The sequence below is a fragment of the Zingiber officinale genome, chromosome 3B, assembly GCF_018446385.1.
Source record: "Zingiber officinale cultivar Zhangliang chromosome 3B, Zo_v1.1, whole genome shotgun sequence".
NCBI lineage: Eukaryota > Viridiplantae > Streptophyta > Magnoliopsida > Zingiberales > Zingiberaceae > Zingiber > Zingiber officinale.
Window position 1 is genome coordinate 132,743,876 of NC_055991.1, and position 70,217 is coordinate 132,814,092.

Below are 70,217 nucleotides of genomic sequence, written 5' to 3' on the forward strand. Positions count from 1 at the left end.
CTCCCTGATCGGTCCCCACGACCAATCAGGACAATCCCTGACCGATCAGGACATTCCCTGATCGGTCAGGATTTCACTGATCGGACAGCCGTCCGATCATTTCATCAACTGTATACCCATCAGTAACCATTAAAACCTCCTGATTTCTTCTTTTCCTCTTTCACGCGGAACCCTAGCCGACTCCTTCCCTAACCTCACTCTCTTCTCGTTGCACGGCGAACCCTAGACGAAGCTCCAGCCCTCGGAAGCCCTAGCCTAAAGTTAAATGGCACCAAGGTAACTCTCTACCTCTCTAGACCTTTGGCGTTTCGGTTTTATTTCTCACCGTATATGTTTTTTTTGTGCTGGTGGCTCCGGTGCTCACTCATTGCCCCATTTTACCACATTGTTGACCCTTAGAAAGAAAGTAGTGGGTGACGGGAGCTCTAAATCTAAGTCACCTGAGAAATCAAAGTCCCAAGCACCCACCCGACCTCAACCTTCCTCCTCTTCAAGGTTCCCGAACCGCCATTTTGAGCAAGCATTTCAACAGCGGACATTCAAGCTGCTTCCATGTCGATCTGTGGATCGAAAGTATATGGATGAATTTTGTCCTTCTGTGTCCGAAACCCTAGCCTATTTTAAACTTGACTCGGTAGTCTACTTAGAAAGGGACATCAACCTTGACCTAGTTTCTGAGTTTTATAACAATCTTCATCAGAATAGTGATGGTGTTTATAAAACCCGAGTCGCTAAAAGACCTATCGATTTCTCCATCAGAGAATTTTTTGGGTATCTAGGCTGCCGGATGTGTTCGGGGGATCTTTTTTCCATTTATCCTGATTTACCAGAATCATTACGTCCTCCACTTGATGTCTCACCTGACTCCATCTATGAGTACTTCTTCGGTCATCCTAGACCAGATGACCTGGATGAGTTGGATGTTGACTTTCCCACTTTTGCTGCCCTACGACTATCTGCCCCTGACTATATTCTTTTTAAGATAGTCACAAACTGTATTCTTCCAATCACATCCAAACCTCTTGCTGAGATCCGACCCTATCATTGTTTGATGCTTTATGGGTTACGTCGGCGTCTCGACTTTGACATTATGTCCAGCATCTACTCTTCGATCATCTCATATTCTCGGCCCAGCGGCTCCACTATTTATATGCCTTATGGGCATATAATTACAGATTGGCTCGAGACCCTTCAGGTAGATGTGTCTAAGGGTAGGGTAGTCAAAATGGTCAGGCAGGATTGCCGACTTGGGAAACGGGCATTTTCCAAGTCTGGCATCATTGGACAAAATGGGGGTGTTCAGTGGAAGGATGGGAGAGTTTTGGGTGAGTTACCACGGGGACCTCCACGACAGGTTGCTCCTGTTGCTGCTCCTCCTGCTGCTGCTGACGATGGAGAGGACGATCCTGATCTGCGTTGGCAGATCGCCGAGATGGAGAGCCGTTTTGATCGGCATGATGAGATGATATCTGCTGAGCTGGATGGCTTGCGTATTCGGATAGACCAGCGCTATGATGACCTGCGCGGGCATATTGACCAGCGTTTCGATGATATGCGCAGTCATCAGGTGGTGACACAGCAGTTGCTACTCGGATGGATGACACGCTACCCGCCTCCGCAGTCTTACCCAGGCCATCCATCCTCCAGCGTGCCGCCTCAGGATTTCACCCCTCCTGCCGATGATGGTGATGTTTCTCAGTGTGAGGATGTTGATTGATACAGTTTATTTGTTGACTGTCTGTATTTTGGATGTTTTTTGTTAGTCTTTATGACTGACCTGGATGTTTGCACTTCTGATGCTACTCATGTATTTATGGTACTCAGTTTTATATTTGCTTGCTCTTTATTATATTTCATTTTCTATCCGTTATTAGTATGCTGTTCACTTGCATGTCTTGTTTGTCTTTTATTTCCTTATTACTGTCTTATAATACACTTAGAGGGAATTCTCAGTGCTTTAAGAACCAGACAGTAAGGGTTAAGGGGGAGTTCTTTAAGTTATCTTACCTTATTCGCACCTTTTCGGTGTTTGACAAAGGGGGAGAAGATAACTAAGTTTAGATGAATGCAAATGTGAAGACCCTCACATAGTGTTGTATCCATCTTAGGGGGAGGATCTTGATTCCCCTAAAATTATGAAAATTTGAACAATTCTGATCTAAACTTAAATCATGTTGTCAAACAACAAAAAGGGGGAGATTGTTGATACAGTCTGACCTGACTGTTGTTTTGATGTTGACACTGATTTAAGTTTGTATCAGATAGTGTTTAAACTCAGAATGACTACTGATCGAGGTTGATCAGTTGGGAGGGAAAGTCCTGGTGAGTGAAGCCAGGCAAGGGAAATCCAGATGGGTCAAGGTTGAGTCATGCGAAGAGGGCTCGGTAGCTCGTTCTCCAGACTAGGTCAGAGAGGGCTCGGTAGCTCGTTCTCTGGACCGGACGAAGTCGGAGAGGGCTCGGTAGCTCGTTCTCCGGACTAGGTCAGAGAGGGCTCGGTAGCTCGTTCTCTGGACCGGATGAAGTCGGAGAGGGCTCGGTAGCTCGTTCTCCGGATTAAGTCAGAGAGAGACTTAAGTGGACTTTCAATGGCACACTGGATCGGTCGGTAGACCGATCCAGTGACACAAGAATCAGTGGATCGGTCGGCAGACCGATCCAGTGAAACTAAGTTCCACGGATCGGTCTGATGACCGATCAGATGACACTCAGTAGCACACTGAGTGAAATCTGATCGATCTGCAGACCGATCAGAAAACACTCAGTAGCACACTGAGTGCAATCTGATCGGTCGGGGAGACCGATCAGGAGAAGAAAGAGGTGGATCGGTCTACCGACCGATCAGAGAACACTCAGTAGCACACTGAGTGCAATCTGATCGGTCAGGGAGACCGATCAGGAGAAGAGACTGCAAAGAAAGAAAAGAGGTGGATCGGTCTGTGGACCGATCCACACTCAATCTGATCGGTCACTACGACCGATCAGAATGGTCTCAGACCGATCAGGCTTTTGCCTGATCGGTCCAAGGCACTGTGATCGGTCTGGTGACCGATCCACACACTCTGATTTGTTCGTTGTATCAACGATTCCTTCACTGCTTTTGATATATCTCATTCATTTATGTGATGTAATCCTCTGTGCTGTTAGCTTTTGAGTTTGCAGGTTAACAGGTATCGTTCCAAGCTTAATTTCAAATTAAGTTCGTAAGAGGAATGCGACAAATGGTCTTTCTGTTGGTTTCAGCGGCGCATGGTGCATTTCAGGCATCAACGGATACTGCTGTGATCTGGCTGCGATCTGCTTGACTCCTGGGGATTGGTTCGAGCTCAGAAGATGCCAGTGTTGACTGTGATATCATTGGTGTGAGTTCAGAGAATCAGAGAAGGAGGAAAAGGGATTGGCTGCAGCGCTGATTTGCGCAGTTTGGACCAGATTTGTGACAGAAGAGATCAGGTTTTGAGAAGCAGTAAAAACAGCGAGAGGGGAACAAGAACAGAGAAGAAAAGCTTGAAAGAAAAGTCTGTGCTGTTGTGCGAAGTTCTTGAGCTCTCGGGTGAACTGCGATCTCTGTTTTCTGCTACTGATTCTCGCGTGGTTGTAAGCATTTCTATTCTTCTTTGCCACCGAGTTTCTGTAAGTCTCGTGCCTTAACTTAGATATTTCTTGAGACTTTGTGGGAAGGTTACTCCACCTAGAAGGAGGATCTTTAGCCGGAATTCTTCCGGGGTGCGATCTACCGAAGATCAAGGAGTCGTCCACCTTACGGACACGCCGAGGAGTAGGGGCAAGTTATCCCCGAACCTCGTAAATCTGTGTATCAGTGTTTGTGTGTTGTTTTTCATTTTGTTTTAGTTTGCTTATTCCGCTGCGCTAACTAGTTTCTGTGTAGAACTCTCTGCTTAAGTTTTTAAAGAGGCTATTCCCCCCCCCCCCCCCCCTCTAGCCATCTAAGATCCCAACAGACAAAAACCTTGAAAATACCTCCAAGTGTCAACTTTATCAAGGTTGAGTTAACCACCCTACCTATTTAGAGTTAACACTCTCTAAACTCATCTAGGGTGTAGAGAATATGCTCCTAGAAATCTAAAGTATATTTGTGCTCCTTAGATGCTCTTGGTACTCACTAGGGATAACTTTTCTAGATACCTTCCTAATGACCTTTCTAGGCTTCTTAGAAGCCTTGGTCACTTTCTCTAGGTCAACTCTAGGGATATCTTCTCTTGTGACCTTTTTGGTGACTTTCTTTGACTTCTTAGAAGTCTTAGTCACGTTGGTTTTGGCAAAAATACTTCTAGGGATAACTTCCCTTGTATCTTTAACTTGACCCCTAAACTTAGGGTTGATTCCATAGCTATATGGAACTCTATGATAAGAAGTCACATCCTTCTTGGTTTTAGATTTGTATCCCAAACCTCTATGACCATTGGATGACCCTTTTTATCCTAAACCTAGGTTATGATTCTTGGACCCTTGTGTTTCATTTGTGATTTTTCTAAGGGTCCTCTCCATTTTATCAAGTCTTGATATCAAGACTTGATTTTCTTTCCATGGCTCCCCAACCTTAGAGTTTTCACTAAATCCTTGATTTTTCCTTTTCTTAGGCGTATACTTAAAATTCTTAGAATTATTGCCTAATTTGTTATCTATCTTTCTAACCTTAGGTTGAGTGGTTTTAGCATGATAAGCTACATAATTTTCCTTAATTCTATCATGCTTCCTATTTTAATGATAAATAACATTAAAATGATATAAATTATTCTTAGCATGTTTTTTATCATGACTTAAAGGAAGTCTCAATAAATGATACCTTGGGTTTGCTCTTGAGAGCTCCCCCTTGAGTTAAGCTTCCTCCTTCGACTTTGGCCGGTTTCTTTCCCTTAGGACATTGACTCCAGTAATGTCTTCTTTGATTACATAAGAAACACATAATGTGTTCCTTGCTCTCCTTTGTCATGGGGCCGACCTCCTTGGCCTTGGATGTCACTTGACCCTTCTTCTTGACCAATTTAAGACACTTACTCTTGTAGTATCCTTTTCCCTACACTCAAGTCATATAATGTAATTTTTATTATTTAAATTTGAAATAATTATACCTTTGCTTGTAGGAGTGGCACATGATCCTCCATCTGATTTTTCTTGACTTGTGGAGGTGGCATCATCTTCCACTCCATCTGACCCAGAAGAAGAAGTTTCTTCTTTTTCCGGCGTCAATGAATGACGCTCCCCCTTAATCCTAGAGGTGGAGGTCTCTTCATCTTCATCCTCTTGCACATGAAATAAGGAGTATACTCCTTTGCCTCTGTCTTCACGCTCTCTAGAGAATGGACCTTCTTCTTCTTCCGATGTTGAGCACCTCTCAACTTCAAATTCTTCTTCCCCTTGGTCTTGATCCTATGAGTCACCCTCTTTAGATTCTTCTTGGTTTGGTGCAGTGGAGGGGACCTCATGGATTTTATCTAACTTGCTCTAAAGCTCCTTAGTATCTTTGAATCCCCAATCTTGCATAAAATTGTGCTTGGCAATAAACTAACTAATAATTTGGTTACCTTGTCATTTGCCTTGCACCTTTGAATTTTCTCCTTACTCCATTTTTTTTTCTTGAGGATTTTGCCTTTCGAATTCATTGGAGCTTCAAATCCCTCCATTAGAGCAAACCATTGCTCTATCTCCATCATGAAAAAATTTTCAATTCTTAATTTCCAAGAATTGAAGCTTGTCATTGTGAATGATGAAGGCACTCTTGTGTCGTATCCAAGTCCATCTTGGAATTCCATTTGAAGTTGAGATTTTTTGAAGTCTTTGACTTTGTTGAACTTGCTTCAACTTCTTTTCCCTCTAGCTTATTGCCCTTTCCGGCGATGATTTCGGTGAAGAGCAACCTTCCTCTTATACCACTTGTTAGGGTCAATTTGTAGCTAGAGGGGGGGAAGGGGGGGGGGGGGTAAATAGCTCGTCGCGCTACATTTGCTTGCTTCATGATGATGATTTGCAACAAAATATACTTGAAACAAGACTCACAACACTAACACAAGGATTTATTTGGTATCCACCTCAAGAAGAGGTGACTAATCCAAGGATCCACACACGACACGCTCTTCACTATGAAAAACACTCATTCTCAGTAACTACCGAAGGCGGAGAAGTCTTGTACAACCTCTCAATACAACAAGAAGAAAAGAAGAAGTGAATACAAAGAAAATCTTACAAGATTTACACAAATGAAACCCTAACTAGCTTTTTCTTCTTGTGTGGAACGCCTCTTGACATTGGAAGTGTAGTAACACTTTTCTCCAAGAAGTTTCAAGAATTGGCGAGATCACCTGAGAGAATCGTGAGAAGAGGAAGTGGAGAATCGCTAAGGAAGAAAGCTAGCCGTGGCTTTTTTACTATGTGCTTCCTTCACAACGGTCATATCTCAATCGATTGGGAAGACTTGGATCGATCGACTGATCTATTCAGAATGCCTCTGTGCTCTCATTATCGATTGGGTTGCATTCTGTGCTCGCGATAAACACTCACAATCAATTAGCTATTTGATTGGACTGTTGTTTATCGCAGCACTCTCCCAATCGATCTGTTGATCGATTGGGCGTCAATTCAATTGATCGGTTGATCGATTGACCACCCTTGACTTGCTTAACTCAAACTCAAGGGTTCCCAAATCCAATATCCGGTCAACTGTGACATGTTAGAACTCCTCATGCCTAGCATCTGGTCAACTTTGACCTACTGGGACTTTTTCACCAAGTGTCTAGTCAATCCTTTGACCCACTTAGACTTTTCTCCTCGTGCCAAGTGACTGGTCAACCTTGACTCACTTGGACTTACCGTCTCGTGCCTAGTGTCTGGTCCTCCATGACCCACTTGAACTTCCTTCCACCAGATGTTTGGTCGCCCTTAATGCATTTGAAATTTCTTCACCAAGTGTTTGGTCAATCCTTTAACCCACTTGGACTTACCGTCTTATGCCAAGTGTTCGGTCCTCTATGACTCACTTGGACTTCCACGTCCCTGGCTTTACTCACCAGGTCTTTCCATCTGCTTAGCTTCACTCACTAGAATTTTCACCTGGCTTCACTCACCAGGATTTTTCCACTGCTCAGCTTCACTAATTGAGACTTTCACCTGTCTGGCTTCACTCACCAGGACTTTCACGCTGCTCAGCTTCACTCACCGGGACTTTCATCTAACTGACTTCACTCACCAGGACTTTCACCTAGCTTCACTCACTAGGATTTTCACTTGGCTTCACTTACAAGGATTTTCCCACTGCGGGACTTTCACCACCAAGTGTCCGGTCAACACTGACCCACTTGGATTTTCCTTTCTACCAACCTTCCTGTTGGGCTTGCATTTGCCTAACCTCTAGTTAGGACTTTTCTAGTCAAGTAATCGGTCAATCTCGACTTACTTGACTCCTCTTCACATCAAACTAGTCAAATATTGACTAGAGGAAAATTACACCAACAATCTCCTCAATCAGACGATTGCACATGCAATCTCTATATATTGTCAAACATCGAAACCCAAACATCAAGACTCAAATTTGAGTCAACTTAAGCTTAGTCAACCTGGTCAACCTTGACCTACGAGATATTACACCAACACATGTGATTGTTCGATCGGTTCAGATTCCACTGGCCTTGGTGCATCATTTTGGCAACAAGCTTTTTTGTTATGCCCTGCAATACCACAAATGCTACATTTATTGTTCTTTGCTGCCTCCGAATTTCATGATCATTTCGTATGGCCTTCACTTTGCTTTTTCATTTTTTTCTTCACTATTTTAGCAGCTTCATCTCTTTCCATTCTTCTTGCTTGTTTTGGGCTTCCAACAGGTCTTCCAAAATTCGGTGGAAGTGGAGGAATAAACCCTATTGGATGTCATTCACTCCTGCCATTTATTTGCATCACTAAGGGGCATAGACTTGTTTATACGTAGCTAACTTGTAATAGTTTTGCATGTGTTTGTTATGGTTAGAAATGTGAATGGAAAATAAAAAGGGGAAGAATATGACTTCATTATAAATGAGTTTGTAGTTTTATATTGGAAGTTTTATGATCTTGGTATTGGTTTATATTATTGTACATCTGAATAAATGCACGTGGAAAAACTCTCTCTCATATATGAGTACGTGGGGATATAAATCTAAGATTTGGATTGCACTGAATCAAGTTGACTCATATACGAGCATGACCTGCGCCCCTTGATTGTCGGACCAGTTAGGATAAAATTTATCTAAGGAGAATAACCAACATTTTGTTTGCTGCTCAAGAGGATAACGGAAACATTAACTATTGGGCATTGAATGACATTTACTCAGCTTTCAATGAGATGAGGGATGATGCTCCTATAAAAGGAGACCATTGTCTTAAGTAGGAGAAAATGAAGAATCGAAAGTTACAACAAAGAAGAGAATCTCCATCTACTTTATCAGTTTGTCACGAACAACTACTGTTTGGTTGTGTAAGTGGTTCTATCATTGTTTCTTGGGAAAGGGATATCCATCATAACCTTAAAGCAAAGCTGGAGGAGGACGAATCTATTTTAAGGAAACAGCTTAAAAGCATGCCTCGACATCTCCTTTCCTGCATTTAGAGTTGGGAGTCGGGAGTTGAGAGTCTAACTCAGCAATTGAGAGTCTACACTCAGGAGTCTGCGTCGGCATTCAAACTTGGTAGTTGGGAGTCTACACTCGGGAGTCTGCATCAACATTCAAACTCGGCAGTTGAGAGTCAGCACTCGGGAATTGGGAGTCTATACTCGAACTCGACTATTCGGAGTTTGCACTCGGGAGTCGGGAGTCTGCACTCGACTCCGCAGTCAGGAGTCTGCACTCGGGCATACAAGGCAGTCCAGTTTTTTAGCCAACTCAGTCATCCCAAGCATCTTTTTCTTCCCTACTTAACAATTTGAGATTATCAGCTTAGGTCAACTCAACAGATAAATCTAAAAGTTTAGATTTTTTTTCCTCTATTTTTGGTTACCAAATTGTCCAACTGTTATAATCAAATCCCTGGGCTAAAATGGTTGATAATGCATGGTTGCATGGGATTCCACTAAAATTCCATTTCCTACGAGCACATATCCACTCTTCTAAATTTACATTGTATTTATTCCCATCAAAGAATGTAACTTGGTAATGAAAATTATCCGCTTTAATTGGAATGCAATCTCCAACCACAGCTAAGTTTTTCTTAATCAGTTTATCTATTCGGGGGCAAAACATTTCTTCCCAACTTTTTTCAGCCTTATCCCTGCTAACCTGCATCCTTGTCATGAAGTATTCAACTAGTCATTCAAGCATAGACAATATAACCTTCTCCCTCGCATCTAAAATACTGCTATTAAAAGATTCAGAACAATTATTCAATAATGTATCACATTTGAAAATGGTACTAAATATGATCTACTCCAATGCATTGGTGGCTTATCTTTGAACCAATCAGCTGCACGTGCATCAATTTCCTTCTTTTCTATCATAGTACTGCTAAAATCATTCACCGTCATAGCAGTACCACATGCATTTTTAAGTGAAGACCTCTAAACCCGGATGTTTTAAAATTTCCATGCATATGCTGGATGCCTAAGACAAAATCGGTGATCAACCCTTGTGAAAACTTCACTGAATGCATAGATAAACCCTTTCTGTTTGTTGGACATGAAATGTCCATTCATAGTCCTTTGTAATATTTAAATCTAATTTCAATAAGCTGAGAAACCACCCCCATGTCTCACATGACTTATTATTCAAAATGGTAATAGCAATAACAATTGGGAAGTTGCTATTGTTTGGATCAACTCCTGCATCCGACAATAGCACCCCACTATGCGGTCCCTTCAAATGGCATCCATCAACCCCAATAAAAGCCTACATCCAGACAGAAATCCAACTTTCAATGCATACAAACACATATACAACCTATCAAATCTATTCTTGATCGCCAATTGTACCATCAGTGTGAATCACAACAGGGCTCCCATGGTTCATTTTCTTCAAAACAGAAATCCAACTTTCAATGCATACAAACACATATACAACCTATCAAATCTATTATTGATCGCCAATTGTACCATCAGTGTGAATCACAACAGGGCTCCCATGGTTCATTTTCTTCACCTCATTTGCAAAATCCCAAAGTAGTGCATATTGATCATAAGCCAATTACCCTTCAACTAGTTTAACCGCGTTTGCTTTTGCCCTATAGGCTTGGGACTTCCAACATTACATCTAATTGCTTCTATAACATCAATTTTAAAGCCATTCATATTTCTCTTTGGGTCTGATCTAATTTTGCTCAAACACCTCTTAGACAATAAGGTTGATTTCAGATATTTTTTTTGCCTTATAACACACCGCACATTTGTGCTCAGACACGTACTTCTTGATTTGGTAAGTGGATTCCCCACTAAGATTCAATGCATGAAGCTTCCACGACTCTTCAACTTCACACTTAGTGATAATGTGGTTAAAGTGGGCCCTTGAAGCGAGTTAGACTATAGGATAATGATAGGGTGGCCAGAGTTAAAAGGTGGTCAACATTCTTAGCTGAGGTTAATCATCATTCGGATCGAGAGCTCCCTCGACCAGACCCTCTGGTCGGTCAGTCCTCAAGTTCCAACCTTGTGCATAAACGAAGCTTGAAGCTTTGAGCACGCCCCATCGGATCCTTTGGCCAGTTAGGCCTCGAGTTCCAACCTCCTAACATTGAAGAAGCTTAAAGCCAAGTATTAACTAGACCAATCGAGTGCTCCAGCCAATCAGACATTTGGCCCGATCAGACATATTGGATGTTTGTGTTAGGACCAAAAGTAGCTAGGGGGGTGAATAGCTCGTCGCGTTCGCTCGGTGCTCGGCGTTGCTTGTTTCTTCAAAGATATGGCAGCGAAAAATACACAAACAATCACACAACGCTAACACGGTTGGTTTACTTGGTATCCACCTCACAAGAGGTGACTAATCCAAGGATCCACACCAACACACACACCCTCCACTAATAAAACTCTCCTTTATGGTAACTACCAAAGGCGGAGAAGCCCTACAAGACTCAATATAAGAAGAGAGGGAAAGGATACAAGAAATGCAAGCTTACAAGCTTACAATGAGTATAAACCCTAACCCTAGCTTCTCTTCTTGGCTTTGATCCGCCTCTTGACTTGGAGAACTTCCAAGATCCTTCAAGAACTGGCGATCTGAGCTTTGTGAGTGCTGTGGAGGAGCTGACGAGAGATCTGAAGTGAATCAGTGAAGAGGTGCCAAAGGAATCGTGCGCCTGCGGCCTTTATCGACGCTAACGGTCGAATCCCGATCGATTCGAATGTTCCCAATCGATCGAGGAGGCTTTGGATCGATCCACGGATCGATCCAGAGCGCCTCTGTGCTCTGGAGTAACGCCTGGATCGATCCACGGATCGATCCAGCGCTTATCGCGCGAAGCAGCATCGTCCCGATCGATTCACTGATCGATTGGGACATCTGGATCGATCCACGGATCGATCCAGAGGCTCTCTGTTCGCTAGAAAAGGCCTGGATTGATCCACTGATCGATCCAACACTTGGTTTTTGCCAAAAACCAAGTTCCAAGCCTCTCAAACCAACATCCGGTCAACCTTGATCTGTTGGTACATCATGCCTAGCATCTGGTCACTCCTTTGACCTGCTAGGACTTCCCACCAAGTGTCTGGTCAATCCCTTTGACCCACTTGAACTTTTCTATTCATGCCAAGTATCTGGTCACTCCCTTGACCTACTTGGACTTCCACCAGATGTCCGGTCAATCCCTTTGACCTATCTGTATTTCCTCGTGCCAAGTATCCAGTCAATCCTTTGACCTACTTGGACTTCCCAACACCAGATGTCCAATCATCCTTGATCCATCTGGATTTTCCCTTGCCTGGCTTCACTCACCAGGACTTTCACCTAGCTTCACTCACTAAGGTTTTCCATCTGCCTAGCTTCACTCACTAGGGCTTTCACCTGGCTTCACTCACCAGGACTTTCACCTAGCTTCACTCACTAGGGTTTTCAATCTGCCTAGCTTCACTCACTAGGACTTCCCTTCTGCCTGGCTTCACTCACCAGGACTTCCATTCTACCTAACATCCCAGTTAGGACTTCCCAGTCAAGTATCCGGTCAACCTTGACCTACTTGACTCTTCTTCAATCAATTTCTTATTGTCAAACATCTAAACTCAAACCAAGACTCAGCTTGGTCAACCAGGTCAACCTTGACCTGAGGGATGTTGCACCAACAGTTTGGTCCACCCAAGTCCTCCGTTTAAGAGAAAAGGCCGAGCAAAAGGTGAGTCACCAATTGCATTCATAAAAACCAACCAGATAGCTCTTGTGAGTCGAGGTTGGTTGGATTATATCAAGGTCTCAATCGGCTAGTCACAGGAGCCTATTGTGGGCCCCATAGCTCAACGACCTCACATTCCTTTTTGGTATTTTGTGCTACAGAGGATAGAGAATATTTTGTATGAAAGTTGTACATTTGAAGCTTCCACCCTGTCAATCACAGAGATTGTGGACTCATTTTAGAAAAGATGTCATAACCTTTTTATGGTCTATCCTTTTTTCGAAGTGCTTTTAGATTCGCGCACAGACACAAGATGGCATTATAAAAACGGTCTTCATCTACAGGCGCAGGTACACGAAGCTATATAATTTTATATGCTCTTTGCCACTGTTTATTCTCTACTGTTTCATTAACTCAACCTGATCACTGATTGAGCGTCAAAGGGTCAATGCCGGGGATCTTTTCCCTAGCCCGATCACTAATGCACCTAGTCGAGACTAGGCAAAGAAGTCTTAGTGGACACTAGGCCGGTGGAAAGTCCTAGCTGCAGTAGGCAACAAAGTCCTGGTCTGGGGGACTGAGCAAAGTTTGGGTAGGTCAAGGACATCGGACGGAATCCTTGAATCGTGCATGGACACTGGGTGGAAGTCCTGGGAGTCGCGGATACTAGGTGAAAGATTGGACGGGTCGGGAATTGAATGTCCAACAGAAAGTTGTGAGGTCTCGAATGCTGAACAAAAGTCCAAATGGTCTGGAGGACTGGTTTGACAAAAGATAAAATCTCCTGAGAGGAGTAAGTGAGGATGTATTCCCCGTTAAGGGACTAGTAGAAGTCTGTTCGGCCTAGAGTTTCATGAAAAATCTAAAAGTCAGAATCAGACAATCCTTAAATTAATCATATTTTATTATGCTAACTTTGTTTTATAGATTAAATATATTTTTGTTAGACTAACATATTTTTGTAGGATCAAAAATAATGCGCAATTTCAAGTGAACAGTGTCCGAGATGCCTCCTCTGATGCTAAAGGTGCCTCGGATACCCTGGTCAAGTACCCCACATGGAAAGGTGTGGAGGCGCCTTAGAGCTGGGCACAGAGGCACCTTAGAGAGCCTGGAAGGAGCCTTCAGAGGGATACTTAAACAGTGCAGTTCGCACAACTTATCGCAATCGAAGCGCAAGGGATGATTTTTATAGATGGAGGTGGAAAAGAGACTGTTGGAGGCGCCCTCAATGCTTTATAAAAGAACTGGTCAAGCACAAAACAATACACAAGTCAATTTCATGATCTTTCTCTTGCGCGCTGCTTCAAAGACAACTCTACAACTCTGCGGCACAACTCCGATGATCGAAAGCACAACTCTCTGAATCCTTAAGTCATCGATATAATTTTTGTTTATAGCACTTAAATTATAATCTTATTATACTTATCTTTGTACTTATAATTTACGAATTGATAGTGAATTTCCCAACAAAAGTGATCGTTGATCGTGGGGGTTGGAGTAGGAGTCATCAAAGCTTTCGAACCAAGTAATAACAAACTTGTTAGCATTGTTTTGAGTTCCGTTCTTTACTTATTCACTGTGTTTTACTCCGAGTTTTAAAAGAATTAGTGAAAACCCCACGAGCATTATTCATTCCCTCTCTTCTAGCGCTTTCGATCCTACATAATCTTTTCTTTTGATAAATTTTAATTTTTGGTTATATAATTTACATAAAATTTACCAAACATCATTTGATTCTTTGAGAAATCGATTTCATATTGTAGTATACTTTCAGTTTCATATTGTAGTTATAATCGAAAGTATATAACATGGAATATACTTTCGATTTCATGTTGTAGTAGTTAATGTCCAATAGCTGCTACAACATGGAATATACTTTTACTCGATAAGTAGTTGCTACACATTGTAGCAATTAAGTCTTATACGTTACAACATAAATCCTAATAATATATTAGGATTAGAAGGAATTATAACTTAAAATGAAATGGCATACCATCGAATGAATTATGGGAAATAATGTTTGACCAGTTTCCTACAAATTATATAACTAAAAAATGATAAGAAAATATTGTTTGGACTATCCAAGTAGCCACTACACGTTATAGCAGCTAACTTTCTAAGTAACTACTACAATATATAGTAGTTAACTGTTCAAGTAGTTGCTACACGTTATAATAGTTAGGGCTTTTATATTGTAATATAAATTTTAATAATACATTAGAATTAGAGGGAATTACAACTTAAATTGAAATGATTTACCATCCAATCAATTGAATTGCAACTTAAATTGAAATGACTTACCATCCAATCAATTATGTGAAATTGAAATAACTTAAATTAATAAGTTTTCTATAAATTATATATCCAAAAAAATAAATTTTATCAAAAAAAGGTTATTAACATTGTACGATTTTACGTTGTAGGCTTCAAAAGCTCTTTTTGTCTTCTCTTTACTCTCAAAGAATTGGTGTGTAGCACCTTTAAAATGATCAACTTATGTAAATACTTATATTCGGGTGTCATAAACATCCAGCCGACGCCCAATAAAGATAGCACATATTTTTCCAATATTAAATAGATCATTTAGAGTTATTTATAAATAATATATTAGGATTAGAAGAAATTACAACTTAAGATGAAACGATTTACCATTGGTTATGAAATGTAGAAAATGATGTTCGGCAAGTTTCTTACAAATTTTATAACTAAAAAATTTAAAATTTATCATAAAAAAATATTATACTTCATTGTAAAAAAAGGTTTTTTAAACTATCCGAGTAGCTGCTACACGTTGTAACAACTAGGGCTCGTACGCTGTAGCTACTACACGTTGTAGCAGCTAATTGTCTAAGTAGCTACTACACGTTGTAGCAGCAAGAACTTATATGTTGTAACATAAATCTTAATAAAAAAATATTATACAGAGTTGAAAAATGGATAATGAAGTGGAAAGGTTTACAATCGAGAATGTAGAGGGGTGTTAAGCAAAACAACATCGACTTTATTTGTGTTAGCAGTTTGGCAAGCTTCCAATCAGCTCAAGAACAAAATAAGTTGTGCTTAACTTGAAGCGTCTTTGCTTTGCTTATTGGTAGGAACGAGAGCGATGGAAGATGACAGCTAAGGAAGGAGCAAGAGGAATTTAGATTTAGAAAAGTCGAGTAATTAAAACTTTATATATATAATTAAAACTTTATATATATATATATATATATAAAGTTTTAATTACTCGGCTCTTCTAAATCTAAATTTCTCTTGCTCATTACTATGCTAGTTGCTTATCTTTCATTGCGCGCCCGTGCACGACACTGGTATAGGTGTCTGGATTCATTCAATATTTTTTTTTGTTTTGTTTTGGGTATATTATATGTATCTAGGGTTTAAAATTTTATGATTTAAAATTTTAGTTATAATATATTTGAGTAAGTAAGATTTTCCTTTAGGGTTTAAGTTTCTTTTTTGAATTATAATATTCAAAATTAAAAATTTTATATGCTCCTTCAATATATATTATATGTATTTAAAATTTAAAATTTTAAAATTTAGACATTAAATTATAATGAATTTAAACTAATAAAATATTTCTTCTAAAATTTATACTTCCCTCTTAAATTATAATACTTAAAATAAAAAATTTAAATATTCACGGTATAATATTCATCATTCAGAAAATATTAATTTAAAAAAATTTAATCCACGTCTGAATTTCTAAATCTATGTGGCGTGTGCAGGCACACGGCATTTCGTCCGCATCTCAAAATTAAATTGTATATACATTGACTAAGAAAGCTACTCCCTGCCAAGGCTGCCAGTTATCTTCCCCTCGATCCACGATGCATGGCGTGCGCCCATTCTTTCTTTCTTCTTCTTCAAAGAAAGACGGCAGCAGCGGTATTTAGAACGAACCTGATCACGGGTCGGAGGTCGATGCGTTTTCTCTAGTCGATCGGTCGGTCGGTCGTCTTTTGCTTCAACAACATGAAGCCAGCTAGCTATCTACGAACGCAGCTGTACGTAGGTCAACATTGAAGGCCAATTAAGAAGCTGAGTCACTTGCACACACTCCGATCCTGGCGACCAGCTGGTCGAAGGGATTGAAACGCAGTTGAATTGTAACATGACACCGCGCGCCTATATGCGGAATCCAACCGTCAAGATTTTTTTTTTAATTTTTTTTAGTATATTATATATATTTGGTGTTTAAAATTTTAAAATTTAAGAGTTAGTTATAATAAATTTAAGTTAATAAATCTTTTTTATTATAGTGTTTAAAATTAAAAATTTTAAATATTCATATAATATATTATATGTATTTATAATTTATAATTTATATATTATATGTATTTAGGATTTTTTTAATATGAATATATGAAAAAAAATTAATTTGTATTAAAAAACAACGGTAAGTATATTGGACAATAATATTTGAAGGGTAAAATGGATATATAGTACCTGATTTGATCATTTTAAAAGTGAAGTGGCGGATGGGGATATATAGAAAATTTAGATACGAGGTTCGATTAAAAAACACTGAAGAAGATATGAGGTTCGTAGACAAAACAGGAAGCGACTTTACAAAAAAAAAAAAAAAATGAGTACTTGATAGTTGATAGTTGATACGAATAATTATTTTTTTAATATGCATGACCCGTATAACTATTACGTACGCATTCATCTCTAGCAAGTCATTCCCGAGCAAACCAATTAAAACTTGACACAAATTATTCAGCGAAGGATGTGAAACGGCATTGACAAAGAATTACATCGAACAAACCTCAGGACTTGGAATTTTTTATCAGTCCATAATAGACAAATTCTGTTTCATACGACCATCACCGCTCTACAGAAACAGAATTCTGCTGCTTTAATTTCGTCTGTCTTCATTCAAGGTAAAACTAATTTACTACGTACGTGAAATCCCGACACACACATTTTATTCATCACTACAAAATATAAACAACATTTTCCTTAATTCAGACGAAAACAATTTGATTTAACTTAATTGCCTAATTAAAAACTAACTTTTAACACTAAGAGTCTTTCAATCTTTCAAAATAAAATAAAATTTTAATCAAACAGCTGGCATTACGTACGAAATTAAACCATCATATTCAGAAATGAAAAATAAATAAATAAATGGAAATGAAATTAATTAATACTGAATTGCACCTCTGACCATTTTGAATTAACGTCCTCAATACAATTTTCATGCAAGTTTTACTGACGACTTGTTGAATAAAACTTTCAAATTTTGTGTGGACGTTGGATAAGTAATACTTGGTCTATAGTTCGCACCCAATTAGCTACAAAATCTAATTTCATAGTTTTTTATTTATCATTTTCAATCTATATTACTACAAGATATAAAATTTAATGCGTAAAATAGTTGACTAGATATTAATTTACTGAATTGCACCTCTGGCCATTTTGAATTAGTCCTCCGTACAATTTTCATGCAAGTTTTACTGACGACTGGTTGAATAAACCTTTCAAATTTTGTGTACACGTTGGATAAGTAATACTTGGTCTATAGTTCGCACCCAATTAGCTACCAAATCTAATTTCATAGCTTTTTATTTATCATTTTCAATCTATATCACTACAAGATATAAAATTTAATGCGTAAAATGGTTGACTATATATTTTTTTTTGTCCAGTAGAGACGCCAGCATATATGGACCAAGTGAGTAGAGAGATGGTCCTCCCCTCTCTCTCTCTCAAATCTTGGTTGAGCTCTCAATGCGTTTGTCAATTCATCCTAAAATTAATACAAAAATATAATTTATGGATGACTATTAATTTTTAGAATAATGATTAACACATAAGAGAAGTATTTATCTCGACTATGCCGAAATTGGAATCCAAAAACTCATAGTGTCAACATTTCATACGTTAGCCACTAAACCGTCTCAAAAGATCTCGCTATATGAAATCTTGTATAAATACATGGAAACCTCACAGGATTATCCGAGATAGTAAATGGTGGTTACATTTATAGTTGAAAACGCGTGGTCGAGTCACAAGGATGTCGGGAGTAAATCTTTAGACCCTGTGTACCTTACCCCATCTATTATTTACTCTCTAGACTATGTGAGTTATCTCTCTCATGATGACCTTAAGTTGGGTGCTGCAGGGGAGCTGGGCGAGCGGTTTCGCCTTTTGCAGTTCTATAAATATATGGAAGAGAGAGTGGCAGAGATCCATCAACATAAACATTACGTAGTACGTGTGCTACTGCAATGGAAGCACACATGGTCTTGGTCGGCTCTCTCTCTTCTTCCTTCTTCGTCGCTCTTTTCCTCTTCGTCTTCTTCATCGCAACTCTAAAGAGGATGAGGAAGAGTAGTGAGGCGGGACAAAAGCTAGTCCGTCTTCCGCCTGGACCGCCTAGACTTCCGCTCGTCGGAAACATCCACCACCTCGCCGGTGCCAATCCCCACCGCAAGCTCCGCCACCTTGCCCGAGCTCATGGCCCACTCTTGCTTCTCCGGCTCGGCCAGGCGGACCTAGTGGTCGCCTCCTCCGTGGAAGCCGTGGAGGAGATCGTCAAGGTTCACGATCTCAACTTCGCCGACCGGCCGTCGGACTTGACCTTCGCCAACATATTGTCCTACGACGGCCTCAGCGTCGCCATGGCTCCCTACGGCGGCTACTGGAAGCAGATGAGGAAGGTGTACGCCATGGAGCTACTCAACTCCCGTCGCGTGAAGTCCTTCGCCGCGATTCGCGAGCGCGCGGTCCGTAAGCTCTCCGTGGAGATCGCAAATGCGTCGCGCAGCCAGAGTACTGCGCCTCTCAACCTCAGCCAGATGGTGATGTCGATGACGAACGAGCTCGTGATCAGAGCGGCATTCGGGGAGAGGTGCGAGCAGAAAGGGAAGTTCTTGAAGCTGGTGAAGGAAGGGGTGGGCTTGGTCACCAGCTTCGCCGTGGCCGACATGTTCCCGTCGCTCAAGTTCTTGGACACCCTCACCGGCTTAAAGTTCAAGTTGCAGAGCGTCCGGCGGCAGATCGACGAGGTGTTCGACGAGATCATCTCTCAGCGTCAAGTTGATCGAGCTTCAGGCTCTTCGGAGGAGGAGGATCGAATCATCGACGTGCTTCTGAGGCTTAAGGACCAAGCCGACGACGACCAAGAGTTTCCAATAACATCCACCAGCATCAAGGCCATCGTCTTGGTACGAGCAAATATATATTTCTATAAATTAACATCGATCGTCAATTTTATGAAAGAAATTAAAATTGAGTTCCTTACTAATTAACATTTACATATCTCGATGAACAAATTAAATCAGGAAATATTTCTCGGAGGAACAGAGACATCGTCGACGGTGATCGAGTGGGCTATGTCGGAGTTGATGAAGAACCCGGAGGTGATGGAGAAGGCCCAAAGGGAGATCAGGGAGTCTATGCAAGGACAGGGAAAGACAGAGCTGGAAGAGAGCGACATCGCCAAGTTCGACTACCTTAAATTAGTGATCAAGGAGACGCTGAGGCTTCACCCGCCGGGGCCCCTGTTGCTGCCGAGGGTGTGCAGGGAGACGTGCGAGGTTCTCGGATACAGAGTGCCGGCAGGGGCTCGAGTGCTGATCAACGCGTGGGCATTGGGCAGGGACGAGCGCTACTGGGGCGCCGACGCTGAGAGTTTCAGGCCAGAGAGATTCGCCAGCGGCGCCGTCGATTTCAGGGGGTTCAACTTTGAGTTTGTGCCGTTTGGCGCAGGACGAAGGATATGCCCCGGCATGACGTTTGGACTGTCGTCGGTGGAAGTTGGGTTGGCTCACCTTCTCTTCTACTTCGACTGGAAACTTCCCGGCGGAATGAACGCAAAAGAATTGGACATGACGGAGATTTCCGGGGCCAGTGCGCCGAGAAAATCGCCTCTGTTCTTGCTTGCCAACCCGCGAGTTCCTCTGCCGTAGCCTACTCTTTGCCTTCTATTACTATATATATATATATATATATCTTACTTGTATTAATGATGATAAATAAGAGTGATTACTGTTTACTCAGGTTTAGGTTTGAAGGAAAATATCATATTTTGACAAATTAGGTTATGATGGGTGATAATAATATACTTGAATTGTGTTTCATGAGAGAAAAAAGGCCTTTTTCATTTAAAATTATTGTAAAGCTCTTATCTTTGTTGTCAAGTTCTTTGTTTTTATAAAGTTCTACTTCCAAATACTTTTAGCCCATAAAACCGTTAATATAAAAATAAATAATAAAGAGATTTTTTAAAACAATGACCTTCTAACTGTTTATTTTAGTCAGAATGTTAAAATAGTCACATTAATATGAAAATAAATTATAAATAGTTACAATGCATATTAAGAATAATGTCACTGAATAAATTTTTGATAAGAATTAATAATAAATAAAATCCAAAAATTGTTAGTGTTGAAAAAGAAAATTAAAAAATGATGCATTTTATGATTATTTTAACTCAAAATATAATTGACAATAATTATATAATTCACCAGTTCCAAAATAGGGATAATAATATGCAAATCCACTAGGAATTTAAATGGTTATAATAAACTTTAAAACTATTAAATGCCTAACATCTAACATGGAACACAGAAAAGCAATTCGAAAGGAGGTTTTGTTCAAGATTTAGTTTTAAAAAGGAAAGTAGAAATATTTCATATCTTAAAAATAGACTGCTAAATAGATTTTTTAAGAAACAAGAGTGAGCTTTAATTAAAACTATAGGCCTTTTTCAAACAACTGGGTTTCTTTGTCATAGCAGTTGTAAGATCTGAGACACTAGCCACAGTGTGGGATGCACATCTTCCCAAAATAAACACTTTAATATAAATTTTTATAATTCAAAAATATTCACTCACAAAATTTAAATATTTAAAAAACTATTAAATGATAATAAAAATATAAAATTACTGATATTCAAATATTGAAATAATTTATTTTTATAATTAAAATTAAATTTTAAAGTAAAGAAAAATCAAACTTCAAATTAAATTTATAAAGAAAAAAACTATCGCATTATGATAAAACAAAATGGAAAAAGTAAGAAAATCTAGCTGAATCCAAAAGACCCATGTTTTAGACAAGAGAAGAGTTTACATTTGAGGAGAGAAGGAAGGTCAATATGAGAAAAAGAGTCATGCATAAAAAAAAATAGTAAAATAAATTTTCAGGTAACAGAGGAAAATTGATGTTCATGTTTAGGAGCGACAGGAATCAGGCAAGAGAAATATATCACACGACATGCATGCAAAACCAATCTAATTATTTTAAAGAGTAATTAAATGTATGAATTAGATTTTTTAATTTTTCTAAAAACTTAAATAAGATGAGGAAAATCATCCCTTAAATATACTTAACCTCTCAAAGGCGATTAAGACATTTCTAATGGTTAGGGTTTTAAATAATTTTATTTATGATTCCGATATGCCAATCAATAATATAAAAATTTATTAAAATATTTTTAATGATTAAATATCTAAATAAATTTTTTTGTAATCCAATTCATAATATGAATTATATGATTTCATACATATTGTATTAATTTCGAGAGCATGTATGCACTATTACTCTTAAACTACACATCTCAATTCTCAAACATCACCTCCATAATAACCCAAGGCTTTTTTAATTTTATAAACCTTGCGGAGATGCCCTAAAGCGTATTGTGCCTGGGTCACTGCCCAGTTGCGCTTGGCTGCACCTTGGGCCAGGCGTGTTTTTCACAACTATGTTTGTCACGCCCATCAAATGATGCATTAACAATCTTTAATCACTAGTCAACAGGTGCTATATCTTAATATATGTTTTTAGCCATTAACACCGGTGAAGCAACCAATCCAAAACATGCATCCAAAGTAAGAGCATGATCAACTGTAGCTGTTAAGATAACATTAGACAAAGTATATAAACCACCAATTACCTTGAAAACTTGAATCATCGACATTAAAGAAAAAAAAAGTGATCATAATTGAAACAAATAGTTCGATACCAGCAAAATCATCAGTTTACAGAATGATTCATAAAGTTAAAACAAAAGGACGAAACTTGATCAAAGTACATGAAAGTAAGTGCCAAAACCTTAGAAGCAGAGTAAGAAGAGGAGGGTGCCTAGTCTCCCTTGCGCCGGAAGGAGCACCCCTCGGTGAGCCTGGCGCGACCGCCCGTTGGCTGGCAGAGCACCGTCTGGCAATTGCCGCACACCACCACGGTCTGCGAGTGACTGAAAACAGTAGTTCTGCAGGGAGGGGAAAAAGGTGTCACATATGATTCAAATATAGTAAAAAAATCGACAGAGAAAAAGAGGAACTTGATCTCACATGTTGAAGCAGCCTTGGCATTTCACGTCCTACGATTCCAGGAGAAAATAAAAAAAAATAAGGAACGGTAATGGAAGGCGCGAGTATAACATGAACAAATTGACAGTTTTTAATGGGCGTCAGGAATGAGATTACCATGAAGAAGGAATTCGGAGACTGCACGAGGCGTTTGAGCTTGTGCCTCCTCTTCTCGAGCTCGGCAGGAGGGTTGAGCAAATCGATGTCGTTCGGAAGAACCTAATCAACCGAGCCATGGAAAAACAGGAAGATATTAAAAAAAACATCGATCAGAATAAAAGAAGGAAGCCGAAGAGGAGGAAATTTGCCATGGTTGCAGATGCAGATCGCAAAAGCACGAGAGGACGAGAAGCGGCGGCCGCGTGATGCTTCGAGGGAAGAGCAACAGAGCCTTAAATTAGGGTTTGAGAAGGGGTAGGCATCAATCAACCGGGCCCTGCCGGCCCGGCCCGGGTTTGATTTAAAAATTGGAAAAAATAAAATAAAATAAAACAAAATATAATTCAAATATGAAACATAAACACATATTATAATATAGTGATCAATTAAATACGTATATCCTAGTCAGTACAATCCAAACATGAAATCAAGAACAAATTGCATCAAAAAGAGTATTCCTTGAGATCTGCCTTGGAATCGCCCAGTTCCAAATCAGCTAGGCATTCCTCTGCAGTCAACGGAGGAAGCTGCCTCGTCTTTCGCTTCAGGTTATGCTTGTGCCAGTCAGATTTGAAGTGCTCCCTGTACTGTTTAGCATCTCCAAATGCAACACCACAGGCGCTGCATCTGTTCTGCTTGGCCTGATCTTCGCCGTGACCATTCCCAGTGGAAATTTCTTGCTCGTGCAGCCTCTCACCCAGTTGAGTAACTGCAGCTGGCTCCTTTGTTGACCTTGGCATAAATTCTTCAGTATCATACTGGTCGACCTGAGCATCCCCCTCCATATGCACAGATACGGCAAGTATTTCCAACCTCCCTTGCAAGCTCCTCATCATGGCATCACAATCACGGAAAAATCTGGGTTCTAACTCGCAAACCTTCAGAATAAATGATCAGAAGTTAGAACTAGGAAGAAAGAATAATAGGTGACTTGGGGGGGCAAAACAAACAAATTGGATCACAAAACCTCACTCACTATTAACTGTTACGAACTTCAAAAAGTCAGAAATGAAAATTCAAACATGCTTTTCACATTCCCTCAATATATCTGGCAGCTCAATAGCATCTAAGTTAATTGTGCAATGTTTAAGGTTCACAACTAACCATAATGGAACAGAATCAACAATGTCTAGTGAATTTCAAATAAAAAAGTCCAAAAGTAAATTAATGAGTATAAAATGTAAAACAAAGGTCAATACATATGCAGTTTCCAACCACAATACTTACAAGAGATGGTTCATTTCCAGACTCATCCTTCGAAGTAATATTAGGATTCCAACAACTGAGTTTCTCTATGAGAGTAGGAAAGCTTTTCTCTGGCACAACAAGCCGCAATCGCATAGGGGATCTTTCAATAGGGAAATGCTTTTGAAGCTCCCTAATAACTTCTAAGGCCTACCATAGGAGACAAAAAAAAATGTAATCATACTACTACTTTTCTTCAAATAACTAATGGAGACTGACACTTCATGAATCAAATAACACCGTGATAAGGTAAAATTAAGCGGATAAAATATTTAAGTTAAGCCTGTCCTGTATTTTTTTTCAATAAAAAGAGAGAGTTTCAAGGGTATAAAATATAATTTTATTTCATTTTTATGGAGTCTGAAAAATATTTTTTGTTATTTGTACTTTTACGATTTTCAATAAGATAATCTATTTTGCATGGAGACTGGATGGATATAATTGAAACCTATAGAAGAGATCATTATTTATGATAATCTTTCAAGCAATAAAACAATTTCTAATTTCATATTCTCCCTTCGCTTCCAGCCAACTGAATTAAGGCAGGTCGATTTATCTCTTGATGTATCAGTAGTCCTTTATAGTTCTACCCTTTGTTTAATGATGCAATGACATCTGGTTAAAATGTCAGACATAATCATGAAGCGTGAGAACTGGGATGTGCTGGGATAGAACTAGTATACTTATCAAAGATTTAACTAATCAATTATAGCTAGTTAACATACTAACCAATCTAACAATGACCACTTATAGAAAAACGTGATGTGAGTTATATGTGTTGTAATATTAACTATTTGCAAAATTGATTTGCTTCATACTGAAGCAGAAATCTGACCATTTCTCAACTTGGAGTCAGCCTGAGTTCAGAAAGTTTATTACAATCAGGATATGATAGGAGTTGAAATCCAAGACAGTTGGTACAGATGCACACAACTGTGTAACATATCAGGGCATGTGCATATATTGTTTGTTCGACTAAAATAAACTTTAGCCACATGCACAGTAAAAAAAAAACTGTCATTTCAACACCATTCTATCCGACTAGCATTGCCAAGTACATCTATATAGTCTCCAATTAAAATGAAAACTTGCCATTTCCTACCCTTATTGTCTCTCATTAGCCATAAGATAGAAAAAAAGTTTAAAGAACTATAAAGAGAGTGAGCCTATTTAGCTTTATTAGAAACTGTAGGGAGCTTGAACAGAGTTAGATGAGAATTCTGGTCTGTATTTGTCAATAAATTGGCCAGTTGAAATGTGAAATGGTAAATTGTCTGGTTCATCTACAAGTTCAGCTCTAAATCATTGATAAAAAAAATATAGACATAGATACATCTTACAGAAGTAGGATAGGACACATTGGATGGGGTAAAATTCTTTTGCCCCAAAGAAATTATGATTGTGGTTGCCAAAAAAGGATGCAATGGAGAATAATAGATGAACATGGACGTTGAAATTTAAAATAAGCAACCTACCTGTTTTTTTGAGCTTTGATTGGAATCCACTGCAAAATGAGTCTCATGCATAAGTCGCTCAATCATGCTAATTGTATAGGGACGATGAGTTTCAGGGTTGATTGTCTTCTGCATCACGATAGTTGCAATATCCCGGAACTGACTAGATAACTGAGATTCTCTCTCCTTCCCAGCAACTTGAAGCTCTCCTTTTTCCAAGATCTATCAATCATCCACATTTTAGAGAACTCACAAATTTACAAAAATTTAAATTTCCTTTAGCCACAATGAATAATATATAGCGAACCCACATGTAAAAAAAGTGCATCAATGGATGGAAGGAGAGGATCTTAGTGTGCCACTTTTCATGTTGTATCAGAATTGTAGATAGGGGTTATCAAAGCACAAGGAATTTTTTTGCCTAATTGACCGACATTGAGAAATAAAATGTGTACAAATGATCAAATGTTGGAGTTGAAGAATGCATATTAAATATAGCATTTATGAAATATATTTTATCACGTAAAAATAGTCCCAAAATCATTACTAGGCACACTAATCTGTTATTTTTGTAATCTTATTATCATATACCTCCAAACATATTTTTGACTGATCATCGGTGCCAAATGCTGCAATCAATTCCTTTGACTTCGCAAGAATTCCTTTTGATACATTTGAATAAACTGTTTGTGACTGCAACACTTCATCCAAATCCTTCTCTCTGAATAAAATTTGTACAAAGTATGACACAAGTGATAATACACCAACAAATAAAATAACTATTAGGAATCCCAAAACACACATGAGGGAAACAAATAATAAACAAAAGACACAGAATCGTAGAAGTAAATCTAGCAATTAAATTAAACTGGGAATCTAGCTCGACAGCCAAAGGGAAAGTTCTAGAGCTATAAAATGTCCATAAATCTAGTCACAATCTACACAAAACAATACCTTTATTCTGTTTATTGATAAACCCATCACTCTCTTCCTTCCCGAGAACAATTAGACAAAAGCCGTACAAATTTGGGAAACACGATAAACACTCGCAAGAAGTATCAAGTACAGTGCGAAGAAGAGGGAGAAGGAATAGGAGGAGATAGTTGTTAGGCGACCAAAAGGGAAAAGGATGTTCCGGGACTCTTACACTCCTGATCGCCACGAAAGGACCTTGTTCTTGTAGCAGGCGATCTCGAACCTGATTCCGTGCTTCTTGAGGCGAACAACTGCCACGTTAGTGAGGCGCTTCTGCCCGATGGGCTGGACCAAGGTCTTCGACATCGCCGTCCGGCTGTTTCCGCCGCTAGCCGCCCCTGCGATCGAACTTCTCGACCCTTCCAATTCCGGAAGAGAATCGGGAAATCCGTTTCAAGATTCGTGCAACTGGCCCAAGTCGGAGCGAGGTTTCATAGTCGGACCGTCAATTTTGGGCCGATTTGGGCCCAAGTCGAAGCGAGGTTTCATACTCATTTCTATGCTTCGCTTAATTTTGATTACGCTCCTAATCTGCCCTCAAGGATTTTTTTTCTAGTACGTGCATCCCGCTGAGAATTGATCACATACCTTATTATAACAATTATTATCCACTCTAATCAACTCGGCATTCTGTTGGGACAAGATAATTATTCTATGGCACCTTAGATAAGTGTTTGATGATACTATTATACAAAATTAAAAGGAGCTACAGTGCAACGGAAATGTGTCAAATTGTCACTCAGATATCTAGGATTTGATCCTTAGATATGATATATTTATAGAAATTTTTCTTCAAATGGAGCTATGGATGTCAATGAGTTAAGTCGCTCGTGAATTATTTTGATCTCAGTTTGAAAAAAAAAAATCGTTCAAATTCGGTTGACTTAATTAACAAGTTAAGATTAAGCTATATATATATATATATATATACAATGTTGTTATGCTACGGACCATATTTTACGGATTACTACGGACTAAGCTCCACGTCATTTTTTTTAATATCGTTTTTTATTTTCCATTTTTTTTAATCAAACTTTTTCTCTTTCCTTCGTTCTCGCAACCGAAGCTCATCGCAGCTCCACCCTCGCGCCTCCTCGCGCCCCGCCGCCGACCGACAGCCCCGCAGCTGGCCTCGCACCCCGCCGCCGACCGACCACCCCCGCTGCTGGCCCGGCAGCCTCGCGTTCGGTCGTGACGCGTCCGGAATCCGGCCGCGATCACGCCAGATTTCGGACACGATCGCGACCGGAATCCGGCGCGCGATCACAGCCGGATTCCGGCGCGATTGCAATCGGATTTCGGTCGCGATAGCGATCGCGCAGGATTCCGGTCGTGATCTCGCCGGAATCTGGCACGATCGCGTCCAGTCACGAGCGCCCAGACGCGATAGCGTTCGGAGTCCGGCCGCGATCCCCGACGGGTTCATCTTCTGGTCTATAGTATGGGTGGGTCCAGGCGGCCGGAGGCCGCCGGCGGTGGGCAGATGGCCGGCGGCCGGGCGGGTGGCCGGCGCGCGAGGAGGCGCGGTGAGCTTCTTCGGTTCGGCGAGAACAATGGGCAGGCGGCAGCAGTCGGAATCCGGACGCGATCGTGGCCGGCGGCCGGGAGGGTGGCTGGCGGCCGAGCAGGTGGCCAGCGGTCACGAGGCTTGGGCGAGGCAGGGTGATGAGGCGCGGCGAGGTGCTGTGACGAGGCGCGGCGAGAACGAAGAAGCAGGAGAGAGAGAAAAAAAAGGAAATGTTGTATTAAAAAAATTAAAATGAAAATGACATGACAAAATCCGTAGCAATCCGCAGGGTAGAGTCCGTAGCATAACAATTCTATATATATATATATATATATATATATATATAACAGTAGGGGACATTCAACCTGCATGATCCAACGCGTCTAATATTTTTTTTTCCTTTCTTATCTACATACAATTCTTTTCTATATTCTACTTGTAAATCTCTCTCTTACATGCAGTGCAGGGTGATGTTTATTTTTATAACCTAGCACTAGGATGGGGGAAATTTTTAAAATAGATATAAACAGTAAAGTTATTACAAAAATAGGTAAAATTAAAACTTTTTATAAATATAGGTGAGAGGTGCTCATATCCGAGATTTAAATCCCGGTTCTTTTTTTTAATTTATTTTATTAAATTCCGGGATTTAAATCCCGGATATGATGAATATCCGGGATTTAAATCCCGGATATAAACAATTATTACGAATTTAAATTTTTTTACAAAATAAAACTTAAGCATGAAAAAAGCAATAAGGTGTTCAAAAAATTTTAAAAAAATACCAGGATTTAAATTTTTTTACAAAATAAAACTTAAGCATGAAAAAAGCAATATGTTCAAAAAATTTAAAAAAAATTACCGAGATTTATTTTTTTTTACAAAATAAAACTTAAGCATGAAAAAAACAATATGTTCAAAAAATTAAAAAAAAATTACCGGGATTTAAATCCCGGTAATTCATCATATCCGGGATTTAAATCCCGGAATTTAAAAAGAACCGGAATTTAAATCCCGGATATGAGCACCTCTCACCTATATTTGTAAAAAGTTTTAATTTTACCTATTTTTGTAATAACTTTAATGTTTGTACTTATTTTAAAAATTTCCCCCTAGGATGAAACTATTCTTTAAAGATTATCTTCAATGGGATGATCTTTATAGACAAGCACCAACACATTAATTATTTTTATTTTATTTTATTATATATATATATATATATATATATATATATATATATATATATATATATATATATATATATATATATATATATATATATATATAGATTTGATACTGCGCGCGACGGCACTGTGCGCGTCGCGCGCAGTATCAAATTTTTTTTAATTTTTAAATTAAAAAATAATTAAAATTTTTTTTTACGATTTTATTTATAGGGTTCAGGTTTTGGGTATAGTGTTAAAACTATTTTTTTTTTTAGATTTTAACTATAGGGTTTAGGCTTTCTAATTAGGTTATAGTGTTTGGTTTAAAAAAAAAAATTAAAATAAAATTAATTTAAGTATTTATTGAATATTGTAATGTGTTTAGGGGATATATTTATATATTAAATTTTAAATAAGGAAATGTTGAATTTTTAAAATTCAAAAAACAAAAAAAAAACAAAAAAAGCGCTGTTACTGTGCGCGACGCGCACAGTCGCGCACAGTAACAAAACTCTATATATATATATATATATATATATATATATTTCGAACTATTTAATTTTATTATAAGTAGAACTCAAGCTTAAGAATTAAAGTTTAAATCTTATTCGAGTTGAACTCGAGTTTAGAGAGCCTCTTAGTGTTCAACTTAGTTTTATTATACCCCTAAATGGGACGCACAATTTGAAGAGGCTAGATTTTTAGACTATCTTCGTTATTACTTTTCGATTTTGATAAAAAATTTCTATAAAATCTAATCGATCGCCTAAGGTTCATATTATCTAGTTCATTATTGACCGTACCTTCAAGGCCACAGAAGAAGGAAGGCCACAGAATTAATCCTTAACACCTTATAGCGATCTACAAACCCAAAAAGATCCACTTTAAAATTTGTACATGCCCCTCCACTTTAGGTTTCAGATGCTCGGAAAGAATGTCCCTTTCACTTGATTGCATTGCCATATTTATGGCAAAATATGACACTGCAAACAGAAAGATGGATCATAAACTAGAGTACTGCAAAACATCAAAGATCACTCATGGCACAATATGACAACGAATTGCCTGCATGATGATGATGATATATATAAAAAAGGAAAATCACAGCACCGATTGATACAGATCTTTTCCTACCGCATGCACATGCGTGTTCGAGCTCACAGTCCTCCTTGGTCCTTCGCCCACTTGGCTCTCAGTAGCTTCAGCAGAGCTCTGGCCTTGGACTTGACCTGCTCGCCGCTCTGGCTCTGCAGCAGCAGCAGCAGCTGCGTCAACACCCCGGCGTTAATGGCATCCGTTCTTGCTTTGGCCGAATCATTGCACAGCAGCAGCAGCGCCCCAACGGCATGCTCACTGCACCCCTTATCACAGGGCACCCTGAACACCATCTTCACCAGCACCATCACCCCGTTCTCCATCTTGCTCATCCTCCTCTTGCCAACTTCCAGCGCCAGAAGTTGCTCGAGCGTAGCCAGAGCTAAACTCGCGTTCGGGTTCCGTGAACGCGAAGCATAGATCGCGCTTGAAAGGTAACCAACGAGGCCGTCCATGGCGCCTTCTCTGATCGCAGTGTTCCTGTTAGCTTCGAGTGAGCACAGGCCGCAGATTGCCCTGAGGGCAGCCTCCGTTAGCCCTCGGAATTCAGATTTGTCGAGCAGAAGAGAGACCAGCACTTGGAGTAGCCTTTCCCTTCTTCCTAGGACGAGACACAGCTCACGTGCCAAACTACACGATGCGATTGCCTCCAACAGGCAACACAATCTGGTCTTCACTCTGGAATTCCCTTCTTCTAGTAAAAACACTAGTTGAACCAAGTTTGATTCATCCCTCAACATGTTCACAGACTCCAAGTCTCTCGAAGGACTTAGATTGAGAAGTCCATCGAGAGCAAGCTCTACGATCTCAGCATCCTCTGCCATTGGAAACTGGAAGAGCACTTGCAGCAGCAGCTCAAACAAGCCCTCTCGAACCAAACTAGCCTGCCTTGCGCTCGACTCCGAAGACAGAAGTTTGATAATTCGAAGTGTTTCCAGCTTTGTCACAGTGGTGGATTCTCTGGATTGGAGGTTGTGCTTGAGCGCAGATAGTGTTACATCCGTGCTTTTCATTGGGACAGTAGTAAACACGGCAGAATTTGCAAGGAGCCACTGCTCGATCAAATGCCTGAGGGTGTGGTTGGGAACTAAGGATGTGTCAGACAGCCTCTGCATTGTTACGGGGCAGGTCAAGTTGCCATAGGCAAGCCACTTCTCGATGTTCACCCGATCATAAGTCTGGCCCGTGCTGAGAGCCACTGGATCAGTGAACAAATCGAGGCCAATTGGGCACCTGAACAACTCAGGAAAACTCATTTCCCCAAGCAATCAGAGTTGTAAATCTATACAATTAATCATCAGTTTAAGATTGCAATAAGAGCTTCGTATAACTGAAACTAGGCAACTAAAAAGAGGAGAGAGGAGAGCGGAGAGAAAGAAGTACCTGTCAAAGTTGAATCTGAATCAGCTCCCAACTTTCACTGAGCTGTTAGATATGGCACAAAAACATGAATATGCTTTGGATGCAAGGGCAATAAAAGTCGTTTTTTTCTAAAGACTTGGTGGGGAGGAATCAGATAACACTAGAGTTGCAACAACAAAAGCTGGTGGTGGCAATTGCTTGTCCTTGTCCTGGATATGGCCTCACTCTGCTATAACCAGCAAAATAATTGGCTAAAAATCGTCTGTCTGCGATCCCAACAATCTGAATTATCCGGTCAAAGTTGGGCTTTGGCTGATCTAATCAACCAAATAATAATTGCGAGGTTTTGGATGCACTCGGTCGTAGAAGAAGAATCACAGTAGTAGGTGGAGGATTAATAACACTGACGAAATGTGTGGGAAATCATACACTAAACCTCCACTACAAGAACTTGAGAGCTATCGAATAAAAGAACTCCAGCCCGCGCACTGTCGTTTTGGCAAATGCATGTTTAGCGTCTGAGTTATGACAAACTTTTGTGTTGGGTGCCCAGAGTTGTATCCGGAAAAGGCAGCAACTAACGAAGTAGGTGCAAAAGACCACTCACTGTTCCATCAAATAACGTTGCCCTACAGAAAAGGTTAAAGAGGAGGGATTTATTAGGATCTCATAGTTGAATAAAGGTATTTGCATATCTTATCAGAGAAAAGGTATCGACTCTGTCACGAGTTGTACTCGAAATGTACAGATAATTGTTGGTTGAGGAAGGTTTATCAGCATTCTAACAGTAATGTATGTTTATTTTATTCTAAGTGGAAGACAAGATAGTGTTCAAAAGTTATCCATAGTCGTGTTTCTCTCAGTCAACCAATCATGCAGCATATTGTTGATATTTTAAATCATTTTGACAAGAAAAGTGAATTTGTGGGCTAGATCTGTGGAACTCAAATCTCTCCATTCCTTGACACCGAGGAGAGGATATACACAAGCCTATTAATCAATCGATTCATGATTACAACATGTGAATTAAATGCTCGGTCAGTATTTTCCATAATGAAAAAATTTGTCTTATGTCATTGTTCAAGGACATTCAACAGTCCTAACGAAAGGTGGCAGTCAAGCATTAACTCGCTTTCATAACAATATGGACAGCATTGATATGAGTTGTACTCGATTAATGCATGGGACAGTCAGTAGTCCCGGAAGTAGGGCCTTTTGTGGCAAAAGAAAGAGCTAATGCATACCGATAAAAACACTGAAACAAAAAGAGTGGTAGAGATGTTATCTGGATGAATCATAAGCACACTGGGCACACTCTTTTTTTTAGAGATATTGCTTCCTGAAATGTAAACGATACCACAAGTTTCTCTAAAGATCCGAGAACCAACACATTACATAGATGAACTCCAAGATGGAAGAAGGTGAATTTTAATTGATTCCAGGAGCCTTATGCCCTGGTTACTTCTAAAGAGGACGAAGCAGAAAATGAATTGTGCGAGGGCTAAGATATTTTTCTTGAAATAATGAATTTTAAATTCATCTGCGAATCAATTATAGTGGGTCCAGGTGACCAAGCAATTCTAACGACCTCAATTTCTTCTCTACGTGCCTAGATCCAAAAGCTCATGACTAACTTAAGGAGAAACATATAATATGCTTCAGTAAAGATAACATCAGGTTTGAACCTTCATCTTCATGATCCTTGTTTCCATCACTACTGGCCACTTCGCCATTCAAAATTTAAGTCATCTAGAATGAGAAGAAACGCAAGATAAGGCACAATTATGATAAGAATGCAAGATTTGCTCCAAGACATCATTATTATACATGACTCATAGTTAGGTAAAAACAAGCATTCATTCGCACAATATAACACCTTCAGCAACGTAGTTCAAACACAGTAGCAAGTTCTCCATGTTAAAAATACAGAAGGTACCTATAGATAATCCTTCTAAGATAATTTAGCATCTACAACATCTGAACAAATGTGAGATATTGTCATCATTTGCTTTCGTGCAAGTTAGGCTGGATTGGCTGCACACGGAAGGCCATAGTCATTTGTGGAGCAAACTCCCTTTCTTTGTATCCAAGCTCTAGTCCCTGCACGCTTCCATCCATTGCCAATTGCTGATGGTGCTAAACTTGCAAAGACCAAGTGTTAATAGAAACATTATGAAGTAAAATGTCTAACAAAAAGTGATACATCGGAATCTCCCAGAACTAGACATTAGCAAAAGAGTCGCCTGACTCATAGCTAGAGATGACCATGCTGATATCTAAATTCCAAAAGGTCAATTGCTAAAGAAGACTTGCTAAAGAGGCTAAATAGTTGAGTGAAATGTGTCCAAGAGAATGATAAAATAGCATGTCCCTGTATCCACAAGTTACTTTGGATTAAATGTGTCCCATTATTAATATTCCTCTATTAATACATGAAAAGTCATAACAGAGTATTGCCATAATAATTGATCCAACACCTACCAAACTTTGTAAATCAAGAAACAGGTATAACATTTGAAGATTACCAGCATATAAGTCAGTTGCTTGTTCTCCTCCTCAAGCAACTTTTCCTATATAATAGACGGAACTCATTAGGAGCAATAAAAAAATTAAAATTAAAATTAAAATTAAAATTAAAACAGCAAATTGCAGCGCAAAGGATTTTTGTATGCTAACATTCTTCTTGTGCATCTTCCAGATCTCCATCTAGCATGGGGAAAAAAATTGATGACTAATGATTCAACAACACAAAGATAATCACAGGTACACTGACAATAAAAAATTCATCAAACAAATTTCTCACTTGCTTCTCCCTTACGCTTGTAAGGCCAATCTGAAGGGCTTCTTCGATTGGAATTAATTCTTTTGGGTAAAGGGAGTTCAGATCCTCACCCTTGAGATGCCTAATAATTCCACAGAACAAAGCCATCATAATACAGCATAAACTTCACCAAATGAGTGATGCAGTGAATAATATAAATCAAACAGTCAATTAGCACAATAAACCTTAGTTCAATCTGCATGTTGTCGTTCTCTTTCTTAACTCGTTCAATTTCAACACTCAAACTCTGCAAAATACAGCAACTTTCTTGAACGTTTTGGTATAAGTAGAGGAAAATAAGGTTTTATAATAATGGGATGACTGAAAAGAAAAAAAAAAATCAAAGAAATAGAATCTCCATGATTTGTTTTAAAAATCAGGAAAAAAATCTTTGAATTTATGGACGAAAAAAAAGAGCCTTTTGAAACAAAGGAAAAGAAACAAAGCAATCTCTTTTTCTTTCTTTTTTTTTTCGTGGCCATGTTACCTCGTGCTTTGCATCCCAGAGCTTTTCGCCGGAGTTCGTCTGGTACCTCTCCAAAACCTTCGGCAAACTGACACAGTTCCATTCGCAAGCGTCATCAGAGTCTCAAAATTCACTTACCACACAAAAAACATAAGCCAAAAAAAATTTTCTTTTCTTTCTTAGGAAAAACAAACAGATCGTGTGCAAGCTCACGTGGTGGAGGGGCTGCAGTACTCGGACATCTTGCCAGAGCTTGAGAATATGACGACGGAGACCTGCGCTTCGCAGAGGATGCTGATCTCTCTCGCCTTCTTAATGATCCCATTGCGGCGCTTGGAGAAGGTGACCTGCCGGTTGGTGGAATTCTCGATCCGCTTGATCTCGATCTTCCCGCGCCCCATTTCCTCCACCACTAGCACCGTCGCCGCCGCCCGGCTCCAACTCGTAGAGGAATAAAAGAAGAGGAGACTGGAGATCGATGAGGGAGAGAGGATCGAGAAAAGGAGAAGGACTTTCCATACCGAGCTTGAAGGGGAGGAAACTTTCGGGGAAGTGCCAAAACTGCGCACCACTGACTTTATAAACCCTAGCGTTCAATCCCAAAACACAGAGAGCGGGACGGAGGAAACGGAGAATAGGTAGGCGAAACGAAGAACCGATTCAAGTTGCCTAAGGACCTACCCGCTATCTGTATGGCTGATAAGATGGCGGGCCAATGTCCCAAGCAATCTAGAGACTGGTAAGCAAATGATGTGAGCAAAGGCATGTCAAACGTTGCCGAGACAACGATGGCGGAGATCACCTATCTCAGGGCAGACAGCCAATTCCACTCAGCTACGCTACGTTAGTAACCACTGCACGTGATAATTAAATTTTTATGCACGAGTAGTCCCTTTCTCCTTAGCATCGCTATTGGTGCGTTTCAGCCCCTACGGGCTGGATCAGCTGGAGAGGTACCTGATTCTTACAGCTAAGGTTCTGAGGTCAAAGATTGTCAGCTGCACACGGGGTTAAAATCCTGATCTACTATGCCAAAAATTCGAGGACCAGACTCAGGGGACCGTTAGGGTGACGATTCCATCTTTTACAGCTATTGGTGCGTTTCATTCCCTGACGATTTTTTATAAATGTATTGTCGTAAATTTTAAATCAAAATAATCACTATTTATCCCTTATCTTTCTATTCAAAAATAATTATCATTTCATAATTATAGCTTTATTTCAGGAAGGAAAATAATTATTAACACATATAATTTGAATGGAAAGCTAATTAAACACAATGGGAAAGAGATCTATATCATAATTGACGCTTTATGGATGGTAATGAGTAAGATGTGGTCCAAAGAATGTGTATCCGTAATATTGGTCTTTTTCTTTAATTCCTTTTGTTATTTATATATTGAATTATGGTTGAAATTTAATTAAAATTGATTGTGATATCTTTTAAATTCATTTTTATATTTAGGTTATAGTTTAATTAAAATTGACAGTTGGACGTCGCGACAATAGACGGGTTGTATATCATCGTCAGCATTCTCTGATTGTCTATCTTAATTTAAATTATAATTTAGATGAAAAAATAAATTTTAAAAAAATTATAGTTAATTTTAATAAATTCTAATCACGATTTAACTTACAAATTACGGAAGAAAGTAGGAAGAAATTATACATTACGGACAAAAAAATTCACTTCGGGTGCGTGGCAGGTCAATTCCGGTTGGATTTTTTTTTAAAAAAACTCTTCCAACTTTAAAGTATTACTGACAGTTAATTATAAATTGGTCCTTTAATTTACCCACTACTAGAGCCGTCAATTTGGGTTGGGCCCGTCGGGTTGGCCCGTCCCGCCAAACAATTTAAGCGGGTTGGGTTGAAATTTTATCAACCCAAGTCCGCCGTGGGCCGACCCGCCTAGGCCCGCGACCCGCGCGGGTCGGCCCGCTTGGGCTTGGGTTGACCCGCGGGTTGAAAAACACATGTAAGATAAGTTTTAGGCCAATTTATTATCTTTCTTTGTTATAATTTTGAAATAAAAATAGTACTTTTCATCCAACATAAGTACTCGTTTGTGTTCATTTATATTTAAAATACATGTTTATGTATACATTTAATTGTAGAAAACTTTTTCAAAGTAAAATGTTGAAGATATGAAATATTTTTTAATTCTTTTAGAAATTTTTGATGGGCCCGCGGGTTGGCCCGCCAAACCCGCAACCCGCCTTAGAATGGGTTGGGTTGGAAATTTCCCAACCCGCCAAGTTGGCGGGTTGGCCCGCCCCGCCCCGCCAAATGGTTAACCCGCCACGGGCCGACCCGCCCCGTCACGGGTTGGCCCGTCTGACAGCTCTACCCACTACGAGCGTGATCATCTTTTTGACGTGACAAAACGTATGCGTTAAAATCTGAACTTTCACTCGACCAATAGATGATCGACAAGTTAACGCGAGTGAGTCGGTGGGAGAGATTTATTATCGTCTTTTAATAGTTTATTTATTTAAATAATAATAAATTTAATAGAAAAAATGAGAATTTTGCGAGTTGGAGCTCCAGATCACCGGCGGAGAAGAGGAGATCGCAGAAGACATGGACGTTCGACATGACCAGAGAAGAAGCTACGTAGGAAAGAGGCAAGCAAGATGAAACCTTTGCGCAAGATAAGAGAAGAGGTGACGGTGATCGGAGTTGGGCGTTCTCGTCTCCGGCTTCTTGTGTGATGGCAAGAAATGTTGTTTGAGTAGATTGATTGTGACTTGGATCGGTTTATTTTACTTTGTTACTGTTTTTGTAGCTTAGAACAGATTATTTTTGGTGTTTGTTGCATTTAATTCCATAGTTAGATTTCCAATGTGCCTTGTTATTTCATTCTGTATTTTATTCAATGGTTTAGATTAGATTTTATTTGAGTCTTGTCATTTCATTCCTAGATTAATCATGTTGATGGTTAATCCATAACGTAAGGTGACAATGCGTTATAGATGACGGTGACAGGGGAAGCCGATTTTGGTCGGCGTTAGGAGTGGGACCGACACACAGAGCCGAGAATTCCTCACTTGGGCGCTCGTCAAGGCTGCCGCAATCGGCGACCATGTCGGCGCCCTCTTTTCCTGCTCGTCAAGGAACTGGTCGCTACGCTCGCCGTCGATGAAAAGCAGGTTCGCTTCCCGGTCACGGCTTCAAATTCGAAAATTTGACCACAAAAGTAGGGTTTCCCGTTTACCTTACGTTTCTCATGGATTTGCTTGGCAGATCGACCTAAAGTTGAAAATTTGCGGAGCTGGTAAGAGAGGCGCAATCTTCCTCTGCGTCAATGAGGACTCGTAAAGGTTTTTTTTTTTTTTTTTAACCCTGTTCTTTTTTATTGTGTAATTAGTTGATTCTGCGTTCTCTCCCTAATTTTGTTTGGTAAACCTATTTAGATTTTTGAATTTATCAAAAATATATATATATATATATATATTATTTTACTATTTATCAAATGACACATCTTTTAAAGAAATCTCTTATTCTACCTTGATAAATTTAATTTATTTTTTTTTTTTTATCATTTTTCTCTCTTTTCTTTTTTTTTTTATTTTTTTTCAAAAAACATGTTATAAACCTCAAACTCATGTTACCCTGATATCTCTCCATAACAGATTTTTTTTTTCCTCCTACATTGGGCCTGATATGATATCAGACCTAACAACAGAGAAAAAAATAAAAAAGAAAAAAAAGAAAGAGAGATTTATATTTTTTAACACCTTTGGTCCATTACTAGAAATGTTGAAAATAATAATGGAGAGCATATTTAGACTCCATGTAATTTGTAATTTTAGAAATCTACATGACCTGAAATGATTGTAATATGAGTTCTCTAAGTCGATCAGTGGGTTTTGACCGAAACTCACTTATGGACCTAGAGAGCTCCGATTGCACCCATTTCAATTCCTGTGGATTTTTAAAATTACAAGGAGTCCAAATATGCTCTCCATTATTATTTTTAACATTACTAGTGGTTGACTAGAGATTTTGAAAATCCTAAATTTGTCATTTTTTTTCTTTTTTTTTTTGTTATTCGTTGGGCCGAATGTGAGTCTGATATCTCCCCATATCAGGTCCAACGATATGAGAGATATCAGGCCTAATAACAAAAAAAAAATAAAAAAAAAATAAATAAAGAAAGAGATATTTAAGTTTTTCAAAACCTCTAGTCCACTACTAGGAATGTCGAAAATAATAATGAAGAGCATATTTGGACTCCTTGTAATTTTAGAAATCCACAAGAACTGAAATGAGTACAATCGGAACTTTCTAGGTCCATCAGTGGGTTTTAGTCAAACTTAAAACGTATGGGGAATGTTTTACTGATTCTTTCTTATTATATTTTAACATCTTTTAGAAGTTAAAATAAATAATAAATAACATATTTTAATTCCTTGCAACATTAGAATTTCACATAAATTGAAAATAGGTGTAATCGGAGCTCTCTATGTCAATCAGTGGGTTTTGACCGAAACTCACTGATGGACCTAGAAAGCTCCGATTGTACCCATTTCAGTTCCTGTGGATTTCTAAAATTGCAAGAAGTCCAAATATGTTCTTCATTATTATTTTCGGCATTCCTAGTGGTAGACCAGAGGATTTGAAAAACATAAATCTCTATTTTTTTTTAAATTTTTTTTCGTTATTAGGCCTGATATCTTCCATATCAGATCCACGTTGGGCCTGATATATGGAGATATTAGGCCAACATTGTGCATGATATGAACATATATCAGGTCCAACGTGGTCATGATATCTCTTCATATCAGGCCTAATAACAAAAAAAAAGACATTTAGACCTAGAGAGCTCTGATTGCACCCATTTTAGTTTCTATGGATTTTTAATTTTGCAAGGAGTTCAAATATGTTCTCCATTGTTATTTTTGGCATTCCTAGTGGTGGACCAGAGGTTTTGAAAACCCTATAATGTATAGGGATTATTTTGCTGATTCTTTCTTATTATATTTTAACATTTTTTAGAATTTGAAATAAATAATAGATAACATATTTTAACTCCTTGTAATATTAGAAATCCACATAAACTGAAATGGGTGCAATTGGAGCTCTCTAGGTCTATCCATGGATGATGTGGATATGAGTTAGTGGCAGAGATGTAATTAAGGGAGGATGTGTTGGTGTGGGAAGCATCCGACGATCGAACCCAAGTTTTGATAATGACAAAGGGTTCAAAGTTAAGTCTTGTTGTTATCTAACATGTTGAATGAGTGTTTCAGGAAAGTCCTAACTGTGGTTAGGCAGGTGAAAACCCTAGGGGGTGGTAACCCTAGGTCCTAGGGGGCGGTAACCCTAGGTGGAGAAAAGTCCTAGCTGAGGTTAGGCAAAGGGAAAACCCTAGGGGGCGGTAACCCTAGGCCATAGGGGGGTGGTAACCCCATGCGGAAAGTCTTGGCATGTCGATGGCTTCAGGCAAAAGTCCTAGGGGGTGGTAACCCTAGGTGGAAAGTCCTGGTGTCGCGAACCAGGTGAAAGACTGGACTAGCCAGGAAGCGGATGTCCAGCAGAAAGTCCGGAAGCGTCGAGTGCTGAGCAAAAGTCCAATCGATCTGGAGGATCACACTAGCAGCAGGTAAATCTCCTGAGTGGAGTAGGTGAGGACGCGTTCCCCGTAGAGGGAACAGTAGGCGTCGGGTCGACCTAGGATTTCCGGACGGAAATCCGAAGTCAGACCCGGATAGTCTGATGACTATCGATAATATTTTGTTACCTTATTTATGGCTTTATGTGCTAACCTTGTGTTGCAGGATATTATTTTGGACTAACATGTCTTGCAGGTATAAAATAATAAAATCTTTCCTCGGATGAACAGTGTCCGAGGCGCCTCCATGGAGCTTGGAGGCGCCTTGGGTGCAAAGCTGGAGTTGGCTGCGAAGCACCTTGTGAGGCGCCTTGGAAGGCGCCTTGAATGGGGCATAAGGCACCTTGACCAGATGAACTTCGACCAGTTCAAGCTTGATCCACGCGGGTGACTCGGCAGTATGGAGGCGCCTTCGGAGGCTTCCTAGGCGCCTTGAACACCCTTTATAAGGGGGTTTCGAGCAGCACCTCAAAACATATGATTACAAGTGATTCTCTTGCTACGTGCTGCTCCAAAAGACGTTTCGAAGTGTTGCTACTCGTGCCCGACGACCCAGAGCTCCGAGATCTCATTTTTCATCGTCGGTATAGATTTATTTAACGCACTTATTGTAATACTTAGTTTGTAATAATCATGCTTATAGTTGTTGGCCATCGAAAGCGATCAAGGATCGCGGGTTTTCGAGTAGGAGTCGTCACAGGCTCCGAACGAAGTAAAATCCTTCGTGTCTGTGTGTCATTATTTTATTTCCGCTACTTTAAATTTTGAACGAGTTTCTTTTACGATTCCGATAATCGAACACAATAGCCGCGAGCGCTATTCACCCCCCCCCTCTAGCGCGTTTCGATCCAACAGGATGGAGGGGCAATATCGTCTTGGCATTGTGTAGGGCATTAAAGAGGGTTTCTTTCCTTCGTGGAAGGGGGCTTCGCTTCGGGCAGAAAAACCGCTGCCAACTCCTTCCTCCCTCGGACGCTGCTCACCGGCGCCGACCGCCTCCTCTTCTTCTCCCTCCGATCATCTCTTCTCCTCACCCACGCGACCCTCGCCTCGAATGTCACTGTCGTTTTCTCCAGCGATGTCGCAGCTCCCTCTCCGCCTCCTCGCTGCGCCGCCGCCGCCTCCTCCTCGCTGCGCCGTCGCCGCCTCCTCCTCGCTGTATCGCCGTCGGCAGACCATTGCCCCTCTCCTCCTCCCCGTGTGTCTACGCTGCCGGACCGACAGCCTCTCTCCCTCCGCCTCGCGGCGTCGCCGCTAGACGCACACCGCCAGCTTTCTCCTCGCCGGCAGCAACCTCCAGCCGCCGCCACCCCCTCTTCTCCATGCTGCCGCAACCCAGGAGATGGCCAGCAGCCTTCTCTCCTCCCCCTGGCCAACACCGCTGGGTTCGTGCCGCTACCGGCGCTGGACACGCTCGACCTGATCCCCTAGCATCGAGCTACCCATTATTATTATTGTCACTGACTCGAGCGTCTTCCGGTCCCGTTGTGTGCCAGCCTTCGTGTCGTTATCTCGTTTTAGCTTCGTATGTTGTGGTGCTGTTGTTGGAGTGTATACTAAAAGCCTAGCTTTTGGTATAAACATTTATCTAGAAATAGAATCACATTGGTCAAATGTCTACATTTATGATAAATGTAGTTGTTCAAATTAATTTATATTGTAGATGACATGGTGTGTGGTGTCACACACAGAAGATCATGTTATCAGTACCTTATAAATTATAAACAGTAGCTCACGACCATGATGGAAAGGAACAAACCATTGGAAGGTCGTAGTGTAATTAGGTATTAGTTTATCTTGACTATATAATTACACTAGTACACTCAGAGTGTATTGAGTAGGACCATTTGAGGTCGTTTCTTTTATACTGACTTTATAAAGAAACAAAGACCTCGGTTATTATGGAAGTGTGTGCTCTTAATCCTAATGTAATAACAAGCACATATACTTGATATTTATTTCTTTAATTTATCAATGGGTGAGATTTAGTTCGTTGAATCAATAAACCCGATAAGTTGGGAAATGGTATCACTTATAGTGTGTGTTGTTGATTATAGAAGGAAGCGTGTCCTAGAGATACTAGGTTGATAATGTCCTCAAGAGGAGCTCATAAAGATTGTCATGTTAAACCCTGCAGGTGGACTTAGTCCGACATGATAATAAGGTTGAGTCGTACTACTCTTGGACTTAGATATTAATTAAATGAGTTGTCAGTAACTCACTTAATTAGTGGACATTTGATATCTTAAACACAGGGAGACTAACACACTCATAATAAGAAGGAGCCCAAAAATGTAATTTGGGATTGGTGCGGTAGTTCAATGATAGTTCTCTAGTGGAATGAATTATCATTGATAAAATTAAGTTGTGTGTTCGGGGCGAACACGGGATGCTTAATTTTATCGGGAGACCAAAACCAATTCCTCCTCTCGGTCCCTATCGTAGCCTCTTATTTATAGAGTTCTATACCCACCTATACCCACCTTCTATACCCACCCAATAGGGGCCGGCCAAGCTAGCTTGGGATCAAGCTAGGGCTGGCCTAGATTGGGTGGCCGGCCCTAGCTTGAACCCAAGCTAGTGGGGCCGGCCAAATTAAATTAAAAAGAAATTTAATTTTAATTTTTATTATTATGTGGAAGATATAATTTAAAGAGAATTAAAATTAAAATATCTCTCTTGTAAAAGATCTACAAAAGATTAAAGAAAGAGATTAGATCTCTTTCCTTATTTGTAGATTGGAGAGATGTTTTATTTTCTCTTTAAAATTATTCACATGTTAATAAAATTAAAGTTATAGAAATTTCCTTTTATTAACCATGAAGAGATTTTAAAGAGAAATTTTATTTTTTAAAATTTCCGGAAACAAATTAGGAAGTTTTAATTTGTTGATTAAAACTTGTCCTCTTTTGTTATCCAATGATGGCCGGCCACTTGAAATTAATTGGGGAAATTTTATTTTATTTCTCTCAATTAAATCATGTCAAGGAAATTAAGAAAAATTTATTGTAATTAAGTTTCCTAATTTGCCTAGGCCAAGGAATATAAAAGAAGGGGTGAGGGTGCCTTCACATGATACAACATCTATTATTTCTCTCCCTCTTTTGTTCCTTGGTGTGGCCGGCCAACCTCTCCCTCTCTTCCTCTTGTGGTGGCCGAATCCTACCCTTCTATTGGAGCTCTTGTGGTGGCCGGATACTACTCGGAGAAGAAGAAGAAGAAGGAGAGAAAGCTAGCATCTCTTGGAGCTTGGTTAGTATTTTGTTTTTCTTCCTTGGTGAAGCTTCCTCTTTGTTGGCCGAACCTAGCTAGGAGGAGAAGAAGGTGATTGGTGGTTTCTCGTCTCGGAAGATTGTTGCCCACACAACGTCCGAGGTTAGAAGAGGAATACGGTAGAAGATCAAGAGGTTTTTCTACAAGGTATAACTAGTAAATTTTATTTCCGCATCATGCTAGTTATTTATGGAAATAATACCAAATACAAGAGGCTTACGTTCTAGAATTTCGAATATGTTTTTTCGAAGTTGTGTTCTTTTGTTTATTTCTTTTCCTTGTGATTTGATTGTTCTCTTTGGTTAACCTAAAGTTATTTTAGGAAATTAAATATTAGCTTTCTATTAAAGGTTTTGTCTAGTCGGTGGTGGTTGCTCCTATATCCAAGAAGGCCATGTGCCTCGCCACGTCAGTACTGGGAACCTTTTATGGAAATTAATATTTAATGAAATTAATAACTTAAGGAGACTTGGGTCGAACGTGTTAAGTTCCGCAGGAGATCCAAGTCAAAACCTAAAAGAACAAATAGATTAAGTTTTGGATCAAACGTGTTAAGTTCCGCAGGCGATCCAAAATTTAATTTAAAAGAACACATGGTAGCTAGGAAAAGGTTCAGACCTTTGTACAAAATTTTTGTACAGTGGAACCTATAGGTTTTCCGAGTAGCAACCAACAGCTGTGGCCTTCGTGCCTCGGTGATTATTTAGCGTCACTGATTTAGCCATATTCCGCTCTTGTTGTTTTCCCGGTCTGCGTGCCGGTGCTTCATCTCGGCCTGCGTGCCGAACTCGTTTCCCAACCTGCATGCCGGTCTTATTTCCCGGTCTGTGTGCTGATTTCATGTCCCGGCCTGCGTGCCGCTAGTACCACCCGGCTTGCGCGCCGCTAGTACCTCCCGGCCTGCGCGCTGGTGTTTTTATCCCGACCTGCAACTCGTCTCCCGGTTCCGTGTCGTGTCCAGCTCCGCGTCGTCAGATCCAGCTCTACAGCCTGATTAGAGTTAGCTACTTTTCCGGGTCGCGACAATTCTATCCGCGTCCCATCCCAGGGCGCCCCTTGGGCCAGGGTACGTTTTCCGTTCATATTCCATACGCATTTCATTATTTTATGGCTTAATCTTGTACTCATATATTCGTTGGATCTGCCTCGAGCATCGGGGTACCGGGGGCCGGGTCAATCCGGTCGCTGGATGCAGGTAGCGTTGACCAGAGGACTTCTGAAGACTTGGTCAACATAGAAGCCATCTCAGCACACCCCCCTCCAGAACGTCGCGACTTCGTTAACATTCCATCCACCTCACCCGGCGGTCCGTCTGACTCAGCTTCCGGACGGGATCAATGGATTTTGACCGAAACCCACTTATGAACCTAGAGAGCTCCGATTGTACTCATTTCTGTTCCTGTGAATTTCTAAAATTGGAAGGAGTTCAAATATGCTCTTTATTATTATTTTCGGCATTCCTAGTGGTGGACCAGAGTTTTGAAAAATCTAAATCTCTTTTTTTTTTATTATTTTTTTTATTTCTTTTATTATTAGGCCTGATATCTCCCATATTAAGTCCACGTTGAGCCTGATATAGGGAGATATCAGGCCCACATTGGGCCTGATATGAAGAGATATCAGACCCAACGTGGGCTTGATATCTCTTCATATTAGGCTTAATAGCAAAAAAAAAAAAAGAAAAAAAAGAAGGGCAATTTTCAAAACCTCTGGTCCACCACTAGGAATGTCAAAAATAATAATGGAGAGCATATTTGGACTCCTTGTAATTGCTCTCTAGGTCCATCAGTGAGTTTCGGTTAAAACTCACTGATAGACTTAGAGACCTCAGATTGTAATTATTTCAGGTCCTGTAGATTTCTAAAATTGCAAGGAGTTTAAATATGCTCTCCTTTTTTATTTTTGACATTTCTAATTGATCCGGATGTACAGACAGGAGACTCCCTTTTGAGGGGAGTCAACACCACGTGGAGGTCAAAAGTCAAACGGTCGATCGGAGAAGAGTAGGATTAACCGGCCGAACGGGTCCAAGCGGAATCAAAGACAACCCGACGGGGAGTCGGGTTTCCGACGCTCATGGTGAACAAGATCTCCGGGCCGAGCGGCCAGCCCGCTCGACCGAGGCGAATGCTGTGAAGGAACAGTCTCAGCCGAGCACCGGTCGGACCAATACCTACGCCCGGTCGGACCGATGCCTGCCGAGCGGAGGGACACTCGGCTCGGGGAAAAAGGAGACAAGGACAAGGGGACATTGGGAGACATATTCTGACAACAGGCATGTTCAACGACCAAGCCATACGCAGAATCTCACGACAGAAGGTTCTACCGTCCCATCAAAGAGGTGCTCGAACTGTAGCAGTATGGTGTCAGACATGTTCCTCTGGCAAGCCCATACTACGGTATGGTAAAGGACACGTGTACGCCTCGGTAGGTGTGCACACGCCTCCCCACAGCTCCATATAAGAGCCCTCAGACTTCTGCGAAGGTACGCAATCACGCGATCTCACATCTTCGAAGCCACTATCATTTTCCTCTTGTCTGACTTGAGCGTCGGAGGGTCGTCACCGGGAACCCCTTCCCGGCCCGACTTCTTTGCAGGTTCGCCGGGGATCCATACGGCTGGTCAGAGATCCACGTCATCGGTTGGAAGAGCGCCACGTGCCCAGTGTCCGTCAATTCAGCGTTCGGACAGGATCAAATTGGCGTCGTCTGTGGGAACGCACCAGCATCCGAGCGAAAGAGATGGACGAAGCTAGATGACATCATACCGTGATGCTCTCCCAAGAGGAGCTCGACGCTCTAATCGAGGCAAGAGCAGCTAAGCTCGTGGAGCAACAGAAACAGAAGGCGCAAGCCGAGCGGATGGAGCAACAAGCGACGTCAGCGTCAGGTGGCCGAGCGGAAGCACCGCATGCCACGGTTCCATTTCATCGGGCCCTATTCCGTACGCCTCCTGAAGTCGCAACAGTTAACCATGAGCGAGGATCTTCATCTGACGAGGCGCCCAGGTGAGACAACAGAAAAGGCAAGGCTCCCCGAACGGATGCCTCCCCCGAGCGGATCAACCGGAAGTTTTCAGAGGTCATCCTATGAGACCCTCTGCCAAAGCATTATGTGCCCCCGGCGATCGGGGAATACAACGGAACCACTGATCCGGACGACCATCTGGGTAAGTTCGACAACACAGCTACCCTACATCAATACACAGATGGAGTAAAGTACCAGGTGTTCCTTATCACCCTCTCGGGATCGGCGCAACGGTGGTTTCGGAGGCTGCCGGACGGATCCATTACCAGCTTCAATGAGTTCCGCACGGCCTTTCTCCACCATTTCGCAAGCAGTCGACGTTACCAGAAGACTAGTGTCAGTCTATTCGCCATCAAACAAGAGCCCAGGGAGTCGCTCCGAGCTTACATCCAGCGATTCAACCAAGTGACCATGGATATTCTAACAGTCACCTCATAAACTTTGATGAATGCATTCACGCAAGGCCTCGTGGATGGTGATTTCTTCCGTTCACTTATTCGAAAGTCGCCCCGAGACTATGATCATATGTTGCACCGGGCCAATGAGTACATTAATGTGGAGGAAGCCCAGGCGGTCCGAAGAAAAGAAGTTTCTTCTGAGTGGCTAGCCCCTGCCGAGCGGAAGCCTGTCACTCGCCAGGAGCCGCCCAGAGGACCGCGTGCCGAGGCATTCCGCTCTCACCACGCGAGGTCCCATGGCGTCCAAGAGGTAGCTGCCAAGCGACCTAAACCAAAGAAGAATGTATGAATCCCTATGTTTTGTTCATTCCACCGAACCGACACGCATAACACACGAGATTGCCGAAACCTTCCCCTGATCGCCCACCCCGCTCCTCGGAGTAGCCATCGTTGATCGCCATCATCCGACAGGCAACAGCGACACTCTGAAGCCGATAGGCGGATCGGCGACAGGCGGCGACAGGCGACGACAGTCTCCCGAGCGGCATCATCCTCAGAGGCACGAGGACAATCTCCGAATGTCTAAGGAGCGGCCTAAGCCGTCCGCACGGGAGGAAGAAAATAGGAGCAACACGTCCCGAGGAGAAATCAATATCATCGCTGGCGGACCGACCGGAGGTGACTCCAACAGAGCAAGGAAGGCGAGTGTAAGGCAGCTCCAGATCCATGCGGTCGGCTGCAGTCAAGAACGGGCGAGCGGGTCCGAAATCAGCTTCGGGCCCAGGGACCTTGAGGGAGTCGAAGTGTCACATGACGACGGCCTCATTATCAAAGCGGTAATAGCTAATTATACTATTCATCGCATTTTCATTGATACAGGCAGTTCGGTCAACATTATATTCAAAAAGGCTTTTGACCAACTGTAAATCGATCGAGCCGAGTTGTTGCCCATGACAACCTCCCTCTACGGGTTTACGGGCAATGAAGTTCTACCGGTCGGGCAAGTCCGACTGGCTATTTCAATGGGAGAAGAGCCGCTCAGAAGGACGCGGACCGCCAACTTCGTCGTGGTCGACTCTCCCTCAACATACAATGTTATCCTGGGGTGACCGGCGCTCAGTGAGTTCCGAGCGACCGTCTCCACCTTCTACCAGAAAATCAAGTTCCCGGTTGAAGATAAAGTTGGAGAAGTGCGAGGTGACCAGCTAGCGGCTCGATGATGCTACGTCGAAATGGTCCGAGCGGAAGCTAATTCCGCGCGGAAGACGCCACGGATCGAGGTAAATGCCATAACCGAAAAATCACCCTCTTTGGTCTATGAAGAAAAAGAGGAGGTGCAGATCCACCCGACCCGATCGGAGGCTACCACGTTCGTTGCGGCCGATCTGGAGGCAAGCCAGAAAAAGGAGGGAACGAGCGTCACGCCATTCCATTTGGTGTACGGCGGCAAAGCAGTTATCCCAGTTGAAGTCAGTATAGAGTCCGTCCGGATCCAGAACTATGATGATGACAACGCCGAGCGAAGGCAGCTGGAATTGGACTTGATTGACGAAGAGCGAGCCAAGGCGTCCGTCCGGCTGACGGCGTACCGGCAAAGAATGAAGCAGAACTACAACCGGCGCGTGATCCCTAGAGCGTTCCAGGTCGGCGACCTAGTGTGGAAGAAAGTAAAGCCGGTCGGGGATGTAGGCAAGCTGGAGGTTCCTTGGGCAGGCCCCTTCAAAGTCATCGAAAAGCTCCGCTCGGATGCCTATTATCTGGAGGATGAAGACGGACGACAACTGGATCGGCCATGGAGCGCGAACCACCTCCAGCCTTACCGGGCGGGGTGAAAGGTGCGCCATGTAATATCTTCTGTATACTTTTCGTTCGGCTGTATACTTGAAATGCAGGAGTAAAAAATTGGAAAATTAGCGCAAGTATAAGGCACCGTCAGCCGAATCGGAAGACCGTCGAGCTCCGACATTAAAAATCGAGAGTCGCGCCAGCGACTATAAACCCTCCGGCCGGAAGACCGTCGAGCTCCGACGTTAAAAATTGAGAGTCGCGCCAGCGACTATAAACCCTCCGGTCGGAAGATTGTCGAGCTCCGACGTCAAAAATCGAGAGTCGCGCCGACGACTATAAACCCTCCGGCCGGAAGACCGTCGAGCTCCGACGTTAAAAATCGAGAGTCGCGCCGGCGACTATAAACCCTCCGCCCGGAAGACCGTCGAGCTCCGACGTTAAAAATCGAGAATCGCGCCCGCGACTATAAACCCTCCGACCGGAAGACCGTCGAGCTCCGACGTTAAAAATCGAGAGTCGCGCCGGCGACTATAAACCCTCCGGCCGGAAGACCATCGAGCTCCGACGTTAAAAATCGAGAGTCGCGCCGGCGACTATAAACCCTCCGGCCGGAACGAAAGACGTTTGAGGATAAGCGGCGAGGGAATGTAGTGACAAGTCGAATGTCACCTACGCCCGCTCAGAAGGCCTAGTTGGCTAAGTTGTGTGTCATAGGCTCTGGCCAATCACCCACAAGCATGCAAAGTAAAGTAAAAAAAGAAGGCGCACAACGTAGATAAATTTTTCATTGAAAACAGGGGAATTAAGGCCGAGCAGCCGAATTACAAAAAAAGACAATTTTTGGCCGAGCGACCGAATTACATAAAAACTTCTACTCAAGGAAGTCATAAATGTCCTTTGGGATGGTGCCGAGAAGCGTCGCTTGGTCTTGGGCCGGGATGAGGACGGACTCGGGAAGATGACCCTTGGACTTCAAATAAGTTGTGGTGGTCGTCATAGCAAGCTCAAAAGCAGCATACATACGCTCGCATACTTTTTCGAAGAATTCGACCAAACGGATGTAATTTTGCCTCAAGGCGGCGACCCGGCTTGGTTCAACCTCCTGGTATTCTTTGAGGGCCACTCGGGAGGCGTCGGCGGCGGCCTGGTGTTCTTGCAAAGCAGCCTCAAGCTTCGTCACCACGTCCGATCGGGTCGCCTTCTCGCCGGCCAGCTGATCCATCAGCTCCTTCACCTGCCTTTCAAGTTCTCCCAGAGTGTAGGCCTGATCGGCCGTCTTATTTTGCTCGGCCGCCAGTAGATCTTGGGTCTTTTTGAGCTCTTTCTGCAGCTCGGCATATGAAGGACCCTGGGAGGGCGCGCCGCCTGAACTCCTTAACCTTTTTAGTTCTGCGTCCGCCATGGCCAGGCGGTTGGAGACGGCGATCTCTTCTACCCATCTCTGGCATAAGCAAGATCATCAATGGCCGATCGGAAAGAATGCGTAAAAGACTTCAAAGAAAACATACTTACCCCAGTGGTCTGCTGCATGTGACTGTTGGCCAGATTACTGAGGGGAATCATCGCGACGCGTGCCCGAGCGTCGGCCCACATTTCAGCTAGGGGCCCCTTCATGGTGATCATGTGCTCGGGCGCTGTCGGCCGATCGGATTCGGTCATCAGCTCTTCGGTGGGGAGATGCAGGGAGACCCTGATGGTGCGGCGCCGATCGGGAGTCGTCTGGGCAGAAGCTGGTGAAGGATCGAAGGCCGGCGCAGAAAACTGGGACAAAATCGTCGAGCGTTGGACTTGGCGGGGAGCGGGCGGAATGGCGCTGACAGGCACGACCTCGAGGGGGTCCGCGGACGCGTCAAGTTGGGACGGGGTCCGATCGGACGAGATTGCCTCCACCGCTGGGGCTTTGCCGCGAGAATCAGCAGTGGTCCGCTCGGACGGCTGGACAGCGGAAGTGGCCGATCGAAGGTGTGTCTCCGCTCGGCGCCTCTTTTGTCGAAGAGGGCGCTCTTCCTCCCGAGCGGAGCCTTCCTCCCGGACGGAAGGACCTCGGCTCGAAGTTATGCCAACCGCCGGCTCCGGGAGAGAAGCCTGAGCGACCGACTCCCTCTCATTCGTCTCGCTCTCTCCTTCGTTAGAGCCGACCGGGGTGATGCCCAGTTGCTCCATCTCTTTGGCAGCTGCAGCCTCGAGCGCCGCCGCCTTCCTCTTCAGAGTACCGGCCATCACGGACTCCATGACAATGTCCGCTGCAAAGGAAAAAGAAGGAAATCAGTTAGCAATCAAGGCGAATGTACAAGTAAAATTCTTACCGAAGCCGCTCGGGAGGGGAGTCCTGATCGAACTCAGGCCAAATATGTACATCAACCCTTCTGGTAAAAACTTGTTGATATTGAGCTTCAGACCGGCTAGCATGTTAGCAGCGTGAAGATATTCCGGTCGAGTCTGGAACCTTTTTAACTCAGGGGAGGTTGGCGGTCCGATCTGCCATTGGGTTCGGAAGGAGGCCCGCTCGGGAAGACGGAGGTAGAAATAATATTCTTTCCAATGCTTATTAGAAGAGGGCAGTTTATTAAAGAAAACTAAACCGGGCCGAGCCTGGAACATGTAAGTGCCCAGCTCGGACTGTTTAGGGTAGTAGAAATAGTAGAAGATCTCCGGTCGGAGGGGAATGTTGTGGATTTTGAACAAGACGACGCTGCCGCACAGAAGGTGGAAAGTGTTAGGGACTAGGCTTCCGAGTGGAATGCCGAAGAAATTGCAAACTTCAACGATGAAGGGATGAATTGGAAATCGCAGACCGGCTGTGAACTGGTCGCGGAAAACACAGAAAGCTCCGCGCGGCGGTTTGTGTGGCTGAGCGGAGGGGGAGGGTAAGATAAGTTCAAAATCAGAAGGGATTTCAAAAGTATCCATCAGAATATTGGCGTCGCACCAATCGAAGCACGACTCCATGGTGGTATACCATGGGCCGAGGGCTGGGTCTTGGGGTTGAGAAGAACTGGTCATTGTCTGAGCGGATGAAATTACAAAAGGCAGATAATAGAAAGAAGAGGACGACTAACGAGAACAACGCTCAGAGGACCAAAACTCGGGAAAGAAACGCAAAGAAAACCAAAGATAGAAAAGAAGAAGAACCTTACATAGAAGAATAGAGATCGACGAGGAACATGGAGTCGCCGGAAGAAGTAGCAACGAGATCACCGGAGCACTGAAACGCCAAAGGAGGCTACGGGACACGCGAAGACGTAAATGCGGCGAGAAGGCGAAGGCTTTATAGGGCTGAGCCTGAGCGGCCTCCACCGTCGGATGCATGTCACGTGAACCGGAGCACGCATCAGGCCGTCCATTTTAAACCGCCTCGGTCTCGTCGCCTGCAACGCCACCGCTGTACGATGACGGCAGCATTGACATGTGGCAGCCAGCCATTGCGTGCATTTAATGAGCACGTGCCCGGCCTTAATGTCGAAGATTGGCGCAGACTTCGAAGAGATCCGAGGAATGTTGACGTTGACTGACGTTATAGCTACCCCGTGGGCGCCGAGTGGAGACGCCGCTCGGCTCAACTAACGGTCCAGTCAGTCAGACTAATCGCCTCCTTCGACTAGACTTGAAGGGGAGGCAAGTGATCCGGATGTACAGACAGGAGACCCCCTTTTGAGGGGAGTCAACACCACGTAGAGATCAAAAGTCAAACTACCGATCGGAGAAGAGTAGGGTCAACCGGCCGAACGGGTCCAAGCGGAATCAAAGACAACCCGACGGGGAGTCGGGTTTCCGACGCTCATGGTGAACAGGATCTCCGGGCCGAGCGGCTAGCTTGCTCGGCCGTGGCGAATGCTGTGAAGGAATAGTCTCAGCCGAGCACCCGGTCGGACCAATACTTACGCCCGGTCGGACCGATGCCTGCCGAGCGGAGGGACACTCAGCTCGGGGAAAAAGGAGACAAGGACAAGGGGACATTGGGAGACATCTTCTGACAACAGGCATGCTCAACGACCAAGCCATACGCAGAATCTCGCGACAGAAGGTTCTACCGTCCCATCAGAGAGGTGCTCGAACTGTAGCAGTATGTTGTCAGACATGTTCCTCTGGCAAGCCCATACTACGGTATGGTAAAGGACACGTGTACGCCTCGGTAGGTGTGCATACGCCTCCCTACAGTTCTATATAAGAGCCCTCAGACTTCGGCGAAGGTACGCAATCACGCGATCTCACATCTTCGAAGCCACTATCATTTTCCTCTTGTCTGACTTGAGCGTCGGAGGGTCGTCGCCGGGAACCCCTTCCCGGCCCGACTTCTTTGCAGGTTCATGGGGGATCCATACGGCAGGTCAGAGATCCACGTCATCGGTTGGAAGAGCGCCACGTGCCCAGTGTCCGTCAATTTAGCGTTCGGACATGATCACTAATAGTGGACCAGAGGTGTTGAAAAATCTAAATCTCTTTTACTTTTTGTTTTCTTTTTTGTTTTTCTCCTGTTATTAGGCCTGATATGGAGAGATATAAGACTCACATTGGGTTTGATCTCTTATAACATGTTTGAGAAAAAAATTAAAAAAAAAGAAAAACAAACATAAGATAAAAAAAAAAAGGAAAGAGAAGATACTACGAAAGAAAAGAGAAAGAAATGATAAAGAAAATAAAAAGGAAATTAATTAAATTTGTCATGAGGATAGAATAGGTGATTCATTATAAAAAGATGTGTCATTTGGTAAATGCTAAAGTAGTATCATTCTTTTAATAAATTTAAAAACCTAAGTATGTCTTTTGGGTAAATTACCGAATTTTGTTCATACGTATAGTATTTTTTTTTTTAATAAATAAATAAATAAATAAAATTTGGAGATAAAACAAGAATTAAATATCAATTTTAATTTTTTATGTTTTAAAATTTGAATACGCACAAGAACAAGCGATGGCGTGGCTTTTTGAAGTTTCAACTTTGAATGGAATAGGGGTATAAGCGGGACAGCAGTGTCGCCGTTACCTTCTTCTCCTCTTCTTTAAAATCGCAACGTTCCCTTCGAAGCTAAACACTGCGGAATCGATCCTCCCCAGAGAGGGCAAAGCAGAAAACTCCCTTCTTTTTCATCGTAATGACGGAGGAGGAGAGGAAGCCCCTGAGCCTCAACGAGCGCAATGCGCGTCTTCTCGATTCGCTCTCCCGCTCTCGCAACCCTAAACCTCGTTCAGGTGTGTAACCATCGAATTCGATCTTACCATCTTCTCCCCGTGACTGAAGTTTTTGGTATTGGTCTTCATCAGAGGTTAGGGTTCGCAAGGTCAAGATAGAGGGCCGCCGTCGTCTCTGCAAGCTCTCCTCCGCGGACGCGGAGAGCGACGATGAGAAACGGCTGGGATCGCCTCCAGAGGAGGAGGGCGAATGTGGCGGCGGCGAGAGCATTCGCGACATCCTCGACGATCTCACCGCACGGATGGATGATCTCAGTGTCGAGAAGCCACCTCCGAAGTCGAGGGCGGTTCCGGCGCGCCCGGAGATGAATTTGGAGTACGAGAGCGCCGCTTCCTCGTTGTCTTCTCCCACGGTTCATTCCAGTCCCGACGACAAGAGGGTGGAGATTAAGAAGGAAGGAGAGATAAAAGAGAAAACGGTGAGTGTGTTCTCTGTCGACGATGATGTGGTGGGAGACGAGGAAGAGGAGGATTGTGTAGTGTTAGGAAGTGACAAGAAGTACGAAAAATCAAAGGGCATAGAGATCCAGATTGAATCGGATGATGGCTGGGCTACTGAGGAAGCGACGAATATCAGCAGTCAGGAGGAAGATGAAGGTAGGGATGACTTCACCATGCTTGGCAATGGCAGCAGTAAATCCAGGAAATTCGTGCTTCCATACATGATTTTCAAGATGTTATACCCACATCAGCGGGATGGTTTGAAATGGTTGTGGGCACTTCATTGTGGTAACACAGGAGGCATTCTAGGGGATGATATGGGGCTTGGGAAGACTATGCAGGTAAATCACCCGATCTTCACTTATCTTTGCAAGACATTCACGGTATCTTATTTCCATCCCTGGATCAATTTGGTACAATTTTTTTTATAAGATAAAGTGTTTTTTCCTCGGAGATAATGCATTAAATCCTTTGTTGCCTTCATAGTTGGAAGTCTTTTTGCTCTATGCTGTTCTTAACTAGATTTACTCAGACTTGATTCATTCAGTAATTTTCATGTATAGGTGATGGCTATTAGTTAAGATGAATTCTTATTAATTTGTCTGACAAAATTGTTCCTTTAAAGATCTTAACTTTGAAAATGACTTAGTTCAAAAGGTTTATCCAGAATCAATTTTTTCCCACTACTTCCAATGATTTGAATGAGCAGAAACAAAGATTCTTTATTATGCAGAGTCATAGGTAAATTATTAGTCAATTTTTATTGCTAGAGATCAGATTATAACCAGGATTTATACAATTTGTATTTAAATTAAGTAAAAGATGCTCAATCTCAAATAAGGACTAACTGACTTCAGGTGCAATATATTACTTATGCATAAACCTTGAATTCTTAGGAACTTTTCCTAACCAAATTTTTTTCCCTAATGTCTTTAATGTTTTTAAGGCTTTAAGCCTGAGAGTATCTATCTGATCTTTGCTTGAATTTAAGGCAATTGAAAGCTAATTGTTCCTCTTCACCATAGGCCTGAAATAAGTCACTTTGTGACAGAAAATTCATATTCCGACATATCTATTGCGATAATGAACAATAACTCAATGTTCCAAAAGCCTAGAATTACCACTTTTTTTTCTTGCAACACTATCCTTATCTGAATAATATGTTTGTTCAAGCTGATTTCTATTTTCAATAACAACTATGATTTTATATAGAAATTGCATAATATTGTGATTTTTAATAAGACAAAGGCTTCAATGACTGATTTTATCCACCTTTTTTTGGGATAAAATGCACGAGAAATTTAGCATTGAGGCCATATATTATTTTACCTTCTTCAGCCTTTTGAAATGTTTAAATTGTGATATGGAACATTGTTCAGGTTTCTGCTTTCTTGGCTGGTCTATTTCAATCTCGCTTGATTAAGAGGGTGTTGGTTGTTGCTCCAAAGACACTTCTTGGTCACTGGATGAAGGAATTAGATGTTGTTGGTCTTAGTGAGAAAATTAAAGAGTGAGAAACTCTATATTGCTACTTATCTTTAGTCTCATTCGCAATGCTAAGACTTTTTCTTATTTATCATCCTTTTTTGGATGCAGCTATTCTGGACCTAATGCAAAGCTTCGCCAGTATGAACTTGAACATGTGCTTAAGGTGTTTACATTGCCTCTATTCCCTGAGAAATGATTTTTTATTGTTTTCTCTGTATGAACTTGTTAATATGTTTATATTTCCAACAGTTTATGTAGACGTATATTTTTTCTTGTAGCACAGATAAGTATTCATATAAGAATATCGGTACCTAGGTTGTACACAATTCTGTCATAAGATCACCCATTTGTATTTAATGACTGCTTTTTAGGAAGGTGGTGTTCTTCTGACAACATATGACATTGTTCGAAATAACTCAAAAGCTTTAAGAGCCGATTGGTTTGTTGATGGGGAGGGATGTGAGGAAGACAATTTATGGGATTACACTGTGCTTGATGAGGGACATATCATAAAGAATCCTAAGACACAAAGATCAAAAAGCATTTCTGATATACCATGTGCTCATCGTATTATAATAAGTGGCACCCCAATTCAAAACAATCTAAAGGTAATTATTTATGCTTTATTCCTTCCTTAGGTTCATTTTCTCTTGAAATCTTCTTCACAATTTTCTATTTGGAATGAAAGAATTATTAATAGTAAGATTTTTCTTTGATTAGGAATTGTGGGCTTTATTCAACTTTTGCTGCCCAGATCTATTGGGTGACAAGGATATGTAATCAATTTCTACTACTTACCAGTTTAATCTTGCACCATTTTGGGAATTTGGATCACTTTCTTGTTTTCCATTTATGTAGGTTCAAGCTAAAATATGAGAATCCTATCCTCCGTGGAAATGATAAATATGCCTCTGACAGGGACAAATATATAGGCTCAACTGTTGCTAAGGTATTTCTTTTAGTTGGAAATGACTATTATATTTATGTAATCTGTTTGAAACTTTGTTAATGATCGTTGAGAGAATTCAGTAATTAATTTACCAGCCAACTAATATGTGCATTATATTTTAATCTAATGAATTACTGCCAAATCTAATGTTATTATGTAATTTTTTTGTATAAATACAATACTCAAAGTAAATCATCTATGACCTAGCTTTATTGTGATTCTTGAGGACATGTTTTTCTTGTTTAGGATGTTGTGTGTGAATTATATAGTTAATCATTTTATAGGAACTAAGAGAACGAATAAAGCCATACTTCTTGCGTCGTTTGAAAAGTGAAGTATTTGTTGAAGATGATGAGGCTAAAAATCCTAAACTCTCGAAAAAGTGTGAGATGATTGTCTGGTTAAAATTAACTACTTGCCAGGTACTTCTCTTATTTTTCTCCATGCAATGCAAGTGTTATTGGAGTGCACTTAGCCTATTTCACTTTGAGGCAAATGAAATTGTTTTTATCAATGCAGAGACAACTTTATGAAGCTTTTTTGAAGAGTGAGCTAGTTCATGCTTCAATGGAGGGATCACCCTTGGCTGCTTTGACAGTAATATGGAGACTGTTGTTTGTTTATTCAATTGATTTATTATAGTTGGTTTAGCATGGCAAATTTGCATGTCCATTCTGGAAAAAGAAAATTCTTAGCTAGTTCACCTCTTGAAACTGAATTGTGACTAACCCCTTTTTGTAGAGGGTGAATTTGGCTCCCAATTTGACTGATAAAAACAGAGTTAGATTTGTTTATAGTCTTTCTCTAAGGTTATGTTTTCTTAGAAGAAAGAGATCAAAAAAGCAACACTGTTAAGTTAGGTATCCTACCTTGATCATATGTGAAACATAATCTACTTGGATATTTCCACAAAAGGAAACTATCATTCAATATATCAACTAGTAACTTGTCTGGATACTCACTTGTTAGTACTGGTCAAGGTTTGAATCTTTAGCCTCATATGGATTTTATTATTCGGTTTGACTAGTAATGTAAAGAGTGCTTAGTCATAGCAAATATAATGAGTAATAAAACCATTCAGTATCCAGTTGACCAAAGGTGTTTCAATGGTGAACCCTCTATGAACTGTCATATTTTAGTAATAAAACCATTTGGTATCCATGATTGTGTGCTTTCAAAAATTCCTTCCACTAGTGTTTACAGTTTTATTCAAGAGCACCAAGTTAGTAGACATGCACTTTAACAAATCTCTCTGAAGCTTTATGAGCTAAACAGAGAGAAACAATGTCACTTTTAGCAAATCTGGATGAATGGGCATCAAAGAAAGGCAATTTTCTAAAGTATGAAAATATCTATGTTTTTTGTTGTGGTTTGTTTCTTTGTGCATATTAATCAATTGAAATTAAGTTAATTAGGGGCTAGAATATGTATGAAAGAAACAAACATATATTTCTAAAGATTCATCTAACTATATTTTGTCAACTGTGGAACCAGATTCTGAAGAAGATTTGTGATCATCCATTAATTTTGACAAAGAGAGCTGCAGAAGGTGTCCTTGAAGGGATGGATTCAATGTTGAACCGTGAAGAACTGGGCATGGTTGAAACTATGGCAATGAACTTGGCAAATATGACTGGTCAAGATAGCTTGTTACAACTAGATCATAACATCTCATGCAAGATATCTTTCATAATGTCTTTACTGGTTAGAATATTGTCAATTTGCTTGTGTTCTGAATCATAGGGAATGCTATTGTAAAGTTATATATTTTTTTCTTATTTTTCAGGAAAATTTGATTGAAGAGGGACATATAGTACTCATCTTTTCTCAAACCCGTAAAATGCTGAATATAATTCAGGTTTTGTTTATTGAATAACCTCTTGCTCTCATATAATTTTTTATTTTTATTTATTTATTTATTTTCAGTCAGATGCCATTTTAAAATTGTGCAACTTGTATCTGGCTTTATTTAAAACTTGTTGAAAGTCAAATTTGTGGAGCCTTATTGATTAGATTTTCTGGACCATTAAGAACTTTGGTTTATGAATAAAATCCAATTTTATAGTGACTTGATATAGATTTTTAATACTATTTTTTGATGATGAGAGGTGCTTGGTTTAAACTTTTAATACATATCACATTTAAGATGCACACCTAGATTTTTATTGCACTTTTCTTTCTACCATGGCATACAATTTGATTACTTTACATTGAGTTGATTTTGATAGTTTTAGGTTTATGGTAGTTATAAGCTGTATTACCTTATTAGCTAAAAGGACATGTAAAGTAGAATTCTAGAATGAACAATGCAAAATCATCTTAATATATTGGTAAGTACAGATAAAAATAGCATATTTCAGTGCAGTGAGTACTAGATACTTTTATGGTTAATTCACAAGTTTGACTTATTTGGAGACTTTTTTTAAGTTTATAATATACCCAACAAAAATTTCTATTGAAAATACTCTAGTACAATTAGCCTGGTTTTAATTATCTAATGACAAAGCCAAGGATCATTGTAGTAATGTGGAAAAGAATTACTTAAAATTTGTGTGAATTCTAAAAATGTGTTTCCAGGATGCATCAAGACTTCAGAATAGTTTTAGTGTTCCTTATGTTAATTAGAAAAGCTTGGCAATTAGTGTTGATTTATAGTTTAATATTTTGGGCCATTATTAACCATTGAAACAAGATTGCTATATTATTGACACATTCAATGCTAAAATTGACCAACTGACTACTTTTATAAAAGCTTCAGGTGTTTTGAACAGAGATCAGTCTGTATTTTTATATTCTTAACAATTCTTGCAATGTGTAGACAAGCGGACCAAAAAATTAGACTGGAACTTAATATGTAGATTAGCTTAGTATAATTGAGTATATATTACTGTAATTAATTTTATTGTATCAGCCAATTAATCTCAACAATCAAGATTGTCTTGAAATTTTGGGATAGATGGTCAAGGTGATGCTAAAATTGATTGGCTGACAACTTATTCCAAAAGCTGAAACATTTTGGACAAATGGTCAATCGACTTACTTTAGCAATGAAGGATGTTTCTTTGTTCTTGTTTTTACCAACCGACTGCTTCTGCAAAAGCCAGAGTTTTTTTTTGGGGGTTGGAAAAGACAAACGTTATTATGGAAGAGAGCAAATTTTATCTTTGTATTTTTAATAATCTTGTCATTTATGGGCAGGCTTATATTTATATTTTTAATTATCTTGTCTTTTATGGCTAGGCTTATATTCATATTTTTAATAATCTTGTCATTCATAGGTTGGCTTATACTTAAATTTTTAATAATCTTGTCAATCATGGGTTGGCTTATACTTATATTTTTAATAATGTTGTCATTTATGAGCAGGCAGATAAAGGACACCCAACACCTAACATGTGGACTTTCTCAACTTAATTGAGTATATATTACTAATATTGGAAGTGATTTTTTTGGACTTCTTACTTTGAGGCCTTATCAAAAGGCTCATAACTTGTTCCAAAACCTTGTACTTTTCGACAGATGGTCCACTGATTTACCAATGAAGATCACATTTACTTAACGCTAATTTATTTTCATGATTTTGTTCTTCTTACTAGTGTGGTTTATGGCTCTTCTTGTTCAACTTTACAAATTGAGGCATTGGGCCTAAGATAACTAAAACACTTCAATTTAATGCGTGTGGCTTATGTAAATTCTGAAGAACAAAATCTTGCTAGACTGAAAATCCATAGTTCTTTGAAGAAACCCTAAAGACTTTGCCACCATCACTTAGCAACTTTTTTTGTATTCGGCTGTATGATATTGTGTTAATTAGATATGCAGCACTTTGCCACCATCACTTAACAACATTTTTGTATTCGGTTGTATGGATTTTGTGTTAATTAGATTTGCAGCCTGTCAAGTGATGCATCACCCAGATGGTTCAAATCCAAATTGGCCATGATAATTCATGGTCAGGTTTTGTAGTTCAGTGTCACATGGCATAATTTCTAATGTAATCAGAGTGAATGAGAATATTAAAGAATAGAAAATGTACAGATCTCCAAATCTAGCATGAATCCTTCCAAATAATTTTCTTTAGATCTTGTACTTTTTCATAGGGTTGACTAGTTGCTTTTATTCTACGCAGGAAGCTATTACCCGTGAGGGCTACGAGTTCTTAAGAATTGATGGCACAACAAAAATTACTGAGAGGGAGAAATTAGTCAAGGTTGATTAGTCTTGATATTTACATGTGCAATTCTTATTGGATTTGCCCCTGAAAATGAGTCTAGTAAATTCATTTTTTCAGGAATTTCAAGAAGGTCACGGAGCTCCAATATTTTTACTAACTTCGCAAGTTGGAGGCCTTGGTCTTACACTAACAAAAGCAGATCGTGTCATTGTAGTTGATCCAGCATGGAATCCAAGGTTACTGGAATAGTAATATATGGGACATTTTTCTTCTATATGTTAATAATCATATTTTTTATCAACTCATTTATTACTAAAATATTACATATGTTTAGTCTACATTTTTCCTTAATTATATTATTTGTAATGTATTAAACAAATTAGTATAGTTTCCTTTTTCAGTGGAACATAAATTCAATGTGCTACAAAAATATGTATGATAATGTGGTTACTACTGTTACAACTACTAGGAATGGGTCCAATGCTGAACAATCATATTAAGATAAACTCTCTTGTTGTATGGTATTTGTAGATGGTATTATGTTAATTGATGAGAGTTTAATTAGATTGAATTTAAAGCTTAATTGTGGAGAAAAATTTTAGAAACAAAGGTTTTAAGATATGTAAGATAAGTAGAATGAAAATTGAATATATAAGAAGTTAAAGTAGAAAGAAAAGATTTGATGGAATAATAAGATAGATGAACATGTAATATTGGTAGTATGAGTTATAGGTGTCTCAATTCTATTATTCATTAATATAACATAGATGAAAATACTTATAGAGATGTGTAGTGTTACAAGCATTTGAAAGCAATTAAGTGTACAACAATAATGAGAACCAAGTCTTATCCCACTAAGTGTGGTCGACTTTATGGATCCTCTTATGCTATTGGACTTAATCCCCTATTATATCATTATCTATATTTAAATAAATTATATCTTATTTTATCGTTGGCTAACTAACCAAGTCTTCTTTGATCTTCCTCATTTAATGTGTGTATTTGTTATAGTTTTATATCGCCTAATTGAAACATTTCTAAGCACATGTTCATACCAACTTAATTGCGTCTCTCGGAGTTTCTGCAACTCCGACTTTCTCTAATGTTCTATTTCATATTCTGTCCATCTTCGAATGCTCGCACATCCACTATAACAATTAAGTGTAGTTCTACTAATTAATGAAATGAGAGCAAATAGTTTGAGACGGTATGGACAAGTTTCAAAGATGGCCAACAAATTTATAGTTAAATCTATTAGAGTGAAAAGTATAAGGGATAGAGGGTGACACACATTGGTCAATATAATAGTTTTTTTTTACTAATTTGAATGTTACTAGTGATATTGCCTTGCATTGAGCTCAATGGATGGATAAGATTCTTGCAACCAACTACATATAGTTCTTGATCAAGTTTATATTTTTTCCCTTCTATATTGATATAATCTTGTTTCACCAATATGATATTGATTTGTTGTAGTGTACATTTTGGTTCTATTTATTATCTTGTTTCACTCTTTTTCTTCAGTTCTTTTCTCTCATTTTGTGTTAACCTGCCTTGGAAATAATCATCGGCAAAAGAAATCGTTTGAAAGATCTTTTAGGTTGAAGAAAATCTGTAATCTGGCAAGATAAAATGAGATATAAATGCAAATATAACAAATAAGATATAAAATTTCTAGGCCACAAATTATTTGTATAAAAAATAGTTTTGCCAATGGAAGATAATCCTTCCCTGTTTCTGATCTTAACGGGCTAAGAGAAAGCAACTTTTGTTTGAACTTGTTGGTTTGGCTTTATGAGGATACCTTGAGACATTTTAAGTTAAATTGCTATTTGTTCGCTTTTGCAGTACAGATAATCAAAGTGTGGACCGTGCATATAGAATAGGTCAAAAAAATGACGTCCTTGTCTATAGATTGATGACTTGTGGGACAATTGAAGAGAAGATATACAAAATGCAGGTTAGACCTTTGAATGTGAATATGAAATTGTTTTCGTTGATTTACTCTTTTATCTTCCATAACATACGATACTATTCCAAATGGTTGAGCAAACTGCATATTTTCTAATGCCTAATGCTCGTCAGTGTTATCTAACTTGTGGTAGTACCATCCATGACTGATTATGTTACATAAGTTGCTAAATCCTTCCAGGTCTTCAAGGGTGGCTTATTTAAAACTGCTACAGAGCACAAAGAACAGACTCGTTATTTCAGCCAAAAGGTACATCTAAAGTATTTTCTAAAATGTTCCTTTCGAGCAAAATTATGTGAATGATTTGATGCATGTTTAGATTTTACTTATACCTTTCAAAAAAAATATGCTGATAAATATTGCTTGGGAATTTAGGATATAAGCGAGCTTTTCAGTCTCCCAGAACAAGGATTTGATGTTTCACTTACTCAGCAACAACTACAAGAGGAGCATGGACGACAACAAAACATGTAATGTCATAATTGTTTCTTATTGCTTCACTATCTCAGCAGAATGGATTTTTGTAAACAACATTGTCCATAGTATCTTAAGCTAATCTTGGCCACTCGAGATGATTGAGGCACATGGCTTGTAGTTGTAGTATCATTAACCTATAATCCTTACATAAATATTCACTTCTGAAAATTTAGTTCCGAATGCGAGGAAGGAATATCAATTTGATTGTTGTCCTTTTTTAATGTTTTTCTTCAGGGAGGACTATTTGGTAAAGCATATCGACTTTCTACACACACTAGGTATTGCTGGTGTTAGCCATCATAGTTTGTTATTCTCTAAGACTGCTGTTGTGCCTCTTGTTCCTGGTACCAATGAAGCAGAAAGGTTGGTGTTCGCCTTACCTCCTGTATTGGTAGCTTGTGTTGAATGCATGATCCTTTTCTCCAGTTTAGGGATTACTATGCCTACTTCTTGGGCTATGCTTGTATGAACTCATCCTGTATTTTCTATGGTTCCCATCACCTCTTTTGACAACCGTAGGTTTGTGCTTTCCAAGGTGGATCATCATTTTTTATGTGAAATTAATTGCGTACTTGAATACTAGTGACATTCCTTGAGCCTTTCCAGTGATATGCTTGAGGTCAATGGATGGCCGGTCGGCCCTAGTTACTATGCTTGGAGTTGGCTTATTAACTATTTTTAGGATGAAATCACATTTTAAAATGCACATCTAAACGATATTCTTTTGTTCCACATTTGAAAAAAAAAAATGGAATCTTTGATTATGTGGTCTTTCATGGCATTTTTCTTCAATGCAATATGTATAATGGTTGGTGGCATGAAGTGCGAAAATTATGTGTATTTTTTTTTTTCCTTCCCTGACTATTGATATATAATCACTCTATCCTGTGCAGATTTGTTGGCAAGTTTGTATTAGATTTTCCTTTATCATTGGAAGAAATAGATATGCATAATTGCATTACATTGTTTTCTTTTGGAAGATATATACTCGCAAAGTTTGAGTGTACTCATTTAATTATCTTTTGCAGTAAAATGAAGAATAGGATCATAAGAAACTCACAATTCGGCTCTTCAAATGGGTATGCATCTGAAGTACTAGGCCATTTCTTAATCCCGGATATACAAACACTGAACTTCTCTTCGTTACAGGGCTGAGTATGCCTTCAACCCCAAAGATGACAAATTCATTTCTCGTGCATATGCTCCAAAATTCCAAGCAAGTACTTCAGAAGACAGCCCGGAAGTGATACAGTTGAAGATTCAACGCCTCTCGCAAACCCTAGGAAATAAAGTAAAAATGTCGACTTGCAACCCCTTGTAGGGTCTTCTCTCTATGTCAGGCTGATTTATTTGGTATATTGGGATTGTAGGCACTGGTGGCAAGACTACCAGATAGCGGAGAAAAGATACAGAAACAGATTTCTCAACTCCAGTCACAGCTTCATGATCTTTCATCATCAGTATCATCCGAGAGGGAGGAACCAGAAGTTGTTAGCATAGATGATCTCACGGATGATTTGAAAAGAGTTTCTGTATGAATGCAAGCATACAGATGCGCAGATTGGGTGAAGTGATATGATTTGCTCATCACTTATCTCAAAGAGGATTTGAAAAGAGTTTCTGCTGTAACGCAAGCATTGAGATTTTTTGGGTGGAGACTGTGAAGTGATGTGCTCATCACTTTGGTGCTCTGGTTTTGTTAGGTTATTTTGGAAGGCGAATGATATAACTTGTGGACTGTTTGCTTTCAAGCGTATGCCTCTTAAACGGGCAGGAAGTGAGATGCGTATTATTGATTTAGATATTTTTGCCTTCAATTAAGCGATATTGTGGTTCTATGCACAACGAAAATTCTCTTGATTGTACCTTTGGAAGTTCTCCAAAGTGTTACAATAATCAAACACTGTCGAATAACATTAATGTCTCTTCTTCATTCAAATATATTCATTACATTTCTCCTTAATTATCCATAATCTGTTTTAATTTTTAAAATACTGTAAAGTACATGAAAACACGTATGAATTGATACTATACCAACCTATCTATGGTACTTCAAAGAATGGTGCTGGCTATAATGTTTACTAAGCTGACATACCCATCCTTAAATAATAAATCTATATATGCACTCACGGTCCGATTCCACAAGACCGGAGTCGACTCGGTCTCTCTCTGCGGCGGCATCATCGGCCGTCCGATTCGGCAACTGTCCCGAAACCAACGGTTCACGATGCAACTCGGTGAGTGGACTCAGTTCGTAGCTCGTCTGCCGCATCTTCAAAAGGGCTTGCCCAAGTAGACGAGGATGTCCTGGAAGGGATCGCTCGTCCCGGTCGAGGGAAATAGACCCGGTTCGACCTGGTTGAAGAGCGAGTTGGGGGCGGTCGAGAAGCCGAGCGCCCGGTCCCAGTCGCTGGGCCGCCACCGTGGCTGGCTCTGCACCTCCCGCTCGCACGCCAGCTTCTCCGGCGACAGCACGTGCTCCGAGCAGCTGGAGTCGGCATGGAGCCTCGGCATAGAGTCGGCCGACGGCGCGAAGCTGTACACCAGCTCTGCCGCCGGCACGTGCTGCCTGACCGCCGGAGCCGGCGGCACCATGAGGACGGGCTTCTGGTCCTCCGGGCTAAACGCTGGACCCGGACGGACGATCTGCGGACCTGCCGGCTTCGACGTCTTCTGGTCCGATGCGGCGCTACTGCCCTTCTTGTTGTAGATTCGGCACAATACCCAATCGTCCAACTGCAAATGGAAAACTTAATTATTTCCTTTCGTATCATAATTAAGACACAAAATTACAGTAACGAATCCGTAATTTATGTACCCTAAGGGAGTTCTTCTTTCGGGCGCTCCGGTCGACGTCGGCGAGCCGGTACTCGTGCATGATCCAGTTGGTTTTATCGCCCTTGGGCGCCTTGCCGGTGTAGAACACGAGCGCCTTCTTGATGGCCACCGGCTTCGGCGATCCCACCGGCTTATCCGCACCGGTCGCCTTCCAGTAACCAGACGCCGCCGCCCTGTTCGGCCTCGATCCGTTCGGGTATTTCCGGTCTCTTGGCGAGAAAAAATACCACTCTTTTTCCCCGTACAACGCCATCTCTGCAATATCCTCCCAGTTCGATTCGATCAGCACAATCAAAACAATAACAAATCGGTCCGTTAAAATTAATTAATTATATATGTACCGGGAAGTTGCCATGGGTTAAATTTGTAAAGGTCGAGCTCGGTGATGATGGGGACTGCGATCGGCCGGCCGGCGCACTTCTGGCAGAGGTAGTGCACGACGAGCTCCTCGTCGGTGGGGTGGAAACGGAACCCGGGGGGCAACTGCAGATCCCCGCCGCTCATCTTCACTCTGCTGGAAATCACGACCGCACGCGCTCCTCCCTTATCCCCTCTCACTGTGCAGATGAGAGAAGCTTTAAAACTTAGGAAAGCAAGAGGCGACCGGCATAAATAGACGGCGGGGGCGCGAATAAAGCCACATGGTGGTGGACCATCCGCAGCTTCGAGAAGGGTGGGCGGGCGGCCGGACACGTGGTCAGTATCTACCGGCCGACAAAGCATTTCGCGCGGATTGCGGCGGGAGGATTCTGTCACTGCTTACGTCACTCTTTTTGTCGCGGTGCGGTCCTCGTCTGTCCCGCTGGTCGCTCGACACGTAGCGTGTTCCGGACGTGGCTCGGGTGAGAAAGCAGTGGCTCCGGACGCGGTTGGATAAGGACGACGACGGAGGAGGAGGAGCAGGCGTGGCAGCACACAAATGGCCGAGAGAATAATATTCTAAAATAAAAAATAAAAAAAATGATCTAATTTATTAAATACATAGAAAAAAAAGTAAACAAATAGCTGATAAAGGTTGAACACGTGCACTGATTTGTCATCGACACCTGACTTTCTATGCGAGCATGCATGGCTTCGAGAGTTGCGTTGTCTTGGTTGGCGCAGTAGTTTTGAAACGTGTCCAATACTCTTTAATTACGCGGGCGCCGTTCACACGTGGACAGGTGTAAGGCCGCAGATAAAAAGAATGCGGAAGAAGTAATCCAAACGAAAGGAAGCGTTTGTTTGTTCTTATCTCTGCTAAATACTAATTATTGGAATATTCCAGTCGCGAGATTCCTTTAGTTGCCAAGAAGTTAGTTAGTTCTCGGAAAGAGTTCATTAAATCGAAATCTCTAGTCGGCTAGTCGGCTAAATGACCCCACCGGACAAGTCATCACGATATCGACTTGCCATCTGTAACAACGAGAAAAGTATTTCAATGAGCTGTCACTAGAAACTAATAAATAAATGTTTTTTTTTAAAAAAATCATTATTTCAATCGACACATTATTTAATATACTTTTAACAAAATTTAATAATCCTTTGACCAAAATGAGATGTTCTTGTTATTGATTGATACATGTCTAATTCATTCAATGGAGGGACACCACTTCACATGCATGTTTTAGACCTTTTGAGAAGATATTTGTTAGGTATTAACTCAATGGAGTCCATCCGTGTTCCTATTTACGAAGAGGACAAAGAAAGATGGGGGGAATTAAAAGCAAGTTGAGTCCGTGATTTTGGTCCCAAAATTGTGACCCCTGTTCAATTACTGAGATTCCAAACTGGTTTGTGTAGCGATCAACAAAGCATATCTTTTTTCTCTTTAGCATGTTGATGAGTTGATTAAAGTTTGGTGCTTCCCAAATATCTTTACTTTCTTATTTTAGGGATTATTTCAACTCGTTTAGTACCCATCTAGACAGCTAAATTATCCCACTAATATTGAAAATATTTTATTTTGATTATAAATATTTTCTTATTAAGTGGTACATATTATCTTAATAAAGAGGTCTAAGATTCAAATGCATATAATTAATTAAAATTTTATCTTATATGATCTTTTAATATAGTATGATTATTTCATCATGATTTATCATAATATTAAGGATGGACTCAATGATGATAATGAATCTCTATAAATAATGATCTTTAGGATAATTAAATATACACATCTTTCAAGAATAACAACATAACTATAGAAGAGATTTGGAGTACTTAGAATGCTCTAAAGCATTAAGAATCAAACGTGGTGATAAGCGTTCTTCAAATATCAATGGCTGGAGATAACAATTGATTTATTTTTCCACATTTAGTTATCATATTTATTTAGAAACAAGCACGATCTATTATTTCTAACAGTTGGTATTAGAGTCCGGATTGTCAAAAGAATTAACCGTCAACTGTGCATAAAATCTATGGTCCAATCGAGCCATGTGGATAGAATATTGACCTCTAATTAAGGAAGTGGTGACTCTCATGTCTAAATCAAGACAACTAGATACCAAGCAAAGAAGTCCTAGTTGTGGCTAGGCAAGGAAGTCCTAGTAGGTTGGTTGGACCGATAGGTAAGAAAGTCCTGATAGGTCGAGGATCAGATGACATCAAGCGGATAGACTTGAAGGGGTGGTCCTTCGTTTGAAGGAGGATTATTAGGTTGTAATGGTTATAAGCAAAGTTCCACATTGAAAACACATAGAAATGATCATAGACTTATATCTTCATTAGTATGAGATCTTTTCGGTAGAGCTCAAAAATAAAATAATGAGGGTTCAACCCTAAAATAGACAATATTATACTATTATAAATATATCTTAATTCTTTTGATCCTAACTGCTGGTATCATAATAACTTTTACTTTCGTCTTCGTATAATTATCAATAAGTAATTTTTTTAATGAAAATTTCTAATTTCAATTTTTAAAAAAAAAAAAATCAAAATTTAGAATTTAGAAAATTTGAATGTACAAATTTAGATTAAAAAAAATTCTAATTTAAAATTTTAAAAAATTTACGAAATTCTGATTAATATTATATATATATATATATATATATATATATAATTTAAAATTTAGAAATATTATTATTCCAAAATTATGAATATTATTTTTTTGGAATAAATTTACATGTAATATATCAATGATTATGAATGATTTGCATCTATAAAATTAAAAATTAAAAAATATCCTTCTAAAATTTTGAATATTGATTTTCTTAGCATAAATTTACATGTGATATATTTTCTTGTTACACATAATTTGATGTTACATTTGAAAATTTTACATACAAATTAAGTAGAAAATTTTAGCTAATGCAGATTCATTATTTGAATAATAAAATTTAAATAGTAATTATAAGGTGACATAAGAAGACATGATCCAAGATAGTTATTCATAAATTAGTCTTGTTGATGCTCTCGCCTTAAGCTAATGCCTGAGTCACTAGTCAACTTGGTAATGTTGCTAGTCAACTTGGTAATGTTGCTTTGTCTAAGGAGGCTTATTTTTAAAGATGTCTTACCTTACCAATCTTTCCTGGGAGCACTCTTGAAAAGTGTTGATTGTGTTACTAAATAATTAATATATAAAGATTAAAAAAAGAGTCAACGATATAATTTTAAATAATTGAGGTTTAGCCACAACATCCTAAATTATTTAAAATTATACATTATATGGATTAGGATCATATAATGGACTTAAATTTTAATTAATTATATAAACATAA

General features: G+C 40.4%; 7 protein-coding genes across 7 annotated transcripts; 2 read left to right on the top strand and 5 right to left on the bottom strand.

Moving 5' to 3' along the window:
- The first annotated feature begins 18,487 nt into the window (after nt 1-18,487).
- On the top strand, nt 18,488-20,394 carry LOC121968644 (alpha-humulene 10-hydroxylase-like). The gene is made up of 2 exons (XM_042518953.1): nt 18,488-19,481; nt 19,599-20,394. The coding sequence occupies exons 1-2, from the start codon at nt 18,543-18,545 to the stop codon at nt 20,223-20,225; spliced, it is 1,566 nt and encodes a 521-aa protein (XP_042374887.1). The 5' UTR covers nt 18,488-18,542; the 3' UTR covers nt 20,226-20,394.
- Nucleotides 20,395-22,258: 1,864 nt separating this feature from the next.
- Nucleotides 22,259-23,066, bottom strand: LOC121967849 (40S ribosomal protein S27-2). Its single transcript, XM_042518340.1, has 4 exons — nt 22,937-23,066; nt 22,746-22,847; nt 22,611-22,639; nt 22,259-22,528 (listed from the first exon to the last, which is right to left on the bottom strand). The coding sequence occupies exons 1-4, from the start codon at nt 22,937-22,939 to the stop codon at nt 22,402-22,404; spliced, it is 261 nt and encodes an 86-aa protein (XP_042374274.1). The 5' UTR covers nt 22,940-23,066; the 3' UTR covers nt 22,259-22,401.
- Nucleotides 23,067-23,153: 87 nt separating this feature from the next.
- LOC121967848 (ribosome maturation protein SBDS-like) lies at nt 23,154-26,898 on the bottom strand. The gene is made up of 5 exons (XM_042518339.1): nt 26,634-26,898; nt 26,078-26,207; nt 25,508-25,708; nt 24,015-24,182; nt 23,154-23,665 (listed from the first exon to the last, which is right to left on the bottom strand). Exons 1-5 carry the CDS (start codon nt 26,765-26,767, stop codon nt 23,231-23,233), a joined length of 1,068 nt encoding a protein of 355 aa, XP_042374273.1. The 5' UTR covers nt 26,768-26,898; the 3' UTR covers nt 23,154-23,230.
- Nucleotides 26,899-30,156: 3,258 nt separating this feature from the next.
- LOC121967851 (U-box domain-containing protein 26-like) lies at nt 30,157-32,130 on the bottom strand. Its single transcript, XM_042518341.1, has 2 exons — nt 31,613-32,130; nt 30,157-31,511 (listed from the first exon to the last, which is right to left on the bottom strand). The coding sequence occupies exon 2, from the start codon at nt 31,483-31,485 to the stop codon at nt 30,292-30,294; it is 1,194 nt and encodes a 397-aa protein (XP_042374275.1). The 5' UTR covers nt 31,486-31,511; nt 31,613-32,130; the 3' UTR covers nt 30,157-30,291.
- A 1,299-nt stretch (nt 32,131-33,429) lies between these two features.
- LOC121967852 (MADS-box transcription factor 2-like) lies at nt 33,430-35,436 on the bottom strand. Its single transcript, XM_042518342.1, has 7 exons — nt 35,092-35,436; nt 34,900-34,966; nt 34,598-34,659; nt 34,395-34,494; nt 34,268-34,297; nt 34,117-34,161; nt 33,430-33,727 (listed from the first exon to the last, which is right to left on the bottom strand). Exons 1-7 carry the CDS (start codon nt 35,277-35,279, stop codon nt 33,593-33,595), a joined length of 627 nt encoding a protein of 208 aa, XP_042374276.1. The 5' UTR covers nt 35,280-35,436; the 3' UTR covers nt 33,430-33,592.
- Nucleotides 35,437-53,938: 18,502 nt separating this feature from the next.
- LOC121967853 (SNF2 domain-containing protein ENL1-like) lies at nt 53,939-65,472 on the top strand. The gene is made up of 20 exons (XM_042518343.1): nt 53,939-54,171; nt 54,244-54,953; nt 55,992-56,122; nt 56,209-56,263; nt 56,472-56,708; nt 56,821-56,876; nt 56,959-57,049; nt 57,334-57,471; nt 57,569-57,646; nt 58,544-58,753; nt 58,836-58,907; nt 61,179-61,259; nt 61,341-61,459; nt 63,072-63,183; nt 63,376-63,444; nt 63,571-63,665; nt 63,907-64,035; nt 64,701-64,751; nt 64,822-64,963; nt 65,043-65,472. Exons 1-20 carry the CDS (start codon nt 54,075-54,077, stop codon nt 65,208-65,210), a joined length of 2,841 nt encoding a protein of 946 aa, XP_042374277.1. The 5' UTR covers nt 53,939-54,074; the 3' UTR covers nt 65,211-65,472.
- Nucleotides 65,473-65,583: 111 nt separating this feature from the next.
- Nucleotides 65,584-67,270, bottom strand: LOC121967854 (NAC domain-containing protein 48-like). The gene is made up of 3 exons (XM_042518345.1): nt 66,852-67,270; nt 66,491-66,765; nt 65,584-66,408 (listed from the first exon to the last, which is right to left on the bottom strand). The coding sequence occupies exons 1-3, from the start codon at nt 67,231-67,233 to the stop codon at nt 65,947-65,949; spliced, it is 1,119 nt and encodes a 372-aa protein (XP_042374279.1). The 5' UTR covers nt 67,234-67,270; the 3' UTR covers nt 65,584-65,946.
- Nucleotides 67,271-70,217: the final 2,947 nt, after the last annotated feature.

Coding starts and splice junctions, on each gene's coding strand:
- LOC121967854 (XM_042518345.1), bottom strand. CDS start 67,233: ATGCTTTGTCGGCCGGTAGATACTGACCACGTGTCCGGCCGCCCGCCC. Junction 66,766..66,851: donor TAACCCATGGCAACTTCCCG/GTACATATATAA, acceptor AGGATATTGCAG/AGATGGCGTTGTACGGGGAA. Junction 66,409..66,490: donor GAAAGAAGAACTCCCTTAGG/GTACATAAATTA, acceptor TTCCATTTGCAG/TTGGACGATTGGGTATTGTG.
- LOC121967853 (XM_042518343.1), top strand. CDS start 54,075: ATGACGGAGGAGGAGAGGAAGCCCCTGAGCCTCAACGAGCGCAATGCG. Junction 56,264..56,471: donor AACTTGAACATGTGCTTAAG/GTGTTTACATTG, acceptor ACTGCTTTTTAG/GAAGGTGGTGTTCTTCTGAC. Junction 61,260..61,340: donor AGAGGGAGAAATTAGTCAAG/GTTGATTAGTCT, acceptor TCATTTTTTCAG/GAATTTCAAGAAGGTCACGG.
- LOC121967851 (XM_042518341.1), bottom strand. CDS start 31,485: ATGAGTTTTCCTGAGTTGTTCAGGTGCCCAATTGGCCTCGATTTGTTC.
- LOC121968644 (XM_042518953.1), top strand. CDS start 18,543: ATGGAAGCACACATGGTCTTGGTCGGCTCTCTCTCTTCTTCCTTCTTC. Junction 19,482..19,598: donor GCATCAAGGCCATCGTCTTG/GTACGAGCAAAT, acceptor AAATTAAATCAG/GAAATATTTCTCGGAGGAAC.
- LOC121967848 (XM_042518339.1), bottom strand. CDS start 26,767: ATGTCGAAGACCTTGGTCCAGCCCATCGGGCAGAAGCGCCTCACTAAC. Junction 26,208..26,633: donor CTTTCGTGGCGATCAGGAGT/GTAAGAGTCCCG, acceptor AATTTTATTCAG/AGAGAAGGATTTGGATGAAG. Junction 25,709..26,077: donor AGTCAAAAATATGTTTGGAG/GTATATGATAAT, acceptor GATGATTGATAG/ATCTTGGAAAAAGGAGAGCT.
- LOC121967849 (XM_042518340.1), bottom strand. Junction 22,640..22,745: donor CTCCGAATTCCTTCTTCATG/GTAATCTCATTC, acceptor CTGGAATCGTAG/GACGTGAAATGCCAAGGCTG. Junction 22,529..22,610: donor TGCCAAGGCTGCTTCAACAT/GTGAGATCAAGT, acceptor CCCTCCCTGCAG/AACTACTGTTTTCAGTCACT.
- LOC121967852 (XM_042518342.1), bottom strand. CDS start 35,279: ATGGGGCGCGGGAAGATCGAGATCAAGCGGATCGAGAATTCCACCAAC. Junction 34,298..34,394: donor CAAGCGTAAGGGAGAAGCAA/GTGAGAAATTTG, acceptor TCCCCATGCTAG/ATGGAGATCTGGAAGATGCA. Junction 33,728..34,116: donor AGCAACTGACTTATATGCTG/GTAATCTTCAAA, acceptor TTGCAAGTTTAG/CACCATCAGCAATTGGCAAT.